Source organism: Grampus griseus, assembly GCF_964374135.1.
Source record: "Grampus griseus genome assembly, chromosome: 16".
NCBI lineage: Eukaryota > Metazoa > Chordata > Mammalia > Artiodactyla > Delphinidae > Grampus > Grampus griseus.
Genome location: NC_139010.1, coordinates 13,334,345 through 13,405,442, shown reverse-complemented (window position 1 = coordinate 13,405,442; position 71,098 = coordinate 13,334,345). Strand labels below are relative to the sequence as shown.

The 71,098-nt window shown below is 44.4% G+C and overlaps 3 protein-coding genes and 1 pseudogene across 8 annotated transcripts; 3 read left to right on the top strand and 1 right to left on the bottom strand.

Moving 5' to 3' along the window:
* Positions 1–17,944: 17,944 nt before the first annotated feature.
* Positions 17,945–18,500, top strand: LOC309834706 (myelin protein zero-like protein 2; annotated as a pseudogene). The gene has a single exon. The product of its transcript is annotated as a myelin protein zero-like protein 2 (transcript).
* Positions 18,501–28,751: 10,251 nt separating this feature from the next.
* Positions 28,752–29,794, top strand: LOC309834513 (phosphatidylethanolamine-binding protein 1-like). The gene has a single exon (XM_082673421.1). It carries the CDS (start codon positions 28,851–28,853, stop codon positions 29,412–29,414), a length of 564 nt encoding a protein of 187 aa, XP_082529547.1. The 5' UTR covers positions 28,752–28,850; the 3' UTR covers positions 29,415–29,794.
* Positions 29,795–36,325: 6,531 nt separating this feature from the next.
* Positions 36,326–57,398, top strand: HNRNPF (heterogeneous nuclear ribonucleoprotein F). Of its 5 annotated transcripts, none has more exons than XM_082673193.1 (4): positions 36,350–36,400; positions 36,727–36,793; positions 51,412–51,471; positions 55,475–57,398. In XM_082673193.1, exon 4 carries the CDS (start codon positions 55,526–55,528, stop codon positions 56,777–56,779), a length of 1,254 nt encoding a protein of 417 aa, XP_082529319.1. In that variant the 5' UTR covers positions 36,350–36,400; positions 36,727–36,793; positions 51,412–51,471; positions 55,475–55,525; the 3' UTR covers positions 56,780–57,398. The 5 variants fall into 5 exon arrangements, with proteins under 5 accessions (XP_082529318.1, XP_082529319.1, XP_082529317.1 ...); XM_082673191.1 differs by lacking the exons at positions 36,350–36,400; positions 36,727–36,793 and adding exons at positions 48,431–48,529; positions 49,350–49,487; XM_082673189.1 differs by lacking the exons at positions 36,350–36,400; positions 36,727–36,793 and adding exons at positions 48,438–48,529; positions 49,344–49,487.
* Positions 57,399–64,343: 6,945 nt separating this feature from the next.
* On the bottom strand, positions 64,344–69,285 carry FXYD4 (FXYD domain containing ion transport regulator 4; the record flags this gene model as incomplete). The annotated part of the gene is made up of 7 exons (XM_082673731.1): positions 64,344–64,450; positions 67,211–67,248; positions 67,507–67,543; positions 67,649–67,723; positions 68,423–68,446; positions 68,561–68,593; positions 69,246–69,285. 7 exons carry the CDS (start codon positions 69,283–69,285, stop codon positions 64,344–64,346), a joined length of 354 nt encoding a protein of 117 aa, XP_082529857.1.
* Between the last annotated feature and the right edge of the window lie 1,813 nt (positions 69,286–71,098).

The following is a 71,098-nucleotide window of genomic DNA, read 5'->3' as shown; positions in this document are numbered from 1 at the left end:
TAAATGCTGACAATAACCTCACAGCTGGGCCAGTTTCTCCTGACCCAGTTCTGACTTTTTATGTCCATGTACAGGTTTTGGGTGCTTAACATATATAGTATAGAAATCGACCTAAGCTATGACACTTTTGTGTCAAAGGTGGAGGTTCCTCTGCTTTGGAAAATATTAAAGGCTCTGAGAAACTAGGTTTCAGTGATCTGACTGAAAGCACAAAGTTCTCATGTTATACAAGGAAGGAGCTGAAATGTAACAGAGCTGAAATGTAATCTTCCCTGGCGGTCCAGTGGTTAAGACTCCATGCTTCTACTACAGGGGGCACAGGTTCGAACCCTGGTCGGGGAACTAAGATCCCACATGCTACATGGTGTGGCCAAAAAAAAAAAAAAAAATAGAAAGAAAGAAAAAGAAAACAAATATCAAGATGGAAAATAAAATCCAACCAATAATTACAATACCAAAAAAAATTTTTTTAAAAGAAATGTAACAGAAGCCCCATAGGAAGTTCAACATCCTTGGCCGCACCCCTCCTGCTTCAGAGATGTCTCCTATTCTGCTTCACATCTGGTCTGCTCTTTCAGTTTATATGAAGAACCATCTATTTAAAGGCTGTACGAATTTTATTCCCCCAGGTAATGGTATTTTACTTCAAGTTGGGTACCTCAACACTCCTATACAACCATCCTAAATTTACTTTCCCTCAAATTTACTTTTCCTCCTAAGTCTGGCACTCTCCTTGTGAGGAAGAAGAGTGAGCACTGAGCTTTGGAGAATCCAAGACCCTGTGTTACTTCATCAGATGGCTATACTGAGTACTCCTGAATTCCATAGTATTCATAACCTGCTTGTTTTTTGTTTTGTTTTGTTTTTAGCCGCACCTCGAAGCTTGTGGGATCTGAATTCCCCAATCAGGGATCGAACCCATGACCCTGGCAATGGAAGCGCAGAGTCCTAACCATTGGACCACCATGGAATTCCATATAACCTGTTTGTTTTATCTCAAAAACAATAAGTCAACCTCTTCGAACTGAAGGTTGTTTGGTTTTGGTTTTGTTTCAGACAGGGTACCCTCACAGAAATCCCGAGAAGGGTTTCAAATGTTTAAGGAGAGATCCTATTGACCCAAATATATATTAACCTGAAAGCCTTCCATTTTAAGTCTACTTTCATCCATTCTTTTATTCAACACTTACTAAGGGCTGAGTATGGGCCAGGCACAATTCTAGGTACAAAAGAGAACAAAAGAAAGTTTGCTGCCCTCATGGAGTTTATATCCTAATGGCAATAAATACTAAACATAATGAGTAAATTATATAGTACTTAAAGGAATTAATGTCTACAGAATAAAGAAAAATAAGAAGGGATAGAAAAGATGGGAGTATAGGGATGGAAACTACCAGTTCAGAGAGTGTTCAGAATGGGCTTCCCTGGAAAGATGACATTTGAGAAAAGACTTAAAGGAAGGAAGAGAAGCACACCCCACAAATGTGCATATATGGGTGAGACATGAGTGGAATGAGGTGAGTTAGGGGTAGAACAGGAAATGAGATCAGATAGGGAAATGGGGAGGTGGGGGAAGGTGTGAATCTACAGTAGCCTATTATTCAAAATAGGCTTTGGTTCAAAAATGAGAGACTTTTGGGAATTCCCTGGCGGTCCAGTGGTTAGGACTCCACACGCTCACTGCCAAGGGCCCGGGTTCAATCCCTGGTCAGGGAACTAAGATCCTGCAAGCAGCGCAGCACAGCCAAAAAAAAAAAGAGAGAGAGATAAAGAGAGACTTTTAGTCTCTTTTAATTCCTGAGTAGGGATTTATTCTTCTGCATATTTCCAATAAAAGTGTACTGTTTACTGTCTATTAAAACTTAGAACAGGGACATCCCTGGTGGTCCAGTGGCTAAGACTCCACACTCCCAATGCAGGGGGCCCAGGTTCCATCCCTGGTCAGGGAACTAGATCCCGCATGCTGCAACTAAGAGTTTGCGTGCTGCAACTAAGACCTGGCACAGCCAAATAAATAAATAAATATTTAAAAAAAACAACAACTTGGAATACATTTTCGTCGACCTTATTGATGTATAATTTAAATTGTACAATTCGATGAACTTTGATAAATGATTACACCTGTGACCTCACCACTACACTCAAGTTCCAGAACATTTCCATCATCCCTAAGAGTTCTCCAATAACCCTTTGCAATCCGTGCTTCCCTCCACTGCCAGCCCCAAGCAACTACAAGCCTGCTTTTTATCACCATAGATTTGGTTTGCATTTTCTAGGATTTTTATAGAAACGGTATCATAGAGTATATATTCTTTTGTCTGGCTTCTTTCACTCAGCATGATGCTTTTCAAATTCATCCATACTAATGTATATATAAGTATTTCATTCCTTTTTATTGCTGTGCATTCCATTGTATAAATATACCATATTTACTTTATCCTTTTTTTTTTTTTTTTTGGCCGCACTGCATGGCTTGTGGGATCTTAGTTCCCCAACCAGGGATCGAACTCTGGTCCACAGCAGTGAAATCCCATGTCTTAACCACTGGACCACCAGGTAAATCCCTATCCCCTCACTTAGTGAAGGAAATTTAGGTTTTGTCCCCTCAAAACTGTAATATAATGGACCTAGAGATTGTCATACTGCGTGAAATAAGTCAGACAGAGAAAGACAAATATCATATGATATCGCTTATATGTGGAATCTAAAAAAAGGCTACAGGGCTTCCCTAGTGGCGCAGTGGTTGAGAGTCCGCCTGCCGATGCAGAGGACACGGGTTCGTGCCCTGGTCCAGGAAGATCCCACATGCCGTGGAGCGGCTGGGCCTGTGAGCCATGGCCGCTGAGCCTGCGCGTCTGGAGCCAGTGCTCCGCAACGGGAGAGGCCACAGCAGTGAGAGGCCCGTGTACCACAAAAAAATAAATAAATAAAATAAAATAAGGCTACAAATGAACTTATTTACAAAACAGAAGTAGAGTCACAGATGTAGAAAACAAACTTATGGTTACCGGGGGGAAGGGATAAATTGGGGGATAAGGATTGACATATACACACTACTATATATAAAACAGATAACTAATAAGGACTCACCATATAGCACAGGGATCTCTACTCAGTACTCTGTAATGGCCTATATAGGAAAAGAATCTAAAAAAAGAATGGATATATGTACATGTATAATTGATTCACTTTGCTGTACACCTGAAACTAACAACATTGTAAATCAACTATACTCCAATAAAATTTTTTTAAAACTGTAATATATTAATGCTGCTTTTATTAGTTATGTTTTAATAGGTATTATAATGATCCCACAATCCAGAACCGTTAAGTACTTAAAGCCTGTGGACACAGGAAATCTTAAAAGTTCAATCCAAATTTATATACATATTTTTGCTCCAGAGAATTATGAGACGGTCATAAAAGACACTAAAGCATGAAAATATTAGTAGGATAAAATTCTATGGAGGGAGTGGAATGGAAAAGAATGATGGGAAATTTCCCAGTGGTAAGAAGTTTATTACATGTTGCACCATGGTAATTACAACCTATTATTTAAAGAAGTAATGTGACTTTTATCTTTTGAAGTCAATATTTACAATATGCCAGAAATTTAATACTTTACAACTCTTTAAACTTATAAAATTTTAGGTATCAATTTTAAAATGTGAATGTGAAAATTAAAAAATAGTAGGAAAAAATTTGAGTACCCCTTCTCTCGGTCCTGTTCCTAAAGGTTGCTCTTTCATTGATCTGGGGTGGGCAGGAACATCATGGTTTTTAAAGTTCCCCAGGTGATTCTAAAGTGCACCCAAAGTTGATAACAGCTAGTATGAAAATAGTATTCTCTCTCGGTACACAAGGAGTAGAAAAAATGAGAGCTACACAGTTTACTGTTTGAGAGTATTAGTCATCTGGCAAATAACTATTTTCAAGGTTTATAAAAATATCAAATCAACAGTCCTTATGGAACTTAAGCACAAAAATGTTAACTGATAACCATGGCTGGTACCTATGGTGCCTTCCAAGGATGAAATGCTATTATTTGCAAGGCACTGAGCCACTGTTCTAAGTAAATGGTAGTATTATCTCCACTGTAGATAGTTCCCGGCCTGAAACATTAACCCACAGGTGTGGTGACAAAGAAAACCCCCAGAGGGCAGTAATTATTCATTAATGGCAACTGCCCCTGGGCTCATCTACTGGCCTTTTTTCACAGCAGTATTTCTTTTGTCTTACTGTCCAAAATCTCATATCTGCAATTTAATTTTATTTTCTACTTCTCTATTTCTCCTCTGTTCTCCTTTTGTGCCTTAGCTATTATTTTTCTCACTCTTGTTTCTTGTTATGATTTACAGTATAGTCATAAAAGATGGGACTAAGATTTGGGCTTAAAGCCAAATTCCACAATTAATTAGCCATGTGACCTAGTAAAATAATGTAAAATGGGGGTCGCTGTTGCCCTGTGTAGTGGACTGAATTGTACTCTTCTGAAGGAAGAGTTCACATCCTAATCCCTGGGGCCCATGAATATTACCTTACATGGCAAGAGACTTGATTAAGTTAAGGATCTGGAGAGGAGAACCTTATCCTGAATTATCTGAGTAGACCATAAATGCAATCACATGTTTGCCGGTGAGAGAAAGGTAGAGGGAGTTTTGAAACATACACATAAGTAAAGTTGATAAGAAGACAGAGCAGAGAGAGATACTGCTACTGCATGCCAAAAAATGCTGACAGCCACCGGAAGCTGGAAGAAGCAAGGAACAGATTCTCCCCTAAAGATTTCAGAGGGATTGCAGCCCCACCAAACCCTTGATTTCAGACTTCTAGCCCCCAGTGCTATTAGAGAATAAATTTCTATCGTTTTCAATTGTCAAGTGTGGTAATTTGTTACATCAGCCACAAGAAACTGATATACTCTGGTTACCTCCCAAGGAAAAGCAGCTAAGGAATGTATAAGTGCTTCATAAACCTAAGTGCTTTACACATACAAGCTCTCCTTGCTGGTCGCTTTCTACAAGGACCTCCAAGACCATGCAAATAGTCATCAACGTGGATCAGTCTTCACAGCACAGATGTAAGAGGAGCTCCTGGGGCTTTCCTGGGCCATTGTATACTCTTCCCTTAATCCTTCTCTTGCCACAAAGCTTAGTATTTCTTTTGGTGGTGGTGTGGGTATTGCTAATGGTAGCAACTCCCAAAGAAAATGAGTTAGAACTACTTTAGCCATGTCTCTTAAATCTTGCCAGCAATTACTCTTCTCTTTATTCCAAGATCTTTTCTTAGTCCAGGTGTAAGAAGATTGGGTAGGGGATCCCAGGAGAAAAAGAACTAGGCATGGCTTTCTTGTCATAAGAGAAGCCATTTTTGGCCTAAGCCATTTTGGAATCTAAGCCTGGCCACAATGCTTGCCCTTGAACAGGTCTCAGTAATAATGATTTAAGGGAACAAAAGAACAACCTGTTATCAGGCAAGAGAGATAACAATAGCAAAGATAGTAAATCAGTTGCAAAGACTCCCAGTTCTGTTTCAATGACAAAGATTAGCTTGAGGCACTTTCTTGAACTGCTTTGCTGAATTTAAACCCCGCTTGAGAGCTCAACCACCAGATCAACTGGAACATGAGGGATGATGATGTTGACCTTTTCTGACCTTCACAACTTCAATTAACTAAAGTTTGGACTTTCTCACCCTGTGCCCCAATTCTATGCCGAATTCACCTGTTCAAGCCCCTTCAAGGATATGCATGTACCCTTAGCTTAAAACTTTCCCAGTTTTGCTGTTTAGGGGGACAGTGCTTTGGGAAAGATCCCCGGTGTTCTCCTCACTTGCTGCAAGTAATAAATCCTTCCTTCTCCCGATCTTTGGCTTGGTTGTGTCTTTTGGCTCAACACCCACCAAGAGGAGAACCCAGTTTTCAGGTAACACAGGATTTAGAGTAGGCTTTCTCAACAGCAGCAAAATTGACACTTGGGACCAGATAATTTTTTTGTTTGGGGGACTATCCTGCACAATGTATGTTTAGCAGCAACCTTGTGCTCTATCCACTGAATACCAATAGTACTGCCCGTAGTCATGACAATCAAAGTGTCTACAAAAGCCAAATGTTCTAAGGGGGAAATTGCCAGCCTTCCCTCTCAACTATACCAGATCAACAACCACTTTTTCAGATAGGACTAGCTAAAGATCTATCTGGTATGGCTCTACTCCTGGTAGATAACCCCAATCTCCATTCATATATTAAGATCTGTCCTAGGGACTTCCTTGGCTGTCCAGTAGAAGACTTCGGCTTCCAACATAGGGAGTGCAGGTTCAATCCCTGGTCAGGGAGCTAGTAACCCACATGCCTTGGAGCCAAAAAAAACAGAACAAAAAACAGAAGCAATATTGTAACAAATTCAATAAAGACTTTAAAAATGGTCCACACCAAAAAAAAAAAAAAAATCCGTCCTAAAACGAGAGAATATATCTCCTAGGAGCCTGCTGATTCTTCATTAAATTGGTCTTTCTGATAGTCTCATTGGTATTTCTCAAATTACAATCAATATTTCATTTGCAGCAGAATGATTTGAGCTTCTTGTTGACCTACTGAGACACCCAGGAATTTGCATTTTACGTGTTTTGCAGATGATTCTTATTTTAATTTGCTGAAGACAGGTTCTGGGGGAATTCCCTGGCGGTCCAGTGGTTAGGCCTCCTTGCTTCCACTGCAGGGGGCATGGATTCAATCCCCGATTGGGAAACTAAGATCCCACAAGCCATGTGGTGCAGCTTGAGGGGGCAGGGGATGAACTTCAGACTCCAGGTGGATGATGTTCTTTACTCTAATCTCTTGGTTCTGGAATCTGATCCTGGTTTTGTAACTGAGCAGGACTCTGTGGGCTCCCAGGCACAAAAGTCTTTCTGTGTCCCCCATTTCTTATTTGTAGGAAATAGGCTTCATTCAGCCTCCATGACCTTCCCTGAGTTCCAAAGGGCAGGTTCAAACAACTGCTAATCAGGGAAGGGAGGGGATTCAGACAAGAGGAGGAGCAGTCAAGAAACAATAGTGCAGCCTTGGGGCAGGGTCCTGGTTCCCCATCAAGGGATACACGTAACAATATCTTTGAGCTGTTTTGCAGATACCAAAACCCCCACCAGGTGGAAGAAGTTAATGGTATGCTGCCCACAAGCACGTAGACCCCAGACGGGTTGGAACCAGAAGTTTGATGATGCTGACTCCCAATTACCTCACCACCAACCAATGAGAAGAACGTCCACAAGCTGATCACGCCCTCCTCTGTGAACCATTACTATAAAACTCCTCACTACCACCTCTGGGTTGGACACACAGTTTTGAGAGCATTAGCCTGCTGTGGCCCCCTTTGCCTGGCAAAGCAATAAAGCTATTCTTTTGTACTTTGCCCAAAACTCTGTCTCCAAGATTCAGTTCGGTACCATCGCACAAACACTGAATTTCAGCTATGCTACCTCACCACCAACCAATCAAAAAAGTCACACACCCTGCAGCCCTCACCCAAATTTTGCCTATAAAAACTTCTCCCCTAAAACCATAGGGAAGTTCAGGGCTTTTGAGCATTAGCCACCCATTCTCCTTGCTTGGTCCTGCAATAAACCTTTCCCTGCTCCAAACGCCAACATTTTGATTTGTTTGGCCTCACTGTGCATCAGGCACACGAACTCTGTTCGGTAACAAAACGATGGCCTAAAACTTTCCACACTTAAAAAAACCTATAAACCTACAGTTCCAAGAAGCTCAATGAACCCTAACCTAAAGAAACACAAAAGAAAGACACCAAATAACATCAGAATCAAATTGCTCAAAACAAGAGATTTTAAAAAAATCTTAGCCAGAAAAACAGACATGTTAAATAAAGAACATATATAAGGATGACATCAAATTTCTCACTGGAAACAATACAACAGAGAAGACTGTGGAATGACATCTTTAAAGTCCTGAAAGAAAAAACTGTCAGACTCTAATTTCAGAGAGAGCAAAAATACCTTTCAAAACCGAAGGCAAACCTTCCAGTTCAGGACAAGATAAAGAAGGTGTGCTTCATATTCCTCCCATTAAATACAGCTAAACATCCTGAATATTATATAAATAAACATAACAAGGTGGAGAGAAAACAGCAGACCAAGAAGGGATCTTGGGGCCCAAGAAATGACATGACATTGGGCTCCTGGGTTTTCTTTTTGCCTCATGTATTCTACACTGGGTGTTTGAGAAGGCAGCAGTATGAAAACATCAATGGGTGCTAAGAGAAGCCTGCTCTTCTGAGCCAAAGGATGAGGAAAGGGGCAGCCTTGTAAGACAAAACTTTTAGACAATAACTACCCTACTCCAGCCAAGCTCCACAGAAAAAAAGTGTGATGCCACCCTCACCCATGTCAGCCAAGGCCCAACAGGAAGCCTAGACTTCCCCTCACCAGACTGCAACACACACATCTCACCCTCCCAGCCAAGCTGCTGTCATTGAAGGTCCAGTAGAGAACCTGACAGCCGCCCCAGTTCCCTAGAATGAGGCACCTCTCCCATTGCCCATCCCCAGACAGTCAACAGAAGCCGAATGGAGAACCTGAACTTCCACCCTACCTGGCAGTAATGAGGTAGCATCTCCCTTTCCTTTGCCAGTGTGGTGTCAGAGAAAACCTGCTAAAAAGAGCAGATTTGGGTAAGAGCCAGAGTCTCATGAAAATGCTGAAAGTGTCCAGTATCAAAAAAAATCATCAGGGACTTCCCTGGTGGTGCAGTGGATAAGACTCTACACTCCCACTGCAGGGGGCCTGGGTTTGATCCCTGATCAGGGAACTAGACACCACAAGCCACGTGGCGTGGCAAAAACAAACAAACAAAAAAAAAAAAACAAAGGAAACCAGAAGACATGAACACTAATATTTGGAATATCTGACAAGGAGTTTAAAGCAGCCATCACAAAAATGCTTCAATGAGCAATTATGAACATGTTTGAAACAAGTGAAAAGGTACAACTCATCAAAGAAACAGAAGATTTAAAGACCCAAGTAAAAATTCTAGAACTGAAAAATGTAATTACCAAAATTAAAAACTCACTAGATGGGCTCAAAAGCAGAATGGAGCCAACAGAGGGGGGAATGTCAGAGAACTTGAATAAAGAACAATAGAAATTATCCAATCTGAATGAGAGAGAAAATAGAGCATCAAAAGTGAACAACGCCTCCAGAACCTGTGGGACTATAACAAAAGAGCTAACGTTCACATCATGGGATCCCAGGAGGGAAAAAAAAGAGTGTGGTCCTGGAAAGTATCCGAACAAATAATGACCGAAAATACTCCAATTTTGGCAAAACAACCTCAAAGGGTAATATGGGAAAACTATAAAGAACTCTACTCACATAAATTTGGCAACTTAGATGAAATGTACCAACTCCTCAAAAAGCTACTACCACAGCTCCCCCAATATGAAATAGATAATTTGAACAGCCCTATAACTATAAAATAATTGAATTTGCAGACTTCCCTGGTGGCGCAGTGGTTAAGAATCTGCCTGCCAATGCAGGGGACATGGGTTCAAGCCCTGGTCCGGGAAGATCCCACATGCCACGGAGCAACTAAGCCTGTGCGCCACAACCACTGAAGCCTGTGTGCCACAACTACTGAAGCCTACGCGCCTAGAGCCCGTGCTCCGCAACAAAATAAGCCACCACAATGAGAAGCCCACCCACCACAACGAAGAGTAGCCCCTGCTTGCTGCAACCAGAGAAAGCCCGCATGCAGCAACAAAGACCCAGCACAGCCAAAAACAAATAAATAAATTCATTTAAAAATGAGCTGTAAACATATAATAGTGACTGTACTTAGATTTTTTAAATAAATAAATAATAAATTTAAAATTGAATTTAAAAACTCTCCCCAAAATCTCTAGACCAGATGGTTTTGCTGAAAAGTTATGCCAAATATTTAGAGAAGAATTAAAACCAACTTTAAACAATATCTTTCAGAAAGTGGAAGAGGAGGAAACACTGCCCCAACTCATTTAATGAGGTCAGGTACACCCTTATACCAAACCCAAAAACATAAAAAAAGAACAGTAGAGCAATATCCCTCATGCAATGACATGACATTGCATTACATGTATAGAACCCAATACTAAGTCTGGCACATGTGCCCCAGAAGATATGTGCTGACTCAAAGCATCACTGTTTATAATACCAAAAACTGGAAACAACCTACATATAAGTCACTTAACAGAATACTGGAGAAATAAGTTGTTGACCACTTACTAAATGGAATACTATAAAACAGCAAAAATTGGGACTTCCCTGGTGGCGCAGTGTTTAAGCATCCACCTGCCAATGCAGGGGACATGGGTTCGAGCTTTACGCTTGGTCTTGGAATACTCCTGTGAAGACAACAGACAAGGTTAAGACAAGGTCTTAAGTAAAGACAAGGTTAACACAAGGTCTTAACTAAAGAAAGGCACAGAAGAAAACATAAAGTATGAAAACAACATATACAGAATCCAAAGACATGCAAAACTATTCAATACATTTTTCTGTGGGATACAATTTTAATCAAATTATAAAGAAAAGCAAGTAATTGACAAACATAAAATCCAAGACAATGATGAGGGGAGCTGTGATGATCGGGATCACACAAAGGGTCATAAGAAAAAAGGTGGAGTTCTATTTCTTTCTTTGTTTTTTACATCCAGGAGTCTTTTATTGGTTCACTTATATGCCAGGTACCAACATTAACAACAACAACAAAAAAAAAACCCACAAAAGGTCAAGGTTTCCACATAAAAGAGCCTATTATCTCTTAGCTTGTGTCTTCCCATAAAGTTTCCCTCCCAACTCTATAGATCCACAGTCACAGATGAATGCAGCTTTACTGGTAACAGATCTTAGGAAAAAGGAACACTTTCAATCAAGAGTCAAGAAAGCCGTTGATAAATCCCTCCCAAATACAGAAATACCAGTCAGCAATCGCTGTACCAACTGCCCAAGCTTCACATACAGCCTCCCTTTAAGCCTAAGATTATGCCATGTTACAGGGGAGGAGGAAACAAGTTCTAAGAGAATTACACCTTGTTTGAAACTAGCCCACATGCTATATAGCAGACTACAAGCACTGTGAGGACAGCTTCATTCCTACTATTCCTCCCTTTATGACCACTAAGAGCAGTGTTCAGATCTAATGGGAAAGGGGACCGGGTAGAGTACTACATCTTAAGATTAGTGGTGGATACACAGATCCCGGATTGAGTTGTATTCTTTACACCTTCGAGATATGTTTTACAATATATCTCGTATATGTCATATTTTTAAAGTGGGAAAACATAACTACAATCAAATCTTTATAATAAAGAAAAATGTGAGAGCGTGAGACAAAGCCCTGGACCCACTCCCACAACCTGCTGAATTCAGGCTCATTCCAAAATGAGATGTCAAAAAGGAACCAGTGCAAAATGTAGTCAAGGGTATGACTAGAAAAAGAGAAGAGCAAATGGCTGACTACACACATGCTGCAGCAAAGTGTGACCAGGAGGCAAAGGAAATCAATCAGGAAATATTTCAGATTGAAGTATTCAAATTTAGTGAAGCTGATGAAGGAAAAATACAGAGAAGAGATGCAGATACAAAAGGAAGAAATAAAACTTCTGGAGAAGAAAAATTCAAAGGTTTGAAAACATTTCCTCAGAGTACAGGAAATGGGTAGGAGAAAATTTTCTGAGTAATAAAGCCTTTTGCAAGTTTGTGAGTCTTTAACTATGTGAATGTACTGCCTTAAGAAATAAAACAAACTAAAGTAAAAAGAGCTTTCTTCCAACCACGTTTACACCCTTAAAGGTGTCCCTACATGTTGGCGCAGACCTCTCATACCCCCGGGTCCTAGGATGCGGACCCGTCCAGGACTCCCAGACATCCCTGCCCTAAAAAAGGGATTTTCCCCAAACTCGTCCCCTTCTGTCCCGCCCCCGTCCCACCCTTCACTTAGGGTTCTGAGTCTCCATGCTCCCGCTCTTCTCCACATCCGGCACCTCGGTCGTCCCTATCCCTCTGCGAAACTAGAGGAGGGTGAAACGCGGCGAATTCTGCAGTCGCAGTTGAGGCTGGTTTAACATCACCATGGAAACCCCTGGGCGAGGCTTCCGAGGGGCGTGGTCAGGAGCTCGGCTGGCCGGAGTCTACAACTCCCGCACGTCGTGCGCATGCATCGCCTCCGAAAGCCCTTCGGCTCTCGGCGTGTTCTGCCCCCTGTCGGTCCTGTGCCCAAGCATCAGGGAACTACAGCCCCAGGAACCCGCGCCCCCGCCCCGCTTCCGGGTTCTCGCCAAACCCCACCTTCTTCTCCAGGAAGACGCGGCGCAATCCTACTTCCGAAAGCGAGCCGGAAGGACGCAAAGACCGCGCCGGGGCGGGGTCTCCGAGGAGGGCGTCCGGGGTCGGGGCCACGAGGGCGCCATTGTGACGCGTCCGGAGCGGAGCCGGGGATTGGTCGGCCAGGCGCAGGGCGGGGCCGGGGCTTGCCGAGCCGGGCGTTGCTGGGACGGGAGGCGAAGGATCTACGTGATCCCTCCTCGGGGGTAGGGAAGGGCTTGTGAGGCACGCCTGAGCTTCTAAAGTTGCTGACTGGGAGAGTCCCCCAAACAGTGAGCCCAGACGACGCCTGGATTGAAGACCAGCGTGGTAGAAGGAAATGAGACTCATTTCCTGTTGAGAAGGAGGGAGGGAACCGGGAACAGCGGAGACCGTTAATGGCGGCTCTAGAGGCAGAACTTGAGGAGCGGCCGCAGGCTGTGCTGTCAGGTCTTGGGTCGCTGCTCCGCAGGGTCACGGGACCTCGCCTGGCTCCCTCGGCTTGTTCCTTCAGACCAGTGGTCCCCAACCTTTTTGGCACCAGGGACTGTTTAAGACAATTTTGGGGGGGTGGAGTTTCAGGCGGTAATGCGAGTGGTGGGGGGGATGGTTCTGGCAGTAATTCCAGCGATGGTTCAGGCGGTAATGTGAGCGATGGGGAGCAGCAGATGAAGTTTCGTTGCCTGCCGCTCACCTCCTGCTGTGTGGCCGGGTTCCTAACAGGATAGGGACTGGTAGCGGCCCCAGGGGGTTGGTGATCCTTGCTTCAGGTCCGCAGGGCTTTCGGTTCAGGCCTGGTCCTCAGAGACAAAGTGCTGGGGCAGAGGATGCCACCACTAAGACCTTCACTTCTGGAAGAAACACGTACGCCAGTTCAGTGTCATTTGAGTTCCTGCTACATCCAAACCAGCCGTGTTTCTGCTCTGAAAAAGACAGATCGAACTTTCCAGCCCTTGGCGACGAGTTATTTGTTAAGCACATGTACAGTGTCGAATTAGCAGTGTCAGTTTCCAACAGTTGTCATATCCTGTAGTAAAAACTGCTAAGCAATCTCCTTTTGCTTTCCATCTTAATTATGATCAGGTTCAGCTCTAAGAAGTAAAGGAGCCCCCAGAGCCACCGTTGGTAGCTGGCCTGAATGCCCTGATACACATAAGCGACGTCATGGAATTTTGATGTCAGATGAGGTCTCTGACGAGATGGAAGATGAAGAAAATAAGACTAATCGTGCCTAAACAGATGGACACTGCAACCACAAAAAGATGACCAAACATCCCTTCCCTAGCTAACATGAATGACTATTGCTTCAGTGATGATCCATTTTTCTTGCTTTCCAGATAAAAACTATTAAGCGAATCACTGAATTGCCCCGCTTTCTGACAGCACCAGAGCAGACCCCTGTTTCCTTGGGCCTGCCCCCAAATCACCTAACACAAGCCCAAGCACTATATAATAAGCCCTCTTTAACACCCATTTCCTGAGATGCATGGTTGCGCATAGTGTCAGGTCTCCCTCACTATAGCAGTTAACCCTTCATTGTTTGACCATAACTATGTTTCGGTAGTCTTTGGTGGGCATCACCAGTATGAATAAATTTATATTTATGAATTATACATAACCATACAAAACTTTAGAGCCTATACTCGAACGAGAAATCAAAACAAACATTAATGTGAATGATAAAATGGGGCAAGATCTTGGTATATGAAAGGCTTGTATGCTAAATGCCATGTGGGATTGTGGTTTGGATTCTAGAACGGTAGAAGGACATAAACGGTAAAATCAGACTAAAGTCTATAGGTTAATTAAGAGTATTATACCAATGTGAATTTCTTAGTCTTGACAAATGTGACATGGTTATATAGACATTAAATACAGGGAAAAAAAAGTAAAGGGTATACAGGAGCTCCCTGTACTATCTTTGCAACTTATCTGTAGACTTAAAATTATTCCAAAATAAAAATTTTATTTAAAAAAAGCTTATGCCCAGGGACTTCCCTGGTGGTCCAGTGGTTAAGAATCCACCTTCCAATACAGGGGACACAGGTTTGATCCCTGGTCGGGGAACTAAGATCTCACAAGCTGTGAGGCAGCTAAGCCTGTGCATTCTGGAGCCTTCACGCCACAATGAAGAGCCCATGTGCCGCAACTAAGACCTGATATAGCCAAATAAATAAATTTTTTAAAAAACATTAAAAAAAAAAAGCTTATGCCCAATTTACCCTTTAGGGAGAAGGATTATTTTTGCTTTGAACTGGGGTGATGGTTATTGTATCTAGAGTGACCCCAGTATGAGCAACAGAAATGAGAAGACGTGTAGTCAAGAGCAACAGCTCTAGTCACAACAGCTCTTCTGCCTCAATTCCAGCTTCTGGATCTTCCCTACCTGACATTTCAGGGTTCCTTCCTGGGGCCCCGCCATAGCCCCCCCTCCCCTCCCCTCCATCCCTCTGGGATTGTAGCCACAGTCACTGAAAGTGACCACACCTGGTCTAGGTCCTGCCCCACTATTTTGTCATCACATAGACAAAAGTAAGATTCCTGACTGCTTTCAGAGTGGAAGTAAGCTGTAAGTGGGTAAGAATCACAAAGATACAGGAGGAGAAGTTGTGTCAAGGAAGCACTGTCAAGTCGAAGAAGAAGAAATGAAAATGCCTCTTTCGACTCTGCAAACACATGGACACATCTCCTGAGCTTTCTGTGGTGTGGTGTTGTCACACAGCCCCCAGCCATGACGCAGGCACAGGAGTTAATTGATACTGTAATGGAAGGCATCAGGCTATGATACACCAACAAAACAGAGAATATAGGATACTCAAGCCTGGACCCCAGATAGTCACTGAGGGACTAAGTATAATAGCCCAGCTTTTCACAGTAACAGTGGATAGAAATTTTCATTCAGGTAATCCTCCTGTAGTAAAAGAAAGATACATATAGATGTCAAGGGCAGAAGAGAGGTTGAAAAAGGCTTGCTTGAGGACTTCCCTGGTGGCGCAGTGGTTAAGAATCCGCCTACCAATGCAGGGGACACGGGTTCGAACCCTGGTGCGGGCGGAGCAACTAAGACTGTGGGACATGACTACTGAGCCTGAGCTCTAGAGCCTGCAAGCCACAACTACTGAGCCCGTGTGCCACAACTACTGAAGCCCATGTGCTACAAGAAGAGAAGCCACTGCAATGAGAAGCCCCTGCAGCGCAACGAAGAGTAGCCCCCACTCGCCGCAACTAAGGAAAGCCCGCGCGCAGCAACGAAAACCCAGCGCAGCCAAAAGTAAATAAATAAATTTATTTTAAAAAAAAAGAAAAAAAGGGCTTGCTTGACTTAAAACAATTTGGACTGCAGAAGGAGCTTGTCTTCCAGAATCTGATGCCTTTCATTATGTGGTACGAGTGGTAGTAGCTACCTCTATAGCAGTGCTGTCCAATAGAAATATAATGTGAGCTGCAAATGTAATTTAAATTTTTTCTAGTAGCCACATTTACAAAAGTAAAAGCACAGGTAATATTAATTTTAATAGTTTTATTTGGATCAACATATCCAAAATATCTCGTATGTAGTCAATATATAACATTATCAATGAGACATTTTATGTTCTTTTTTTATTCTTTGAAGCCTGGTGTGTGTCTTCCACCTACAGCACATCTCCATATATTTTTTTAAGTCAGGAATTTTAATTTTTATTAGGAATACTTAATGTATATTTAGATTTCATAAAATTTAGAGTTGAAAAAGCAGATTCCTATATCCATGTTTTTCCAAACATACTTAAAAGTTTTTCCATAACTGAATTATGAGTTTTAAATTCACATTAAGGCAGGGATGTGGAGAAATTGGAACTCTGTGTGTTGCTGATAGGAATGTAAAATGTTGCAGCTGCTGTGGAAAAAATTTAAAAAGAATTACCATATGATCCAGCAGTTCTGTTTTCTGGATATGTAACTGAAAGAATTGAAGGCACAGTCTCAAGAGATAGTTGTACACCAATGTTCATAGCAGCATTATTTACAATAGTCAAAAGTTGGAAGCAACCCAAGTGTCCATTGCCAGATGAATGAATAAACAAAATGTGGTATATACAGACAAGGGAATATTACTCAGCCTTTTTACAAAGGGAGGAAATTCTGGAACATGAATTTGAGGACCTTATGCTACGTGAAATAAGCCAGTCACAAAAAGACAAGTATTGTGTGATTCCACTTACATGAAGTATCAAAAGTAGTCAGATTCATAGAGCCAGAAATTAGAATGGTGATGCTGCCAGACACTGGGGGGAGGCAGGAAATGGGAAGTTGTTAATAAGCAGAGAGTTTCAGGTTTTCAAGATAAAAATGAACTATGGAGATTGGTTGCACAATACCAAATGTACTTAACACTACTGAACTTAGAAATGTTTAAGATGGTAAATGTTATGTTGTGTACTTGACAAAGTAAAAAGTCAGGTCCTCAGTCATACTAGCCACATTTCCAGTGTTCAACAAGCCTATGTGGCTAAATGGCCCCGTTGTCACACAGTGTAGCTTTAGATGAAGGGAAAAGAGAACCAGAAATCCTACTATCTTCAGCTACCACTCTGAAAGGGTTGCCCTGGGGCTGTGTCCCTGCTCTAAGCCACTGCCTTTCTTCACTCCACCTGGAGGGGTTAGAACCTGTTATTTAAGTCTTAGGTGTGGTACTCATACTAATCACTTCAGAAAAAAAGCTTCTGTTTCCTTGAGGCAGTTTCACTTGTATACAGAGGAAGTGTAGCCTTCTGAGGTGCTAGCCATCCACTGTAACTGTGGGTGTAGTATTTCTCAGAAGGAAGGCACCAGAGACTCCCTTAACTCCATTTGTCACCCCTGTGAACTTTTATCCCACAGTGGATTATTTCACACTGAATTTACTGTGATCCAACGTCTGAAATTTAAAAGCAGCTTTTATAAAGTCTCACTTATGAAGAGCACAGACATTCAAAATCTTAGGGTGAAGGAGTGACAGGAAGCATTATCAAGGTTTGCTTCTGACTTTCCCTCTAGGGCCTAAGTGTACTGTGGTTTTCAGTACAATTTAGGGTTGCTCACAGGTGCTTGATAATATATTTTAGACAAGGATTGACTGGAGCTGTATTGTTTTTGTAGTAATCTTTGTATTTGATTACCACGTGATTTAATCAAATTTTCTATTCTCAGAGTCTTTAGTTACATGTGACTCCTGAGAATCTTTATTCGTTTTTTTTTCCTTGGCTGCGCCACACAGCTTGTGGGATCTTAGTTCCCAGGGATCAGGGATCGAACCCAGGCCCTAGGCAGTGAAAGAATGGAGTCCTAACCACTGGACTGCCAGGGAACTCCCGAGAATTTTTATTCTTAAGAATAAAAATCCCTGGGCTTCCCTGGTGGCGCAGTGGTTGAGAGTCCGCCTGCCGATGCAGGGGACACGGGTTCGTGCCCCGGTCCGCGAAGATCCCACATGCTGCGGAGCGGCTGGGCCCGTGAGCCATGGCCGCTGAGCCTGCGCGTCCGGAGCCTGTGCTCCGCAACGGGAGAGGCCACAACAGTGAGAGGCCCGCGTACCAAACAAACAAACAAAAAAAGAGAATAAAATTCCCTGAGCTTTATGGTACACTCTCTAAACGCAAGAACAGGACAATTTAATTCTCTTTATCTTCTGTGCACTTTCTCCAGCTTTGCCCCTATGGCTGATGCACTAACAGTGACCTGGAGGTGGGGGTGTCTGAGCACTTTGTTTTCGACTACGATGTGGATCCCTTCAAACCCATGAGTGGGCGTTTCAAGGACCGGGTGGTCTGGGATGGGAACCCCGAGCCGGTATGATGTCTCCATCATCCTCTGTAAGCTGCAGTTTGATGACAGTGGGACATAAACCTGCAAGGTGAAGAACCCACGTGATGTTGATGTGCTGATAGGGGAGATCTGGCTCAGCATCGTGCACACTGTACGTGTCTCTGAGATCCACTTCCTTGCTCTGGCCATCGGCTCAGCTTGTGCACAGATGGTCAGAATAGTAATTGTGGTGGTCCTCTTCCAGGATTTCTGGAAAAAGTGATGGGCTGAAAGAGCTCATAAAGTGGTGGAGATAAAATAAAAAGAAAAAGAAAAGCTCAATCAAGAAAAATATTCTCCGTTTGGAAGACACAGACCAACATTCTTAGACGGAAGCTGAAGCGTTCCAAGAACCAGAACCCTAAAATAAGATGAAGTTAATGGAAGCTTTTCTTTGGCTTTTCCAGTTGTAACCTGTCTTCCAACCAGCTCTGCAGTATAAAAACACCTAGACAAGCAATGTTCTTCTGGTGCCAGCATAGGGCCGTCCTTGAGCAGATATCACCAGACTCGCACACAGCCCTGTTACTAAGATTTTATTTAATTTCCAAGTTCAAATATTTTTCAAATGCTCATTAGCTTTTGTATGCTAAGAAGCTACATTTTTGCCCTTAAACACTCCTTGTGGATTATGACTTGTATACACATATATTGGCATCAAATGGGATAAAAGCCAACTTGCCTTTCATAATCCTTAGAGCAGCATTCTTGCTGCTAAAGTTAACATGTTTACTCTTTCCTTCTCACACTCTCAATTAAAAGGTGAGCTAATTCTCCCCACACCAAAAAAAAAAGTGTATTGGGAAATTAAAACAATACAAAAAATGATATTTATTTTGTGTTCTATAGCTTATTAGAAAACTTAAGCATTAACGTGGGTTTTTTTTTAACATCTTTATTGTAGCTTTACAATGTTGTGTTAGTTTCTGCTGTATAACAAAGTGAATCAGCTATATGTATACATATACCCCCATATCCCATCCCTCTTACGTCTCCCTCCCACCCTCCCTATCCCACCCCTCTAGATGGTCACAAAGCACCGAGCTGATCTCCCTGTGCTATGCAGCTGCTTCCCACTAGCTATCTACTTTACATTTGGTAGTTGTATATATGTCCATGCCTCTCTCACTTCATCCCAGCTTACCCTTCCCCCTCCCCATGTCCTCAAGTCCATTCTCTATGTCTGCGTTAAAGTGGGGTTTTTTTAACTTTTTTTTTTTTTTTTTTTTTTTTGGGCACTCCGTGTGGCCTGCAGGATCTTAATTCCACGACCAGGAATCAAACCGTGCCCCCTGCAGTGGAAGCTCGGAGTCCTAACCACTGGACCGCCAAGGAATTCCCTAAAGTGTTTTATTTGTAAAAACTTTCCAAGAGTAGTCTGAAGAATGCTTGCTTCTTCTTTTCATTGTATAATTTACAAATAATAGAACGAGCATTTTTTCAATGCCTTGGTGAACTGTCATACGCCTTTATAAATTTGGATCAGCTTGCAACATTGTATCCTTTCCACTTTTTAAAATATTTATTTATTTATTTATTATTTATTTTTGACTGTGTTGGGTCTTTCCTCATTTCTGTTGATCAGTTCCCCTTCAACAGGTTCCTCTGGCTGCAGATCTAGTCTCCTGAACAGCGGCAGTGTCAACATTCCCCCATTTAGCTAGTTCTTCTGTAACTCCATTTATACTCAATTCCAGTTTCACTCCCAGCATTATCACTTTTCATTTATTTGCTGCATTTTCATCTTTGTTGGTCAGTTCTCTCTCTTTTTTTAAAATTATACTATTCTCTTTATTTTTCTGTAGTTTTGAAATTTTCCATAATAAAACAAGTTTTTTTAAAATGAGTTTTGTTTTGATATTATTGTATTATAAAACATCAAAAAATATCCTTTTTTTAAATCAATTTATTTTATTTATTTAATTTTGGCTGTGTTGGGTCTTTGTTGCTGCACACAGGCTTTCTCTAGTTGCAGTGAGCAGGGGCTACTCTTCGTTGCGGTGCGCGGGCTTCTCATTGTGGTAGCTTCTCTTGTTGCAGAGCACAGGCTCTAGGCGCACAGGCTTCAGTAGTTGTGGCACGTGGGCTCAGTAGTTGTGGCTTACGGGCTGTAGAGCGCAGAGCTCAGTAGTTGTGGCACACGGACTTAGTTGCTCCGTGGCATGTGGGATCTTCCCGGACCAGGGCTCGAACCCATGTCCCTTACACTGGCAGGCAGATTCTTAACCACTGCACCACCAGGGAAGTCCTTTTCCTTTTTTAAAAATATTTATTTTGGTTACGCTGGGTCTTAGTTGCAGCAGGCAGCCTCCTTAGTTGCGGCATATGGGCTCCTTAGAATTGTGGCATGCAAGCTCTTAGTTACAGCATGCATGTGAGATCTAGTTCCCTGACCGGGGATCGAACCTGGATCCCCTGCATTGGGAGTGCAGAGTCTTAACCACTGCACACCAGGGAAGTTCCCCCCCAAAAAATCTCCTTTTTCTTAATGAAGACTTCCAGGCAGAAGAATATAATCTTCTGATAGACCATTAACTGGTACATTAAGTTAAATCTTACACAGTAACTTAGAAACTGATAAAAATAATTTTTAAAATATTGTGTAAATTACTGAATATTTCTATATCAATAAAAGACCACTAAAAATTGGGATTTTAAGCCAAAAGCAAATCAAAGGACCATGGATTGTCAGTGAAATTTGTTGTAGCCAATATGCTTGTTCCCTAACTTTATGTACAGGCATACCTCATTTTACTGCACTTCACTTTATTGTGCTTAGTAGATATAGAGGTTTTTTTTTTACAACTTGAAGGTTTATGGAAACTCTGCATTGACCAAGTCTATTGGCACCATTTTTCTGACAGCATGTGCTCATTTTGTGTCTCTATGTCACATTTGGTAATTCTCACAATATTTCAAACCTTCCACCAGCAAAAAGATTATGACTCGCTGAAGGCTCAGACGACGGTTAACATTCTTTTACAATAAAGTGTTTTTTAATTAAGGTATGTACATTGTTTTTTAGACATAATGCCATTGTACACCGAACATACTACAGTATAGTGTAAACATAACTTTTTTTTTTTTTGCGGTACACGGGCCTCTCACTGCTGTGGCCTCTCCCTTTGCAGAGCACGGGCTCCGGACGTGCAGGCTCAGTGGCCATGGCTCACGGGCCCAGCCACTCCACAGCATGTGGGATCTTCCCGGACCGGGGCACGAACCCGTGTCCCCCGAATCGGCAGGCAGACTATCAACCACTGTGCCACCAGGGAAGCCCTAAACATAACTTTTATATGCACTGGGAAATCAAAATTTATGTAACTTGTTTTATTGCAATATTCGTATTCTTACGGTGGTCTAGAACCAAACCCAAAATATATCTAAGGTATGCCTATGGGGTTTCTACTTCTCCAGAAGAATTTATCCATGCACAGTAGGTGATGTTTGCAATCACACAAATGCTGGGTAATTAAGATTTAAGCAATTATCCAAAACTACTCTGGCCTATGAGTCAAGTAATTGTTGTTGGGCTGCTATTGCCTTATTGGTAGAATCAGCAAGTTTTCCCAATTCCAGAGAGACTTCTTTTTTTCTTTCTTCCTTTTTTTTTTTTTTTTTTTGGCTACGCTGTGCAGCATGTGGGGTCTTAGTTCCCTTAACCACTGAACTGCCAGGGAAGTTCCTCCAGAGAGATTTCTATTCATTTGTTCACTGGCATGAATAAGTGCCCTTCCAATGAAAGCAAATCTAGAGTCATGTATACCTCCTGGGAATTCCCATTTAAGGTGGCAATGAAGGCTTAATGGAGAAGATGAATGACAGGACCAATGGGAGACTTCAGATTTATTATGAATGTCCAAGGGGACAGTTAAAAATACTAGTAACTAGCATTGGCCTCCAATCTGCCAACTGTCTAAACATTCATAAGCCCATCAGGAGGCCCGTTTGTTACAAAGATAGGATCAGGTGGTGCATGTAAGACTACTGCTAGGGTTTGATTATTAATAGTGCCATTAATTGGGATTATTCTATTAGCCCTTTCAGTGGGTCAGTGGTGTTTGGTGAACAGTTAGGGAGAAACCATCATGTTCTGTGGACTTTGTTCTCAAAGGCCATACAGAAGGGAGTTGTTTTGCCATGGCAAGCAGACCTAACCTAGTGTTGAGAACTGTACAGGTGGAATAGGTATGGTTAGCTGCATTGAGAGCTATGACACGGAAGAGGTCAAAGCAAAGTACAGGAATCTGGTTGTAGAAGTTCTGACTTGATGAAAAATATCCAAAGGGGTGTGGCTATAGTTAGCTGTCACAGTGGAGATGAAGACTAAAGGGTCATGGCTGTCATGGACAGATTGGGTTTTCTGATGACAGATCCAACATTCAGAAGGGTCCAAATTCCTTTGGACAATAACTCTTTGAGGGCAGCATTTTTTTTTTTTTTGGGCCATGCTGTGCAGCATTCAGGATCTTAGTTCCCCGACCAGGAATCGAACCCGAGCCCCCTGCATTGGAAGCGCAGAGCTTTAACCACTGAACCACCAGGGGAGTCCCAAAAGGCAGCTTTTTTTTTTGCGGAAATATTAACAAGGTGATTTCCTTTAGCTTCTAAAGAGTCAAGTGTAGCATGCCTCAGAACCTTAATAATAGACAAAGCAGCAGGTAATAATATGGTTTCTAATAATTCCTGAACATAAAGGCTGTTTTTAATTTGATCTCTGCTGAAAGTAAGGAAGCCATGCTGTTTCTATAACGTTGCCAAATTGTGAGCCACGCCAAAGGCATAGCTACTGTCAGTGTACATGTTGGCAGTTTTGCCCTTGACTAAGATACAGGCCCATGTGAGTGCACATAGTTTGGCTTATTGGGCCAAAGTAGTCAAAGGCAAAGGTGCCACTTCAGTTACTTAAAAAAGAGTTGACATTGCATATCCAGCACGATAGTTACCATGTTCATCTTTTAAATAAGAACCATCAGTAAACCATGAGAGGTCAACATTATCTAAGGGCATTTCCTATAAGCAGTCACGGGGTGGGAGTAGGGTGTGTGTGTGTCATCTGTAAAAGAGGGGAGAAGAGTAGCAGGGTTAAAGTTATTAAAGTAGGAAAAGTGATTTAAGGGGCAGTTAACAGGAGAATTTCATAGGAGGTGAGATGGCTTACTGGAAAATGTTGATTATGATGAGGGTTAAGAGATTCAACAGCATGTAGCACAAAGATAGTTAAAGAGGATCCCATGACTATTTCTTCAGTCTTTACAAAGAGAGCAGTAGCAGGTACAGCTCTGAGGTGGGGGTTAGGAGGTATCCCCAGGTTCCAGGTTCTAGTTGTTGGCTGTAATACCCTATGCATCAGTGGTGATCCCATACTTTTGGGTGAGTACCCCAAGGGTATTCCCTTCTTTTTTCATACACAAAAAGGAAGAGAAGAAGTTGATAATTGGGGTGTCCAAGGACAGGGGAAGGTATTAAATTTTCCTTTAAGATTTGGAAAGTCCTGTCACCTGAATCTTCCCAGGTGATAAGAGTCAGGTTTAGTAGTTTTTAACAAGGGATATAAAGGTTGGGCTGTAAGGGAAATTTGGGGGAATCCAGCTGAGAAAATAGCCTGCCAATCCAAGAAAGCATTGCAGTTTGCATTTGATTTGGGGCTTTGGGAAGTTCAAGATTCCATGAAGTCTGTCTGGATCTAGATGCAGTCCTTGTTCTGAGAATAGATGTCCTAAATATCAAACTTGAATTTGAACAAATTGTAATTTTTTCCTTAGAGACTTTATGCCCCTTTTTGGCTAGAAGTTTCAGCAAACGGGTGTTTTCTTCTTGTGAGGAGGCTTAAGATGGGGAGCAGAGAACTAAGTCATCCACACATCCTATTAAAGTGGAGCCTCCAGAGAACTTGATATCATCTAGATCAGCCTTTTGTTTGTTTGTTTTTTTGTTTGGCTGTGTTGGGTCTTCATTCCTGTGTGTGGGTTTTCTCTAGTTGCGATGAGCGGGGGCTACTCTTCGTTGCGGTAGGCAGGCTTCTCCTTGCAGTGGCTTCTCTTGCTGTGGAACATGGGCTCTAGGTGTGGGGGCTTCAGCATTTGTGGCTCGCGGGCTCTAGAGCGCAGGCTCAGTAGTTGTGGTGCATGGGCTTAGTTGCTCCGCAGCATGCGGGATCTTCCCGGACCAGGGCTCGAACCCGTGTCCCCTGCATTGGCAGGCGGATTCTTAACCACTGTGCCACCAGGGAAGTCCCAGATCAGCCTTTAAATTTTGTGAGGGGACTTCCCTGGTGGTCCAGTGGTTAGGACTCTGTGCTTCCACTGCAGGGGGCACGGGTTCCAACCCTGGTGGGGGAGCTAAGATCCCGCAAGCTGCCTGGTGTGGCAAAAAATAAATAAATAAATGAAGTTTGTGAGAAATAAGAAGGGCTTTCAGTGAAACCCTGGGGCATTCCTGTAAAGGTATATTGCTGGCCTTCCCAAGTAAAGACAGAAAGATACTATATTGACTTATCTACTGGGATACTTTAAAAAAGCACTACAGAAATTAAATCACACCAAAAATTTTGCTCTCAGTAGGGATGGAGGCTAGTGAAGCGTAGGGATTGGGGCAACAGGGTGTTGAGGGATGACAACACTGTTTATGGCTCGCAGGTCCTAGACAAGCCTCCGTCCACAACTATTTGGTTTCTTCACAGGTAAAATGCGAGTGTTGCACTGACTGGTGCAGGGGGTAATGAGGCCCTGGGCCTTATGTTATTGGTTTAATGCCTTGAAGGGCCTCTTTATTTTGGGGTATTGATTAATCCTGTGGAGAAGTTTTGAGGGACCTATTTGGATCTTAATAGGAGGTGCATGTGGGTATTGCAAATATCAGTTGAGGATTTTGCCCATAAGGCAAGTGGTAGCTGACCGAATAGGGACCAATTATTAGTGTTCTTGGAATTAGCTCCAGGTCAGAGATGGAGAAAAGAAAAAGCAGCTGAAGGGCCATTTGATTCACCTAATTGGCTATTTTGGTTGCTGCTCTCAAATTCTAGAATTGTTTCTCCCTTTTGGGAGAAAGAAATTCCAGCATGTTATTTTTCTAAGATATCTTGGGTCAATAAGTAAATAGAGGTGGAGGAACAAAGGCAAAAACAGTGAGTACCTCTTAGAGGGCCTAAGCAAAAGGGGATAGTTTTAGAGATAAAAACCTATTGAGGTTTATTAGAGACCCCCACTATTTGAAGCATTTTAGTACTCTGAGGCAGGGGCTTTTTAATGGTAGTGGGGCTGAGCACCAAGAGTGTAGCTCTGGTGCAAAAAGGACAGAAAGAAATTTGCCCCCAATCTATAGAGTAGTTTCTTCAAGTCAATTAAGAGAAAGAAGTGGGGAAATCCCCTGTATTTCCTCAGCGTCCTTGGGGTTGAGGACATTGGTAAGGCTGGTTAGAGGACTGAAGGCGCTTGGAGTACTGAAACTTGTAGCAGTAATTTTTCCGGTGTCCTAGCTTTTAGAAATTATCATGGACACCAGAAGGATTTTGTTTTTGTTTAGAGACCTCCAATTCTGGAATTGAAGATTAAGGATTTTAGTAGTCTTCCTTTAAGTTGAATCATCTAGGGTTTGGGTGAGTTGGGTTTCTAAACTAACTAAATCGATAGTGGACATAATTTCCCATTATATCCTGGTCCTTTTAACTAGAAGAGAAAGATCTCAGTTCAGCCTGTTAATCAACATAGATTTAAAGGCAACTCAAGTAGATTCAGCACCCAAAGGAAGACCAGAATTTTCTTTAAAGACGATTTGGAGCTGGCTGTATAATAATCATGCATGAGCTCATTGGGCTTGTGGATACAAGCTTGAATCTTATTCTGATCAACTGGTTTTGGGAAAGTCCTAAGAATTGCCAAATGGTGTCACTCGGTGATTCCATGAGCCTGATAATAAGGCGACAGGGGTTTCTTTGTCCCCAGGTTGTAATTCTAAAGATTTCTCAGGATCATCTCAATTGGCAGTTTTCATTCAGTGTGGGCCTGGCCTTTACTGACAAGGATATGAATTAGTTGATATAACTCAGAGAAGCCCAGTTGATACGTTTGAATGACTATATTAAATTCCTCAGCAAATCTCTGGGGATCCTCAGTTACTTCGGGAAAATCTTTGACTATGGCTCATAGTTCAGCTTTACTACAGTGAACATAAGAAATTAGAGACTTAGCATTTTTTTAATTAAAGCATTTTTTAAATTCATTTTTATTGGAGTATTGTTGCTTTACAATGTTGTGTTAGTCAAGGCTTAGCATTTCGATCCTCAGAGGGTCTGATTTAAGAGGTGCAGATTTTAATAGGTTCAGGAGAGGAGGAGACATGGAAAGGTTCAGAGAAAAAGGAAAGTTCAGTAAGGGGATTAGAATAAGGAAGTGGAGTGTATAGAGGAGTTGGGGACAGTACAGAAGGGAAAGAGGAAGCTGGCTCCAGAGACAAAGAGGATGGGGGAAGGGGGAAAAGAGGCCTCAGAGGATTTTTATGGTCCTCTTTCAATTGTTTTTTCACCTTGGTTAATTTAGAAATGGTATTTTGTAAAGTGGCAATTTTAGAACCTTGGATACATTTGAAGCCTCCAGGTACCAATGAAAATATGCATGCCATTCAATCGGTTTAATTTTAGAGCCACAGTCTTCTAATTTCATTCTGAGAAAAACAAGTTTGGGGAGGTCAGAAGTTTCTCTTAATGGCCATTGGAGTGCTAAATTATCTGTGGTTAAGTTGATCCATTTAGTTAAGAATGTGCATGAGGAGGGACCATAGTTTTATTTTTTAATTAAATTATTTTATTTATTTATTTTTGGCTGTGTTGGGTCTTGGTTGCTGCATGGGGGCTTTCCTCTAGTTGTAGAGAGTGGAGGTTACTCTTCGTTGTGGTGCGCGGTCTTCTCATTGCGATGCCTTCTCGCGGAGTACAGGCTCTAGGTGTGCGGGCTTCAGTAGTTGTGGCTCGTGGGCTCGGTGGTTGTGGCTCATGGGCTCTAGAGTGCAGGCTCAGCTGTTGTGGCGCACAGGCTTAGTAGCTCGGCGGCATGTGGGATCTTCCCGGACCAGGGCTCAAACCCGTGTCCCCTGCATTGGCAGACGGATTCTTAACCACTGCACCACCAGGGAAGTCCCCCTGGTTTCTTTTGTGTGTGTGTGGTACGCGGGCTTCTCACTGCTGTGGCCTCTCCCGTTGCGGAACACAGGCTCCGGACGCGCAGGCTCAGCGGCCATGGCTCATGCGCCTAGCCGCTCCGCGGCATGTGGGATCTTCCCGGACCGGGGCACGAACTCGTGTCCCCTGCATCGGCAGGCGGACTCTCAACCACTGCACCACCAGGGAAGCCCACCCCTGGTTTCTTTATAGCGCCCGATGTGGCCTGCCTCTTGGGATACCCTGACAAGAGCAAGAGTTTAGGTAGTTTTAATGATTCCTGATATGAGGCTGTTTGTGATGCAGGAAAAGTTTTGGTTTCTCTTTCACTATACAGAAGAGGAATAAGTCCTATCCTTTCCTTCTCTCTCTCTCTCTCTCTTTTTTTCCTCTGTCTCTCTCATTACCACCCACACATCAAACCACTTTAGTCAACTGACTGTAAACTTACAAACCCCAATCCCCCTTTTTCATCTGCTGTAGGTCAGAAACTTTCAAAGTCAACATTATTGAGCACTCCTATTATGAGGATAAAGATCTCAATTTGTTCCATTTTCCACGATAAAACTTGGGGTTTATCTTTTCATAAATAAAGTGGTCAAAATGAAAATGTTAAGACACATTGCTGCTTAAGAAATCCCAAGTGATAGAAAAGCAAACTTCCGACAAAAACATAGGTAATGAAAATCGTTAGCATTTAGTGAGCTCTCAGAAGGAGGATTGCAACCCACATGGCCTGGGCCCACACTTCTGTCCTTTCCTAACATCTTTCCCACATGGAGTGAGGCTCAAGAATCACTGGCCAATGGACTTCCCTGGTGGCGCAGTGGTTAAGAATCCACCTGTCAATGCAGGGGACACAGGTTTGAGCCCTGGTCTGGGAAGATCCTGCATGCCGCGGAGCAACTAAGCCCGTGCGCCACAACAGCTGAGCCTGTGCTCTAGAGCCCACGAGCCACAACTACTGAGCCCAGGTGCCACAACTACTGAAGCCCGCGCACACCTAGAGCCCATGCTCCGCAATAAAGAGAAGCCACTGCAATGAGAGTTCTGCGTACTGCCACAAAGAGTAGCCCCCACTAGCCGCAACTAGAGAAAGCCCACACGCAGCAACGAAGACCCAACGCAAGATCAGCTCGGTGCTTTGTGACCACCTAGAGGGGTGGGATGGGGGGTGAGACGCAAGAGGGAGGAGATATGGAGATATATGTATACGTATAGCTGATTCACTTTGTTATACAGTGGAAACTAGCACACCATTGTAAAGCAATTATACTCCAATAAAGATGTTTAAAAAAAAAGATAATCTGAAATATCAAGACTAAAAAAGAAAAAGTTTGTACCAGCATTCACTTGTACTAAATACCATTGTGCTTAATATTGAATAAATATTTTCTGTTATGAATTTTAAAAATAAGACCCAGAGTTGCCTCTGTAAAGCTTGCAGACAGCTGGGAGTCTGGGCTGCTACCCTGCGTGAGTCCTCCTGCAGCTTTCCCTGCTGTCCGATCCTCTCGGCTTCGCAATGCCGGTGGACCTCAGCAAGTGGTCCGGGCCTTTGAGCCTGCAGGAAGTGGACGAGAGGCCGCAGCACCCGCGGCAGGTCAAATACGGCGGGGCGGAGGTTGACGAGCTGGGCAAAGTGCTGACACCCACCCAGGTTAAGAACTGGTCCACCAGCATTGCATGGGATGGCCTTGATCCAGGTAAACTGTATACCTTGGTCTTGACAGACCCGGATGCTCCCAGCAGGAAGGACCCCAAATACAGGGAATGGCATCATTTCCTGGTGGTCAACATGAAGGGCAACGACATCAGCAGTGGCACGGTCCTCTCCGATTATGTGGGCTCTGGGCCTCCCAAGGGCACAGGCCTTCACCACTACACCTGGCTGGTTTACGAGCAGGACAGGCCACTGAAGTGTGATGAGCCCATTCTCAGCAACAGATCTGGAGACCACCGTGGCAAATTCAAGGTGGCAAATTTCCACAAAAAGTACGAGCTCGGGGCTCCGGTGGCTGGCACGTGTTACCAGGCCGAATGGGATGACTATGTGCCCAAACTGTACGAGCAGCTTTCTGGGAAGTAGAGGAAAGCCAGGAGATGGACACAGTCCCAGAGTTCCCAAGCAGTGTTTCAGTTTAGTGATGCATGCAGATTTCTCCTCTTCCCCCTGCCTGACCCCTGAGCGGTCAGATTTAGGTTTAGGGTGACTTTTCCTTCTGCCTGTCCTCTGTAATTCTAGGGGGTTTACGTTTTGATCAAATTTGAACTCTGTTTTGGTGGGGGATATTTTGGTACTAGGATGGGGTCATCAAAATGTTAATATAAGAATAACAACCCAGACGTTAAAGAAGAAAAAAATTCTGGTAAAAAGACCAGGTCTGCAGTATTAGAGCAGGGCATCAAAGAATCTTTAAGGGAGGTAGAAAAAAAGAAAGGGTTGATTGCCTCTGCCTTTGTGAGCCCGAGCCCAGGATTGTCTGTGACGGCATCTTCTGGCATGTGTTTTCACAGCCCTGTCTCTCACGAAGACAACAAGGGGCCGGCACGTCCACTAGCCCACCATGTGATACATCTCAGGCTGGTTAGTGGGTGTCAGTGTCTTGCTCTGGCTCCTTTAAAGAGCAATACTGAAAAAAGCAATAGGGAGAGAGTTGCTGTTAAAGCTTGGCCATCTAGATGAGCTGCAGGGCTGAGTGAGAGGTCATCAGAAATCTGGAAGTCTGTGCCTGTTAAATTGATCACTCTTCAGTGTAAGAAAAGCCGGTCTGGAGTTGCTGAATGTTGTGTTAATTCTGCTATTTGCTTGTAGTTGAATAAAAACATTGCATAGTTAAAAAAAAAAAAAAAAGACCCAATGCAGCCAAAAATAAATAAATAAATTTATTAAAAAAAAAAAAAAGAATCACTTGCCATCCCTGGCCTCCTTGCCCATTGGCCCTTGGGGAGCACAAACTCTGCTGTGAAGAACCAGAGGCAGGAGGGACTGCTCCCCAGAAGGTGCTAGTATTCAGGGGCACTGGAGGACAGATGCGTGGAATTTAGTGACAGACTCCCTCCCACCTACACAGCCATGATGGTTTTGAACTAGAAGGCACAGTGGGAAGGAGCTGTTTTAACCATATTACCTCGGATGAGGCATGGCTCCGTCAGATGCAGATCAAGAGAAAAAAACGGAAAGAGTTTTACAGTGTTTTGTACTCACAGCTCTCAGGGGAGGACACAGTATGCCACCCATGACCGCTCAAGGGAAGTACCAGGTCAGTCTCACAGCAGAGCAAGGGGGAACTATGGGCAAGCATCTTTACTGTGGTTTTGCTGGAAGGAAAGAGAGCAAACAGATGTAGGACTGGCTAATTTGAATAATTTCAGAAGGTTCTGGGGCACAGGGGCTGTCCCTGGTTGTCTGATATTTAGTCCTGGGGCAATTAGGGTGAGCATACGATGGCCCCAGAATGTGAGAGCCCAATAAGGGTGGTGTTCGGTGGTATGGACTTAATGGGCTGTTCAAGAAGAGGAACTGACAAGCTTCTAGCTAGGGCCTCAAAACTGGATCAAGATAGCACACACCTACCCATACAAACTATACTACAGGAAGCAATAGTCTTTAAAAAAATATGTAAATGGACTACACATTTTGTTACTTTTCTGCTCTCAAGACTTCATTACTCCACACTGTATGTACATATTATCTTCAAAATTTTTCTCAAATTTTGAAATATTTCATCATTCAAAAATTGTATTATAGGACTTCCCTGGTGGCGCAGTGGTCAAGAATCTGCCTGCCAATGCAGGAGACACCACTTCGATCCCTGGTCTGGGAAGATCCCACATGTCGCAGAGCAACTAAGCTCGCGTGTCACAACTACTGAGCCTGCATGCTGCAACTACTGAAGTCCACATGCCTAGAGCCAACAAGAGAAGCCACCACAATGAGAAGCCCACGCACCGCAACGAAGAGTAGCCCCTGCTCGCTGCAACTAGAGAAAGCCTGCGTGCAGCAAGACCCAACACAGCCAAAAATTTTAAAAAAAATTGTATTATACTAATTGCTTTTTTTTTGGCTGCACCACGGGGCATGTGGGATCTTAGTTTCCCCCACCAGGGATTGAACTTGTGCCCCCCTGCAATGGAAGTGCAGAGTCTTAACCACTGGACCACCAGGGAATTCAAATCACTGCTTTTTAAAGAGCTGAAGAGTTGAAAAGCACCTCAGACACTGGTTTATCTGTAATTTTTGGTCCAAAAACAATGAAAGGAAGTAGTCAATATATCAAATGGCATTATCTCTTAGATTTTTACAATATCTGTAATTTTCTGTATGTTTTAAATATTCCATAATTTCTATAAAATGGAGGTTAATGAGAAAGAGAAAAGCTGCAAGCTGACCTGCACCCAGCACATCTTTTTTTTTCTAGTTTTATTGAGATATAATTAACACATAATAGCACATCTTGATGCAAATGAAGTTTTCTGCCTTCCCTGAGGCCCCCGCAGAAGTGAAGGAGCCTAACTGTACATATTTCTGGTGGGGAAAGCCCATTATCAAGCTAAAGGGGGACAACTCAGCATGGTGACAGAGCTAGACATAGCTTAAGTCAGGCCTTGTTGCTGGCCAGGCCTGCTGTGGAAATGGTCAAAGTAAGGGCAGCCACACAACACTGCCCGGTACCACCCAGTCCCCCTGCAGTCTTTGGTGAGGCAAAGAAACCAATTCAAGCAAGTAACCATCAAACTCATTAGGTGCCATAACCCCTCTTTTACTGTTTAACACGAAGTGCTGTTTGAAAGAACTGAAAAGTATTTTAAAAGAACTGCAAATAACCCAGGGGTCCAGACTTCTGTGGTGGTGACTTTTTTTTTTTTTAACATCTTTATTGGAGTATAATTGCTTTACAATGTTGTGTTAGTTTCTGCTGTATAACAAAGTGAATCAGCTATATGCATACCTATATCCCCATATCCCCTCCCTCTTGCATCTCCCTCCCACCCTCCCTATCCCACCCCTGTAGGTGGTCACAAAGCACCGAGCTGATCTCCCTGTGCTATACAGCTACTTCCAACTACCTATCTACTTTACATTTGGTAGTGTATATATGTCTCTCTCACTTCATCCCAGCTTACCCTTCCCCGTCTCCATGTCCTCAAGTCCATTCTCTACATCTGTGTCTTTATTACTGTCCTGCCCCTAGGTTCATCAGAACAATTTTTTTTTTTTAGATTCCATATATATGTGTTAGCATACAGTATTTGTTTTTCTCTTTCTGACTTACTTCACTCTGTATGACAGACTCTAGGTCCATCCACCTCACCACAAATAACTCAATCTCATTTCTTTTTATGGCTGAGTAATATTCCATGGTATATATGTGCCACATCTTCTTTGTCCATTCCTCTGTTGATAGTCACTTAGATTGCTTGCATGTCCTGGCTATTGCGACTTATTTCTTTTTCTTTTCTTTTTTTTTTTTAACATCTTTATTGGAGTATAATTGCTTTACAATGGTGTGTTAGTTTCTGCTTTATAACAAAGTGAATCAGTTATACATATACATATGTTCCCATATCTCTTCCCTCTTGCATCTCCCTCCCTCCCACCCTCCCTATCCCACCCCTCTAGGTGGTCACAAAGCACCGAGCTGATCTCCCTGTGCTATGCGGCTGCTTCCCACTAGCTATCTATTTTACTTTTGTTAGTGTATATATGTCCATGCCACTCTCTCACTTTGTCACAGCTTACCCTTCCCCGTCCCCATATCCTCAAGTCCATTCTCTAGTAGGTCTGTGTCTTTATTCCCATCTTGCCCCTAGGTTCTTCATGACCTTTTTTTTTTCTTAGATTCCATATATATGTGTTAGCATATGGTATTTTTCTCTTTCTGACTTACTTCACTCTGTATGACAGACTCTAGGTCCATCCACCTCACTACAAATAACTCAATCTCGTTTCTTTTTATGGCTAATATTCCACTGTCTATATGTGCCACATCTTCTTTATCAATTCATCTGTTGATGGACACTTAGGTTGCTTCCATGTCCTGGCTATTGTGACTTATTTCTTGAATAAGCATTCGTGCTGCTTCAAAGGTACATTTTTCTATATTGGTCAAGAAAATTGATCACACAAGGCTGTGACCGCTGAGCCTGCTGGCATCTCACCTAGGTTATCTTATCCTTCATCCTTGGCTACTACAGCACCAAAGGAGAATCATTACATTTGGACTGGACCTATACTGTGGCTGGGCAGTTCAATTGTTTTCTCACTTCATTCTTTCCTTCTTTCAGATGGGAAAGGGAGGCAGAGAAGGGGCTTGGGAGCCAGCCTGAGAGACCTATCTCTCACTGCACTTGAGAGTGCAGCATTTTAACGAGTGCAAGACCCTGGAAATAGAGTGCCTTAGCCCAATGGTCAGACCTGCTATCCACAAGCTGAGTGACCTTAGGAAAGTTACCTTAACAACTCTATACCTCTGTATCCTTCTACTAAGTGTTGATGATAATAGTAACATCTACTGGTGGGTTGCTATGATGCTTAAATGAGATTAAGTACTCCTAATAGTGCAAAGCACAGTGAAGGTGCAATACATATTCACTATTGTTACTGCCACTGCTGTTTGACAGATAACGGGATTTTGAGTAAGAGCCTCCTCTGAGCCTTGGTGATCCTGCCTATCCAGGCGCACTCCTGGGAAAGAAGGGGAGGGGGGTATCAAAGCTTAAAGGGCAAATTGTTCTTTCAAGGGATATCAGTTGTAAAATTCTAGACAATACAAACCTCTGTACCATTTGTTGTGGATGAGTGGTTTCCAGAGATGAGCTTATTTTTTAAAACTTAAAAAAATACTTATTAAAAGGTATTAAATCTGTGATAATAATCTGTATATTAACAACAGGAAATAAGCAGGCAGGTCAATCTGTAAGAGGATACATCTTGGGGTGATTTTCATTTGTGCTGAATTCAATTGTTTTTACTTCACTTTATTTTTAAAATATTTATTTATTTATTTGGCTGCGTCAGGTCTTAGTTGAGGCACGCGGGATCTTCGTTCCTGCATACGGGATTTTTTTTTTTTTTTTTTTTTTTTTTTTGTGGTACGTGGGCCTCCCACTGTTGTGGCCTCTCCCGTTGCGGAGCACAGGCTCCGGATGCACAGGCTCAGCGGCCATGGCTCACAGGCCCAGCTGCTACGCAGCATGTGGGATCTTCCCGGACCGGGGCACCAACCCGTGTCCCCTGCATCGGCAGGCGGACTCTCAACCACTGCGCCACCAGGGAAGCCCCCTTAGGGATTTTTTGTTGTTGTTGTTGCAGCATGTGGGATCTAGTTCCCTGACCAGGAATTGAACCCGGGCCTCCTGCATTGGGAGGGCAGAGTCTTAGTCATTGGACCACCAGGGAAGTCCCTCAACTGTTTTTAAACCAGACAGTAGAGGTGCACCTCGGTGCAGGTACTTGTAAGAATCGAACAAATGTGTCTTTTTCGATTTCAGAGCTTAGGTGAGACACTTTTGCGGACACAGAGGTGAAAAGAAAAGGTGGAGGCCTCTAAAGCCCCGCGGCTGAGGAGGTAGTCCAAGGGGACCGGGTGCGCGCAAGCATCCTCCAATTGGTGAGGTGAGATGGCTATCTGTGGAAAACGTCTGGGATCTGTGACACCAGTCTGAGCTATCCCAACCCTTACTGTGGACGAGGGCCAACATGTGACTGTGCTGGTGCTCACCTGCAAAAGATACTGTAGTGGACTCCCTAGGAGCAGGGGAAGGCTCATCATCAGGCCAAAGCCCTATTCTTTCATTAAAGAAGGCCTCAAAGAGGCCTGCATCATTTATGCATCATTTATGAATGCTGGAGAACTGTCAGACTTGCTGAGGGGATCAAAAAGCCCCCATGCCACAACAGTGAGCAGCCCGCGTACCGAGAAAAAAAAAAAAGCCCCCATGGCTCAGAGGCCCTCTTAGTGGATTGCATGAACATGTCTTCTTGGACCTGGTTTCAGTCCCTAAATTCTGAAGTCTTTTTTTTGGGGGGGGGGGGTATAATTTGAATATTTGCCTCAGATTAGCTACTTGCATTTTCTCTCCAGAAACAGACTTTTCTACAGCCTGAGTTGTGATGGAGTCATTGGGTTTCTTATGAATACCTATTTGATTTTTGTAGGACCTGTTCTCTGAAATTATGCCTCATCAGTTTTCTAGTACATTTTCACCTCCTCCTTTTACTCTTCCCATTTTTTTTTCCTGGAATCAGCTTCTTTTGACAAACTGCTCCTTCCTTTACTATGGTCGCCCATTCATAATCTGGCCCTATTCCAAGCATCCCCTTAATTTAACTGGTGATTTTAAAAATAATCTTCTGCTTCACCAGTAATGAGTGCATTTATATCTTCCTCTTTATGGAGACTACAAAAATAAAATGGTAAGAATTATTAATCCCAGAACACATTAAAGAATCTGTTCCACTGCCTCAGGCAGGGTAGCCATTTCAGCTACCATCCAGCCAGTCGGCTCAGGGGCTCTCACTGAACACTGTGCATTGTCTCGGCGTCTTGAGGGTCACCTTCAGAAACCTTGGGGCTTCTCAGCCCAAGTGATAGTCACGTAAGCAACCTCAGTCAACCTGCTAATCCCTCCCTAAACCCTGCCCTCGGAGCCGCCTTTATCGGTGTCCGATGTTCTCGGTTCCCTCTTTCTTCACTCTCGTCCGGAAATGACTCTCATTTTCTTCTGTCACCCTGGTCTTCAATCCGGGCGTCCTTTGGGCTCACTGTTTGGGGGACTCTCCCAGTCAGTATCCTTACAGGTTCAACCGTGCCCCACAATTCCTCCCCTCCCCCGACCAGCACTCGCCCACGTCCCACCCCTCCCCTTCCCGCAGCGCTTCCGGTCCTCAGGCCCTGGCCCCGCCCTACTCCTGGCCGGCCAATCCCTGGCTCCGCTCTGGGAGCGTCACAATGCGCCCTCTCGGCCCCGCCCACGGACGACCGCCTCAGAGCCCCCGCCCCGCCGTGGTCTTTGCGTCTTTCCGGCTCCGTCTTGGAAGTGGGACTACGCCGCGTCTTTCTGAAGAAAAAGGTAGGGTTCTGCAGGGAAACCGGCCCGCGGTTACGCTGGCAGCCGGGAGCGGGCCGAGGGCGCGGGTTCCTGGGGCTGCTATTCCCGGGTGCTTGGGCGCAGGGCCGAGGGAGGGCAGGGCACTCCGAGAGCCGAAGGTCTTCCGGAAGCGCCGCGTGCGCACGACGGACGGGAGTTGTGGCCTCGGGCCCGCCGCGCGCCTGACCCAGCCTCTCCGGGGGGCCCTCTCCCGGGGCGCGCTGCCAGGGGTTTCCATAGTGATGGTAAACAAGCTTCAACTGCCTCAGCTACAACTGCCAAGTCCCCCGCGTTCCACCCTCCTATAGGTGCTCAGAGGGACGACGAGGTGCCGGATGTGAAGAAAAGCGGGGGCGTGGAGACTTGGAGCCCGAGGTGAGGGGTGGGACGGGCGGCGTGTCCGAGGCCCGCATACCGGGGAGCGGCCGGGGAATGGGACCCCTACCATGGAGGACCGAGGGCTTGACATTTGGTTGTCAGGGGAGGCGGGATCGGAGGTGAAGGCCCGCACACCCGGGACCGATTAGGAACTGGGCCTACTGGGGGTTGTGGACTGCGGGGCTGAGATTTGGGGTCGGAGGAGGTGGGATCTGAGGTCAGGGGCCATACACCCGGGGACCGACTGAGTACTGAACGCGGGGACCCGGCCCACTGAGGGTGGGGACCGCGGGGCTAAGCTTTGGGCTTAGGGGAGGTGGGTCTGAGGTCAAGGGCCTTACGTTCGGGGACTGGACCGCGGGGTTGAGATTTGGGGTCGGGGAGGCAGAGTCCGAAGCGACGAAGGGAAGAATAGCCTCGTGCGGACTCCTGAGGGAGCAGAGCCGAGCGCCCTTGCCAGGAGTAGGGTGAGAAAACCAGGCGACCGTGCGAGGGGGTTCATTTTAAAATGAAAGCGGTACTTGCACGTGGCTGAACGCGTCCGCGACTTGCACAAGACTGGTTGGGTACCTGACTCCTCCCCCCTCCCACGTTCCCGCTCGCCGAGCCTCCACTTCGGAGCTTTGCGGCCTTTTCTTTCTCTCCGTGCGGCGTATGTGCCCTGAGCCCTTGTCTGCATTTGTCTCCTGCTCTCAGAGGTATCGTGTCTGTATTTTGGCTGAAACTCTTTGGTTCTCGTTGTCTTTGTCTGATGACCACACTTCTGCTAAGCGAACTTAATTCGGCCGTTTCTTTTTCCTTGTCCTGTGCTTCTTTTATCTTTGAATGTACTTTTGCTGATTCTTGACTGCGCCCAAGAAACTTCTGGACGCTGCCGGCGCTCGCGCCGCGCCTCCGCCGCCCTGTCCCCGCGTGGCTCACGGAAGGCGGTGCCGGGCGGCCTAGGGGAGGCTGCGCGAGTCTCGGGGACCCGACCGGCCCTGGGCCCCGGTCTTTTACGGAATCGCTTGGGGTTGCAGCCCCTCTCCGTTAATTTGTACCTTAAAGGGTCTCTCGGAGGACCCCCACAGGTTCCCGCCAGACAACCCCAGGCGAGCCCCCCCCCCGACCCCTTCCCCAGCCACAGGCGAGCCCCGCGCGTTCCGCGGGACGCCCTTCCGGCAGTTTTTTTCCCCGAGGCCTTGACGAGCCAGCATGCTTCACAAGTGTTCTCGAGGTTCCGGGGGGCCCACGAGCGGCCGCTTCCCGGAACCGCCTGAGTCGGGCGGCGGTGGAGGTGGGGGAGGGGCCCCGGGCGGCAGACGTTAGGGGCGGTCCTCGGCTGGTCTGACCCTCGTGGAACCCGGAGAGTGGAAGGCTGCAAATAATTTTTTAGTGAAGGACATCATCGAAACTATCGATCTTAATATAATTCTCACTCTTACTTTTAGTCACGTTTTTAAAAGTTAACTATTTGTTTCTGAATTTCTAGTAAGAATGAAAATACCTCGAGTTCTCCGGTTAGACAAAAGTGTCAGGGTCTATCAGTGAAAAGTAATGTTTTCAGTGCTAATTTTTAGACAAGATTTCATCATTTTCAAGTGAGTAAATTTCTGCTTTTTTTTTTTTTAAATTTCTGCTCTTAATGAATATTGAGAGAGACTGCTTTATAACTGGTGTTAAGCAGGTCCAGCCTTTCCCTTGGGGATCTCATCTTCCTATATGCATTTCTGTAAATTAATTAGGTTTATGATTTCCATATTATGGTCTCCTTTTTATTTTTAGTTTTGTCTTTTAGTAACATTCTTTTTTGTAGTATTTGCTTTTTGTTTTTAACTGGCAGGTGGCTGGTTTTCACTTGAGTATTGCTACAAGGCTCCTTTAAACATAAAATAACTCGAATAAAAATGTGAATTGATTTAAGGGAAAGGATTGATTAGGAGGAGAGTTAGTTCTTGAATATGGCCCAAACTGAGGGAGAGTGGAGGCACGTGGTGCGTGCCCTTGGAGTAGGTGCTTGAAGGGGGTACAGAAGTGGGAGGGGGCCTCCTTCCACAGAGGTGACTTTCCCACCAACCTGCCCTCTCCAGTCTGAGCTCTGGCTCTCAGGCTCTTTGTAGAAACACATTAATTGACCCGTACTGGATCCACACACAGAGCTAGGTGCTTGACCACATTTTCTAATCACGTGCTCGAGACCAGTGTACAAGGAGGTATTACTGTATTCCCATCATGCAGATGTGTCCTAGGAACACAGTTGGGACTGGAACTCAGATCTATCTGACAGGGACAGTCCTCTCTGCCAGGGCCGCTGCCCCTAATTAGTTGCCCTGAGCAAAGATTCTTGTGGAAGACAAAAGACTGGGCAAAGGGAGAACCAGGTTCATCTAAGACCAGCCTGGCTTATTTTAACTATTTGTTTGTATTTCTAAGGACTTTTAAAATATAATCACAATACCATTATCACAACTAAAGAAATAATAATTCCTTGATATCATCAAATACCCAGTGTTCAAATGTACCCGATTGTGTAATAAATATTTTTATATAGCTGGTTGGTTTGATTTGGGATCCGAACAAGGTCATTATATGTTTAGTAGATATATATCTCTTAAGTTATGTTTTAAGACAGAGCAGCACTGTCCAACAAATATAATGCAAGCCACATAATTTTACATTTTCTGATAAAAAGAAACATAGTTCACTTTAGTAATTTAGTTTAACATGTTATATATCTAAAATAGACCCAAAATAATCACTTCATCATGTAATAAATTTTTGTAATTAATTTATTATTTTTTAAAATTTTTGGCTACGTTGGGTCTTCGTTGTGTGCAGGCTTTCTCTAGTTGCGGTGAGTGGGGGCTACTCTTCGTTGTGGTGCCCAGGCTTCTCATCCTGGTGGCTTCTCTTGTTGAGGAGCGCGGCTCAGTAGTTGGGCGCACAGGCTTAGTTGCTCTGTGGCATGTGTGGGATCTTCCCGGACCAGGGCTCGAACCCGTGTCCCCTGCATTGGCAGGCAGATTCTTAACCACTGTGCCCGCCACCAGGGCAGTCCCCCAATAAATTTTTTTTTCCCCAGTAAATTTTTATATTACATTTTTCATGCTTTTTTTTTTGAACTAAGCTTTCAAAATCCAGTGTATGCTTATTTTATAGCACATCTCAATTTGTACCAGCCACATGTCAAGTATGACAAGAGGGTACCTTATTAGACAGTGACGATCTAAAGGTTCTCTATTCTTAAAAGTTTTTTCTTTGAACAATCAGGTTGTGTGTCACGTAGGTTTCCTTCCCCACACTCTGGGTTTTTCTGACTGCATTCCCATGGTGGTGTTTGAATCTCTGTCCTCTGCATTTCCTGTAAAATCGTAGTTATCCTCTACAGGCTATCCTGATTCTGTTGAGATTTTATTTTGAAATACTGCATGGGAGGTGCTGTGTACTCCTGCCAGAGGCACGTATTGGTTGGTGTTCCTTCTTTGTGATGTTAGCAGCTGTTGATGTTCGTTCTCTGAATGCATTATTTTGTTGATTGTTTCCAGATCAGTGATATTTTAATTCAATATTCCTTCTCAGTTATTAGCAGGTGTACTTCTGTAGAGAGGAAATTTTCTTTGTTAATCATTTGATTACTCTAAGATGTACCTTATAAAAGGCAGGTTAAGTTTTTGATTCCTTTTTTATATTTAGTATCCATATCCAGCATAATGAATTGAATCCTTAGACACTAATTTTTCTGGTATCATTATGAAGTCATGGATTTTAACATATAGGATGTGCTTTAATCCACTGTAGCTTTTATTCTCTTTTATTCTCTTTTATTCTCTTTGATGCTCCAATTATTCAATTTTTGGCCAATGGGAGCCTTTCAGATTGGTTCCTTTCTTGACACAATTTCAGTGGTCTTTGGCTTCCTTGGTTTAAGGCGTAATACTTCATTAGGTGGATCCGTCAAAGTTTATTCAACTGGATCTCTACTGATGGGCAATTGGGTTGTGCTGCAATGGATAGCCTCTGCAGGCGTCTTTTCACTTTCTTGGTCATAGGGGTTGAACCATTTAATATTTCCACAAACAGTATCTGAGAGTGTCTGCTGATCTACAGCCTCTCCAAGCAGGTTTGTTGTCAAACTTTTGTATTTTTGCCAGTGTGATAGGTATTTTAAATGTTGTTTCATTTAAAATTCTAATTTATCTTACATGGTGATGTTGAGCATCTTTTCGTGTTTAAAGGCATTTCTTTTTCTGTCAAGTGTCCATACCTCTAGCCCATTTTCTTTTTTGGATTGTTGGACTTTTTGTTTCTCTCTTTAGAAGCTCTCTCTGTACCTTAAGGGTATTAACACTTTTGGGAAATAAATTGCAAATGTCTTTCCCATTTTATCATTGGTATTTTGCTTAGCTTATGGTATTTTTAGCCATGCATAAGAAGTTTAGGTTGTTTTGTTTACGTGTGTGTATTTGTGTATTTTTCTATATTATGGGGTTTGAGTCATGGTCAGGAAAGTTTTCCCTGCTGCCAGTGTAAAGACAATTCATCCACGTCTATTTTTCTTCTGTTATTTAGGGTATTTCTTAGAAACATGAAAAATTCTTAGTTAACCCATATTTTACCTTCATCAATATGTTAATGTGACAGTATCAGTGATTGACTTTGAAATGATGAATTAAAGTTGCATTCCTGGAATAAATCCAACTTGGTCATGTTGTATTAAATAGCTTTGTGTATTGCTGGATTTGGTTGGCTAATGTTTATTTAGGAATTTTTAATGTGAGTTCATGAATGAAATTAGCCTGTGAAACTTGATAAACTAATTCTAAAACTCTTGGAAAATCAATTCCTAGTTTATTGTAGATCAAAATGTTAAAAAAAACATCGATGGAAACAACAGAGCTTCAAGTTAAAAAAAAAATATCCACATGGCCTTGGGCTAGGAAAAAGGTCTCTTAAACAGGACACAAAAAGCGATAATCATTTAAGGGGAAAAAATGACAAGAATGAAGAAAATTCTAAACTATTATGTTTCCCTTACAGTATGCCTTTTACAAAAATCCTCATATAGTATAAATATTTTACAAATTCCTACCACACTCTCTCCTTTTAAGTTTATCTACATGCAAAGATGGTCCATCATTGACATCTCCATTCTTCATCTTCCCCTAATTGAGGTCTCTTCTGCTTTACATGAATATTTGGTTAGAATAGTGCTGTCCACAATAAGCCTAGAAGACCGGCCACAGCCCGCAATTTAAAATTATAATTACTTTGCTTTGAGGAAATCAGCTTCATAGTACTGGTTTTAAATCTTTTTTAAGTTTGTTTGTTTTCCATTTTAACCATCTACTTTTATAGATTCTTTTTCAGAAGTTTAAAATTTTGTACATATGTACATGTACATACCTGTTTAGTTTGGGTTTCTATAGTATTTTGTAAGAATTAAAATAAACATTTGATCACCCAGTTTAAAAAAAAATAGTGCTGTCCAATAGAATTATGATGTCCAATAGAATTATGTCCAATAGAATTATGATTTAAATTTTTAAATAATTGATGTAATTCACATACCATACAGTTCACCTTTTTAAAGGGTACAGTTCAGAGGTGCTTTTTTTTTTTTGTAAAAAAGTTGTAAAAACCATCCCCACTATCTAATTTCAGTATATTTTCTTTAATTAATTAAATTGAAGTATAGTTGATTTACAATATATATTAGTTTCAGGTGTACAGCACAGTGACTCGGTTATACGTATGTGTATTCTTTCTCAGATTCTTTTCCCTTAGAGGATATTACAAAATATTGAGTATAGTTCCCTGTGCTATACAGTAGGTCCCTGTTGGTTATTTTATATATAGGAGTGTGTATGTTAATTCCAACTTGCTAATTTACACCCCCCCCTTTGGTAACCATAAGTTTGTTTTCTATGTCTGTGAGTCTCTTTCTGCTTTGTAAATAAGTTATTTGTTTTCATTTTGTTTTTAGATTCCACATATAAGGGATATCATATTTGTCTTTCTTGTCTGGCTTACTTCACTTAGTGAGATAATCTCTAGGTCTATCCATGTGGCTGCAGATGGCCCCAGTACCTTTTCTTACGTTGAAACACCCTTAAGCATTCTTAAGCATTCCTAGGATAAATCCCACTTGTTCACGGTGTATAATCCTTTTTACAGGTTGCTGGATTCAGTTTGTTAGTATTTTGTTGGGATTTTGTGTCTGTACTCATAAGGGGTTATCTTGCAATGTCTGTCTGGTTTTGATATCTACAAGTGTATTAGTTTGCTGGGGATACCATAACAAAGTCCTACAGACTTGGTTACTTAAACCATTTATTGTCTCATAGTTCTGGAGGCCAGAAGTCCTACATCAAGGTGTCAGCAGGTTTGGTTCCCTCTAAGAAGCTTGAGGAAGAGGATATATCGTTCCATACCTCTCTCTCTGGTTTATAGATAGCTGTCTTCCCTCTGCTTATCTGTGTCCAAATTTCCCCTTCTTCATGTTGGAATACAGCCCATCTTAATTACGTCATTTTTAACTTAATTACCTCTGTAAAGACTATATCCAAACCTGGTCACGTTCTGAGGTACTGGGGGTTAGGACTTTAACATGTGAATTTTGGGGACATAATGGTCAGCCCATAACAGGGGGTAATTAATACTGGCCTTGTATATAGAATGCGTTGGAAAATATTTTAATAAAGTATATTTTAATATATATTTTGATTGGTTCAACACATCCAAAGTATCACTTCAATATGTAATCAATATTTTGAAGTTGAGGTTTTAGGTTCTTGTTCGCAATTCATTTTAATTTTTTAAATTGAAATTAAATTTAATTATTATTATTAATATTTTTTTGGCTGCTCCAAGAGGCTTGTGGGATGTTAGTTCCCCCACCAGGGATCGAACCCATGCCCTTGGCAGTGAGAGCGCAGAGCCCTAACCACTGGACTGCCAGGGAATCCCCTGCAATTCACTTTATATGTACTAAATTTTATCACTTAGGGCACATCTCAGTTTGTACTTGGCACATTTTAAGTGCTCAGTAGCAGTGTGTGGCTATTGGTACCACATTTTTATCCTTTGTACCTAACTTGTTCTTTTTCCAAAGCAGTTTTTCTCTGTACTTTAAATTTTTTTTTACCATCATATGCCTGGGTTGTGTGTTTTTAAAGTATCTGTTGGGAACTACACCACTGAGTTTATCTTAAGCCAGGAAAGTTTCCTTCCATTCTTTATCTGTTCTCGCCTCCATTTTGTCTTTTTCTCCTTCTGGAATTCCTATCATTCACATGTTGTTTCTCCTGTCTCATGTTATCTCTTACTCCTCTGAATTTCATCTTTTTCCCCTCATTGTTTCTGGGTTTTTTTCTTTGTTTTGAGCTATTTCTTCCACTTGGTTTTCCAAGCCATTACCCTTTCTTTCAATACATTCTACCTTTTCTTTCAATTCATTACTAACTTTATAAATTCAAAACTCAATTTTTAGCACTGGAAAGTTTTTTATTCTGTAATCAAGTATCTGAGAGTGCTTGTTATTTTTTCCGTTAAAATATTTACAGTTTTGTACAGTACTTCTTGTTCCCAGAAAACTGTCTGCTGTTCTAAGCCGTTGTCCGATTTGTGGTATTCTGGTGCTGGAACCCCTCTCAAGTACATTGTCATGTTCCTTACCTCCTCTTGGCTCTGTTCTCTACCCGCCCCGCTCCCCCCCCCCCCACCTCCCCGGGGCAGTGTGCTACCGTCCCCTGAGCAGCAAACATGGAGCACAAGGAGCTACAGCTGCCTCCACTCCTATGGCAGCTGCAGGGGACCTGACAAGATGTCAGCTCTCCAGTAAGACCCAGGAGGAAGCTCTAGGCCTCCTGAAGGGGCTGTGGGCATTCATTAACACAGATGACAAAATATTTCCCTCAGTTGGGGAGAACAGATTTTTATCTTTAACACTGGAGGGTTCGTTTTCTTTCTTTCTTCTTAAAAATTAATTATTTTATTCATTTATTTTGGCTGCACCGGGCCTTAGTTGCAGCACGCAGGATTTTTAGTTGCGGCATGCAGACTTAGTTGCGGCATGCATGTGGGATCTAGTTCTCCGACCAGGGATCGAACCCCGGCCCCCTGCACTTGGATGTGCAGAGTCCTACCCACTGAACCACCAGGGAAATCCCTGGAACCTCCAACCTGCTTTTTATGAACACCCCACCTGATACTTTTTTTTCTGTTGTAACTTTAGATCTTGATTCTTGAGTCACTAATGCAATCAATAATAGAGCAATGATTTCTTGTTCTATGGCGGCTAATAATTTGTCCCTTGTGTTAATTTCAGTACAAGCATTATAGACATAATTTACCTAACATAACACTATTTTTGCTTTTTAGTTAACACACGTTTTGAGAAATGAACACTGAGGAAAATAGTGTAATATTACCCCAGACTTAGCTACAGTAAGCTAAAGAGCCTAATAGCTAAAAGATAATGGAAAACAGCTTTCCTGTTGCTTACAAATTATATTTTCTTTGATGGATAAAAATGTAGTAATAGCAACGAACATTTAAAATGTCATTTACTTTAATCACCCCACCTATAGCTTCTCTTTTTTTTTAATTGAAGTTGATTTACAATGTTGTGTTAGTTTCTGGTGTACAGCAAAGTGATTCATTTATGCATATATATATATTTTTTTTCATATTCCTTTCCATTTATGGTTTATTACAGGATATTGAATATAGTTCCCTGTGCTATACAGTAGGACCTTGTTTGTTTATTTTATATATAGTACTTTGTATCTTAAAGCTTCTCTTTTCTTTAATAGCCTTTAGGTAGTTTTATGTGTTGAACTTGGTATGTTGTACAAATTAGATCAGAGTTCTCACACTTGAGAGGCATGAGCTGCTTGAAAATTTAGGTACAGTTGTGTGTGTGTGTGTGGGTATACTTTTAAAAAAAGTTGATCCAGACCTACATCATATTCTCAGGTGGAGTCCCTGACAGCAAAAAAATGTTTAAGAACCACTGAATTGGGACTTTATAAAATTGCCGGGTTGGAAGAGTCTTGAGGTTTCTAATGTAGTTTCCAATAGAACAGGAAAACATCCATAACAAGTAGGAATCTGGGCTCTGCTCATATACTGTCCCATGACTGGGAATTGCTTCTTCCCCAGACCCCATGTGTGCTCCTCAAGTGGAAAAAAGACAGTAGCAGAAACGATATCTAAAATTCTCTTTTTTGAATTTAGTAAGAACTGAATATAAAGATTAAAAGGATTCACCACAAAATAAAAATATTTTTACAAAGCAGCCAACACCAAAACATATCCTGACAAGCGGCTGCATTTTAAAAACGTAAATAATTTGAACAAGTATCTGGGGGAAATAAGTAGGTAATATACAAAGGAAAAATAGAATAATATGGTCTTCTAATTTCTACTTTTTAAACGTTAGCTTTTTACCAGGGGGAGAAAGTTTAACATTTCCACCCCTGTTCATGCTTCTGATCTGTTTAAATGTCACTTCCTCAGAACCCCAATGTGAGTTAATCCCTGTTTTCTTAATTTGAGTTTTCAGAATTTGTCATACATTTGTTTGTTTCTTTATTGATTTCTTAGTCCACTGTTCTGTGGACTTAGCACAGTACCTGCATCTTGTAAGTGCACAATATTTCTGGGTTAATGAATGACTTGAAATTGGGTAAATTTTATCTACGGCACATCACTCAAATCCTTTCACATGCTTCAGTTTCCACCACAATGTTTTTGTTGCAGGGTACGTACCATCAGTTCTTCCTAAACTTGTCTCACTTCTTCCCATCCCGTCTCCATGCATCTGTTCCCATCATTCATTTTCCAGAGAGCAGCTAGACTGTTGAAAAACAAAACTCTATACTACATTCCATTTTGAAATAGTTAAGTATCTTCCCTTAGAGTAAATAAAGTCCAAAATACCGAATCAGGCCTTCAGGGCTTTGGAGGATCTTACTCTGCTTCCCCCTTTCGTGGATCTCCCCGCTGGCTGCAGGTGTTTTGAGGTGCTTTCTGTCTCAGCATTACACTTTCCCCTGTGTCTTCTGTACATGTTGTTCCTTCACCCGGCAGGAACCCTATCATGACTGATCAATTATTAACACTCGACTAGCCAGTTAGCCAGTGTCACCAACCAGTTAAGCCAAGGAAGAACATGTAACGCTACTTAACAAATACATGCAAATAAAATAAGTGAGAAAATGGATGCCAGCCGTTTAAATTACCAAGAATGTATTTTGAAGAGGATTTTAAGAAGTGAAATAAGTGCTCGTGAAGCAGTCAAGATACTCATTTCCATAGAGATACTCTTTCCAAAAACAAGCCAATTTTGTGGCTTAATTTTTCTTCAGAATATTGTTTTATTTCTTTTGAATGTATGAGTTTTTAGTGTCTTTCTCACTTTCTGTGGGATGGCTGGATTTTGAATTAGATAATTTTGAAGCAGATCCCAGCCATCACACCATTTCACCTACAAACAAGTATTTAAAATATCTCTAAAAATTAATTCCTTTATTTTTAAACATAACTGCAATTCTGTCATATCTGACATAAGTAAAATCAGTGTTCAGGTATCTCCTAAATTGTCTCATAAATGTTGACCAACCGGTTTGAATCAGGATCCAAATATGTCCCATGCATTGTGAATCCTTGATAATTCTGTTAAATTTCTTTTATTCAGTAAGTGCTCCCTTGGAGATATTTTGTTGAATGGCTGGCTATTGTCCTTGTTGAGTACCCACAGTCTGGCTTTGTAGGCTGCATTATCATATTCTCACCTAGAAACCATTCCTTTTCCCTGTAAATTCTGTAGTTTGTTCGTTGTTTCTAGTAAATAGATTAAGACTTTTTCCTGTTAGATAATTTTATTACTAAAAGTATTAAACATACACAAAAGTAGAGACAAAAGTATGAAACTCCATGTACCCATCCCCCAGCTTCAATAATTACTAAATCATGGCCCATGTTGTTTCATCCATACTCCGACTCGCTGCAGATTATTTAGAAACAGACTCTAGGCATCAGATGTATATCTAATGACTTTTTAAAAAAATCACAGCAGCATAGCTACAACTAAAATTTTATCATTTCTTAATGTAAAGTCAGTCACTGTTAAGATTACTGCAATTGCCTTATAATTGTTTTCCAGTTCATTTGAATTGAGTCAAAAGTTAATAAAATGTAACTGCTTGTTAGGTTATGAAGTTTAAAATTGCGTGTTTTAAAATTAATCTTTTTAAAATTGTGCAAAAATATTTACATGACTAGGCTCAAATCTACAAAACATGGTACTGTATACACAAAGACGTTCTACCTTTTGTTCATTAGTTTCCATTCTGAATCCTTTCCTGCCTTTAGAGATGATTTTTTTTAAAAATTTAAATTTAAATTGTATGGTTTCTCCTTCCACATGCTTGGTGCCGGTCACCCCTCCCCTCCGCCCGTACTCTGGACTTTTCTCCACCCTGGCACCTCTCCTGAGAGCTCACTCAGAACGGTCTTCCTCGTTGCTTTCCTTCTCTCCTCCTCCCACTTCCTGCCTTGGCCGACCGCGCGGGCCGCACCTGCAGGACGCGTTTCCATTGGTGACATCTTGGCGGGCCCGTCGGTGGCACTTCCTCCTTTACACCCCGTGACCCACGTCCGGCTCGCCGCCCTCCCAGTCACGCGGCCTCTGCCTCCGGGACGCAGCCCCGCGCGCCGGCCTTCCGGACTCCAGGCCCCGGACTCGTCGTGGTGAGCCGCCGCGAGCGGACGACCCCCACCCACACTCCCCCCAACCCCCCGCGGGTCTCGGGAACTCTTCCCCACCTCTTTCCGCACAGCCGCCCCCTCTACCCCCGGAACTCTTCCCCCTTGCTGCCCCGGGAGTTCCCCTCCCCCCCCAACCCCACGGCTTCAGGAAGTCCCCCCGACCCGACCCGGGAGCTCCGCCCCCAGCCCGTGGAGGCGTCCGCCGACCTCGGGTCCCGCGAACTCTTCCTCGCCGCCCCTAGGAGCCCCTCTGACTCGGGAGCTCCGCCTTCCCTCCCCCCCCCCCCGCGGTTCCAGGAAGCCCGGCCGGAGAACTCTTCCCCACCTCGCCGCCAACACTTCCCGCCTCCCTCTCCGGTCTGAAACCTCTTCCTGCTCCAGTGAGTCCCCCTGCCCCGGGAGCTCCCCTCCACCTCCGGGCTCGGGGAGCCTTAGCCTCGTGACCTCCTTCCCCTCCCCCCAACTCGCGCAGCCCGGGAAGCCTCTCTCCCCTCCCCCCACCCGTAGCTCGCCCCGCCCCGGAAGCTCCTGCTGACCCCGCCCAGGCCCGGGGATGGGGCGTCCTGTTGTCGCGCGTTCCTGTAGGGCTTGGCCGACCCGAGACTGTCGGACCGCCCGGTGAAGGCCGAGCGAACCCCTTCACCTTGTCCCGGTGCCTCCGCCAGAGCCTGGTGTCCGGGACCCATACCGCGCTTCCCGCCGAAATCGCTCAGACGCGCCCCTGCCGGCCCGCGGTTTTGAGAGCGCACTTTCAAGCCTCGTTTGAAGCGTTTCTCCACAGCCAGTTGAGTTTCAGTTTCAGGTTAATAACAAAAGGAGATGCACCTGGTCTTTCCCCGGAATCCTCTGCGTTTTTAAGCGTCGGGTGGAATTGGGGGTCTTTTGGCTGTGAACCGCGCTTGCTTCATGAAGATAGAAATCGGTCCTGCTCCTTTCAGCGGTAAGTCTTAGGGCCAAAGAGTCAACCGCGTAATCCTGAGGCCGGGTCTCACGCGGACTGTGGTTTAAGAGGTAGAACTTTCTGAGTGATTAAGATAGCCAGAACAGTCTGAGTGCTGCCAGCTGTAGGTTAAAATTCATTTACAAATGAGGACGAAATGCTCTTCAGGCCTCACTGGGACACAAATAAAGGGAGTGAAGCTGGGAACCCGCCGAGTTCCCCTCTCTGAAGAGAGACGGTGCGGGTGCAGTTTAAAGCGCCGTGTGATCCCTAGAGAAACCTAATCAGCCGTGCGTTCAGGCGCACCCTGTTTATCTTGATTGGTTCACCTGGATCCGAACTAAATCCTGCCTAACCTGTATATTAGAGTGAGGAAGAGCATGTTCTGGAGACCGTCCCAGGAGTCCTGAGAGCCTGTTAGAAATGCTTAGTCTCGACCCCGGCCCAGATCTATTGTTTTAGGATCTGAATTTTGACAAGATCCTCGGGTGGTCCGTGTGCGCACTTACGTCATAGTCCAGTTGCGGGTGTGTGCGGGTGTGTGGCGCGCGCGTAAGATCCTTGGTTGTCCCCCCCGTTCGGTACGTTGAGTTCAGTCGGTCTCCAGTTGCAACACCCGAGAGCAGTATTTTGTTAGCCGCCGCCGCCGCCAGCAGCGATTGCAGGGTGCTGCCGGGGAGGAGGGTGGGCGACCAGTGTTCCCCCGCAGCGCTTCAACTGTGTGTGCGACGCGGTTCAGTCTCGTGAGAATCGGCTTCCTTGCTTCTGGCCGCCCCCGAGTGTGCGTGCCCGAGGAGGCGCCTCAGCCGTTGGTGTGCGGACCACACTGGAATGAGCCAGGAGCAGGGATAAACCTAGGCAGAAGGGGTTCGGCCCGTTAGGATGACTGGCTTCTACACTTTAGATTTCACTCTTTTCTGGGAACAGAGGAGAGGGACGGTTGGTGAAGCCTCTTGAAAACCCTCTTCTAGAGAATTTGAAACTGTTACTTCTTAAATTGTAATACTTTACATTTATATAGGTCTTTCCCCAAAAATAGTATCTCGTGTAATAATTACAGGACGTTAATAAGGCAAGGCAGATATTACCTCTAAGACAGCAGGCTCAGAAATTAACTTGATTTTCTCAGTTCTACGTTTCTAAAACTAAGAATGTGCTTTAATTCTCAAACTAATTCGCTGGACATAAGTATTTTGGGGACAGCTTTGTCCTATGGCTGTGGTTGATGGTACTGATGTTTTTCCTGTTGAAAAGCATATTTCAACATTTCCTCCCTTCACTCTTCCTCAGTTAAAAGATTAATGTTAGATCAAATACATTAGGTCTCAAGAAGTGAAGCTATCACATAAAACTGGGAAAGAAAGTCTGAAGTATCTCCAGCCAGTCCTCCAGGGATGCTTGTAAATTGTAAATACTGTTGGAACAGTCTCTAGCAAACCACCTTTCTCTGGAGCCCATCCCTGTGAAAATCGGGCCACGCCTCTGGCCTCCCGTGCGAGTCGGCGCCGCAGCTCCTCGCCCCCCGCCCGGCCCGCGGCTTCCCGGAACCGCGCTGACATTGCCCCTGCTCCATCCCGATAGTGCCTCCCGCCCTCGATATTTAAACTGCCTTAGCGCGCTCAGGTATTCGCGTATAGAATTCGCGTTTTGAGTACATCTCTCAGGGCAAGTGGGAGGGTTCCAGGCTGGTACTCTCGGCGTTACCCTAGGAAAGAGGTAAAGCGTTTCAAAGCTGTGGGGGCTGGCGGGCGTGCACTTTCTTGAAGGCAGCCCCGCGGTTTTGTAAACGGCCTCCCACAGCCCGGGCTTTGGCTTTTCCGGAGGAAGGGAGCCCGGAGCCCAGCCCAGCCGGGGAACCGCTGGCTCTGCTCACTCTGGGAGTGTTGGGGCACTGCGGCAAGACGGCCTTATCGCTCTTTTTTAGGACAGTTCGTTACCTGCCTGGAGTGTCTTCGACTGTGGGCATCCCCCGCTGTTCTTTAAGGTGAGCTATTTTAAGAAAAGTAATTTCTCAGTTTATAATTGATTTACTTTATTGACACAGAACACTTTCTTGAGTGTGAAGTAAATTTTTTTTTCACTAGCTGTAAATCTAATGTTAAGCAGAACTCCAGCTTTCTTAACTTTCTCAAGTGTTAGTTAATGTTCTAAGTACTGTAAGTCTGCAAAGAATCCAAATGTAGAGGATTCTGAGGGCAAAGATGAGGATATTGCATTACGTACATTAGAAGTATAGATAAGTGTTTTGGAAGAGTGCTCTCCTCACATTGCCTTCAGAGAAGTCACTTTATTTTTGAAACATTATTTTCTGAAACAAAAAATATTTATAATTGTTTTATATTGGGCGTTTTAAGTAGTCCTTACATGAAATGTCTGTGTTCTTTTATGTTTCCTGCTTGTCTTTTTTCCCCCTGCTTGTCTTTTTTAACCTAACCAGGCTGCCATATTCTAGAGTGGTGTTCACCCCACCTGGCCATCAGTTAATCTCTTGCTAATCTTGGGCCTGCTGTGCTGGGGGTGGGACCACAGTGACCTACGGAACAGATCAGTCTGTCCTTGCTAGGCTCTCTTGCATTTTTGAAGGGTTTTAAACAAATCATGAATTTGTTTCCCTAGAATGTTGTGGGATCATAGAACTGTAAGACTTAATTTGTGGAAGGGGAAGATTTTATGGGAAAGGTGGTATATTTGAGCTGAGACCTTAAGGATTAGTGGGATTTAGCTAGACAGAAGGTTGGGGGGGAGTATATTTGGAGAGATAATTACCACGTGTCACACCCAAGGCAGCAGAGAGCCTGGCACACTGCAGGCACAGAAATATAGGAATAAGAGGATGTATATTTTTTTAATGCAAGTGATGTGAGCGTGTGTTGCAGGTCAGAGCTGCAAGGCCTGAGCACCCCCTTAGCCCCGTGGTTTGTGTTCCAGGCAGTGGGAAGCCACTGAGATCTTAGAACAGGAGAGTGACATAAAGTCACTTTGAAAGAGCTACAGATTAGGTTGCAGTAAGGGTTGGAAAAGTTTTAAGGATCAGATGTGAATGTGTCCTGGAAAGGGCTATTGGTGCTGGGATTAGAAAGAAAGGAAGTAGAAAGGGATATGAGGGAAGTGCACAAAGATGATGATGATTTGATAGTTCAAATCATAATGCCAAGCAGTGTGCTAGGGACTGAGAAGAGTTGTGAGAAACATTTATTGCTTGTTGGAGTCAAGGGTTACTGAATAGAATTTAGGTATGGGTTAGGAATAGGATTAGGGTGGAGAATGGGATGACCCCCAAAGAAATGATGAGCTCATTGGATTTAAGGGCTTGGGAGTTGTTCAAGGATTACTTTAGTTTCATTCTAGAGCTTCTGGATGACAGGTAAGGCTGACCAGGGTGCTGCTATAGAAGAGTTACAGAAAAAAGGCTGTGTTCATTTGTGGTACATAGGTGGTGCTATGGAGTAGAGTTTGTGTATACCAATCTTGGCCTCAGGGAGCCTGAAGCTGGGAACTTGGGTTCTGGAGCCCAGAATTGGCCCTGGACATATATAAAGATCAGGTGAGGCTGCCTACAAAGCGGGGGTGGGGGGGCATAAAAGAAAGAAGGGCCAGTGATTGCATACGGTTGAGCCTTGAGGAAGGGCTCAGAGAGGCAGAGTGCCTAAGGAATTAACAGGAAAACCAAGAGCCATGGGGAGAAAGGATTTCCAGAGAGAATGGTTAAATCCTGCTGTGGGAACTGAAAAGATGGAGGTAAAAAAATGTTCCTTTCTTGCCGAGGAGGTCCTTGGCAGAGTGAGATCATGCCCTTCTTTTTATGGTGGGGGTGGGTAGAGGCCTTTTGAGGATGAGATTTTACTGAAAGGGAAAGCAAATCAGCAAGTAGCTGGAGACAGACTTGGTATCAGGGAAGGGGTATATTACAGGGTTGGTTAGAAATGAGATAATCTCCTTAATTGACAAGGAAAATAGTGTTCTGTGAAGCATTTGTGAAGATGGGGATTTCTTGGGGCAGGTGGAGTTGACAGAGCAGAGCCACAGATAACAAGCTTAGCTATGAGAAGAAGCAACTCCTTGTTTATAAATTTCTAAATCTTTTTCTAATTTGCTTCACTGTGTCTCTATTAGCAGTTTGCTTTTCTTTTTCTTAACCATTCATGCTTTCTAATTTGTTTAAATTGTGGGGTTTTTAGAAATCTGTTGGCTCTAATAGTGTAAATACCCCATTCCATCTGGGATAGTTTTGGGATTCATCTGAGGTAGGATTCTGCTTTATATTTTTCTACATAATGACCAACGTGCCCAGATTTTTTCAAAAGGTGGCTTTTACCTTTAACAGCTACATCTGTTACACTTGATGTGAAATGACAATTTCATGAAACAATTTCCTTGTAGTAGTGCCCGTTTTGAGCATTGATCACTAAGAATGTAGTTTGGGTCCTATCTGTATTTTTATTGTCTCTCTGTTATATGTATATTGCTATCTGATGACTCAATTCCTACTCTTCACAATACAGCCCTTTACATGGATTTGACCTTTACTCTTTTTCAGTTTGGACTCTTGGGTGTCAGATGGCACTTGCACTTCCCTGTCAGGAAGGGCACCTGTGACGCCTCTTGTACACTGAGGAGTTCATTCCCTTTGTAGTCCCTCAGTGAAACACAGCAAAGTATGTGTGTTACATTGATCAACGTGATGTGTTCTTTTTAAGATTTTTTCCTTTGTTTTTTGATGTGGACCATTTTTAAAGCCTTTATTGAATTTGTTACAATATTGCTTCTGTTTTATGTTTTTTGGGCCTCGAGGCATGTGGGATCTTTGTACCCTGACCAGGGATCGAACCCTCACCCCCTGCACTGGGAGGCGCAGTCTTAACCACTGGACAGCCAGGGAAGTCCCCATAATGTGTTTTATGATCTTCCCCCCTCCCCCGCTTTTCTTTTCTTTTTTGGCTGCACTGTGCTGCTTACGGGATCTTAGTTCCCCAACCAGGGATTGAACCCAGGCCATGGCAGTGAAAGTGCCGAGTCTTGAACACTGGACCACCAGAGAATTCCCAGTTGATCCTTTTTTAATATATGAAACTGAGAAGCATATAATTTGATTTTTACATTTGCATCACACTTAACTGATATTGCTGATGCACTAATCTGCTTGTTTGGATATGTCTTAATTTGACCTCACACTTAGGTTTGACAATAGGAATAATGATACTTCCTTAGGCTCTGGAAGCCATTGCTGTCTTGTATCCTTGCATCATTGTTGCTGATAAGAACACTGATTCTGGTTCACCCCAGTGTCACAGGAAATGTTATTCTGTATTGTGATTTAAAATAGCCTGTGTTTGTCACATCTTTTTGCTTCTGTAGTGTCTTGCCACAAACAAGCAAATTGGTTAAATGTAGGGCTTGTAGTTGAAGAATCACACAGGAGCTGTTTTAAATGAACCACCAAATTTCATCACAACAGATAACGTGGACTAAATAAAACAAGAAAATGCCCTGCCCAATATTTAGATTCTTCTGTATTCAAAGTACCAGGTCACACCTACCCTCCCTTGCCTTTTACTTTAGCGATGCAACAATACAGCTCATCTGTTTTCCTGTAGTTCTGACAAGTTCTTAGTATTTCTGAATGTTGCCTCAATTCATTCCCTTGTCTTTCCTTCTAGAACTCATAGTAATTGATAATAAGAATTTGTAGATTTTGTCTTGATTGAAGCTTCCAGATCACTATTTTGCTCTTCAAATTTTACTCTCTATTGTTTCACTTATTTCTTTTTTTTAAGACCCCCTAATTTGTTAATTTGTTATTTTCAATCTATCTGTGAGTAATGTAACTATTTTTGGAGAGATGTAGGATTGAATCTCTGCTCATATATCTTAACATTTTTAATTTCACTCATCCTTCCTCATCTGTAAAATAGAAACTATTTACTGTATATTCTTGTTATACATATTAAATGAAAATTTATGTAAAGTAGTTTTTGCTTTCTTTTCAGCCACAAAAAGCTGCATCCAAGTTTGTTTGACGTCTGCTCTGTCAAGTGTCCATGATGTTGGGCCCCGAGGGAGGTGAAGGCTTTGTAGTCAAGCTCCGTGGCCTGCCCTGGTCCTGCTCTGTTGAGGATGTGCAGAATTTCCTCTCCGACTGCACAATTCATGATGGGGTTGCAGGCGTTCACTTTATCTACACTAGAGAAGGCAGGCAGAGTGGTGAGGCTTTTGTTGAACTTGAATCAGAAGATGATGTAAAAATGGCCCTTAAAAAAGACAGGGAAAGCATGGGACATCGGTACATTGAGGTGTTCAAGTCCCACAGAACCGAGATGGATTGGGTGTTGAAGCACAGTGGTCCAAACAGTGCTGACACCGCCAATGATGGTTTCGTGCGACTTCGAGGACTCCCGTTTGGATGCACCAAGGAAGAAATCATTCAGTTCTTCTCAGGGTTGGAAATCGTGCCAAACGGGATCACATTGCCTGTGGACCCCGAGGGCAAGATTACAGGGGAAGCCTTTGTGCAGTTTGCCTCACAGGAGTTAGCTGAGAAGGCTCTAGGGAAGCACAAGGAGAGAATAGGGCACAGGTATATTGAGGTGTTCAAGAGCAGTCAGGAAGAAGTTAGGTCATACTCGGATCCCCCTCTGAAGTTCATGTCAGTGCAGCGGCCGGGGCCCTATGACCGGCCTGGCACAGCCAGGAGGTATATCGGCATTGTCAAGCAAGCAGGCCTGGAGAGGATGAGGTCTGGTGCCTACAGTGCTGCAGGCTATGGGGGCTATGAGGAGTACAGTGGCCTCAGCGATGGCTACGGCTTCACCACCGACCTGTTTGGAAGAGACCTCAGTTACTGTCTCTCTGGGATGTATGACCAAAGGTATGGAGATGGCGAGTTCACTGTCCAGAGCACCACTGGACACTGTGTCCACATGAGAGGGCTGCCCTACAAAGCCACGGAGAACGACATTTACAACTTCTTCTCTCCACTCAACCCAGTGAGAGTCCATATTGAGATTGGCCCTGATGGAAGAGTGACCGGTGAAGCTGATGTCGAATTTGCCACTCACGAAGAAGCTGTGGCGGCCATGTCCAAAGACAGGGCTAACATGCAGCACAGATACATAGAACTTTTCTTGAATTCCACGACAGGGTCCAGCAACGGGGCATATAGCAGCCAGATGATGCAAGGCATAGGGGTGTCAACCCCGTCCACTTACAGTGGCCTTGAGAGCCAATCCGTGAGTGGCTGTTATGGGGCGGCGGCTAGCTATGGTGGCCAGAACAGCATGAGTGGATATGACTAGTTTTGTAGTAGCTTTTGAGTTATTTCATCAGATTTTCACAGGCAGCCAACAAGCAGTGAAAAGCAGTTATTACTCTAGAGGAAGCTGTGGGACCCATTTTGCACCATGAGTTTGTAAAATCTGGATTAAAAAATTACCTCTTCAGTGTTTTCTCATGCAAACTTTCTTCTAGCATGTTATATTGAGTAAACTAAAACCATTTTCAGCTTTTCTCAACATTTTGGTAGTGTACTTTCTGGAGTGATGTTATCTGAGTTAAAGTAGTTTTAAGTACGTTAAATGTGGATCTTTTACACCACATCATCGTGAACACATTGGGGAGGTGTGCTTTTTTGGAAAACTCAAGGTGCTAGATCCCTAATTCAAAGACGAACATTTCTCATGTTTGTTCATTCTAGTTTATTTTCATTTAAAATCTTTTAGGTTAAGTTTAAGCTTTATAAAGTTAGTTTTGAAAATTGAGACACATTACTAATACTGTAGGAATTGGTGAGGCCTTGACTTAAAACTTTCTTTGTACTGTGATTTCCTTTTGGGTGTATTTTGCTAAGTGAAACTTGTTAAATTTTTTTTGTTGACTAAATTTTTTTCTTAAAATAAAAAGACTTTTTCACAATGACTGGCACAGACTATATACTCACCAAAAAATAGCAAAATGACTGGGTGGTTGAAAATTTCATTTTACTACTGTATTTCAGTGTGAATTTTAAAATTTAGCACTATGATTTCCCTTGTATTCTTAAAACGAGGCTAAATTAAACATTCAGATTTAAAAACATTAAATATATGAGTGGAAATGGTGACTACAAAGTATGAAAGTAGAAGCCTACAGTCCCATCTTCCTGTGACTTGTGTTCTGTTCATCAGCCATTTGTAATGTCCTGCTGTTCCCTTCCTTTATGCCGGGTGGCACCTGTTCATAGCTAGAGATTTTTAGTTTTGTGTGCTACATACACTGAGTCATTAGCCACAATTTTTATGTTTTTTTTTTTATATAAGATGTGCTGATTTAAACAGTCTTTGTTCCACACTTAGGATTATTTCTGTAGCACACGCTGCTGGGTTACAGTTACTGGTTATTGCAGGATACACATATTCTCAAGTTTGAAACCTACTTCCAAATTGTTATTAGAAAATTGTCTATCTGGCAGTTGGAAACAAGTTCCAAATTTCAGGTAGCTCTGCACACAGCGATCCATCATTTTAAACTTAACACATACACCAAAACCATCAAGACTTTAAAATGTGAATGAAGTTTATTAAAAAGAACTTTGCTTGATAGCTATTAACTTTCCCAGCTTTATTTTTCCACTTTAATAACTATACAATGTAGCCCAGTTACCCAAGTTTCACCAGCATTAATAGGATCTTTGTATGGTGTCTTCATTTTAAGACACTGGCCTCATTTACAGAGAAGCTGCTGTGTTAGCCAAGCCTCTGATGGTTTTATAGGTAGATTGGAGAGTCTTAGGCCTTTCCTGGCTTTTTTGGGCTTCACAACCCCACCCTGCCATTCTTCCCACTAGTGTTCTACAGACTCAGGTGGCTGGAGATGGGGCAGCAGCATAACCCAGTAATGCCAGAGGCAGAACTGGGAAGGTCAACTGAGAAGACTGGATAGCATAATTGGGGGGCAGGTGAGTTGTGCAGAGACCACGCGTCTGTTCTAGGCTGTGTTCACAGTCTGCTCATCTCATGAGTGACAGTCCACTGCAGGGAAGCAAAGGCCATCTGGGTTGTGAGAAAGACCCAGAGAAACCCAGGCAGAAAACCTGGGAGTTCATGAAACCTGTGATGGCAAGGTCTAGGATGTGATTAAAAGACCAAGGCTTGGGCTTCCCTGGTGTTGCAGTGGTTGGGAGTCCGCCTGCCGAAGCAGGGGATGCGGGTTCGTGCCCCGGTCCGGGAAGATCCCACGGGCCCGTGGGCCATGGCCGCTGGACCTGCGCGTCCGGAGCGTGTGCTCCGCAACGGGGGAGGCCACAGCAGTGAGAGGCCCGCGTACCGCAAAAAAAGACCAAGGCTTAATAGGGCAGTGAAGGTTCAAGGAGTACGTTTATTCCCCGTAAATCTTTGCTAATTTTGAGGTTCAGGTATGGAAGGAGTGGGCTCCAAGAACCTGGGGTGGGAAATTGGGAATGTGCTAGATGCCCTTAAATCCCACAGTGACTCAAATTTCTGGGCCAGCAGCAGTTGCTTTGGTGCCTCTTATTAGAGGAAAGACTTATCCAGAGGCATCACCTGAGGTATGTGGTTGATCAGATAATATCTGCTCTCCAAGTCTGCTGGAAGAATGAGCTGGCAAACTGCTGGTAAGCCAAATCCAGCCTGCCATATGGTTTAGTATATAGTATAACTCGTGAGCTAAGAATGGTTTCCAGTTGAGTCAATTTGGTGGCAGGAAACCCCGATTAATTAGAATCTCTCCCAAAAGAATACCATTCTTATTAGCAGACCTGTAGTACAAAATACTGCTCTTAGTGTTTTAGTTTTATCCAAAAAAAAATTTGTGAAAACTTCAAATTTCCCTTGGCCTGCAGAATTTTTACTATTTCTAGCCCCTTAAAGGAAATGACTGACTCCTGTTTCAGAAAACTAGTCTCAGGACTGAGTGTGGCACAGAAGGAAACTGCAGGGCCTGATTAGTATGTATGAACAGGAGCCGTAGCACACAAGGGGATCTTGAGGATGCTGGGCCAGAGGGTTGAGTATAAAACGATTGATGTGGGGCATCTCTTGTGACTCAGGATATAAATTCTAAGCATTCTTGGAGCCCATCCTAATCTAGAGTTGACCCTTGAAGCTTGGAGAAGATGGCCTATAGGAGGAAGAGATGCTGGGTGTTGAGAAAGGGAGTTGGGGGACTCAGGTGGGCATGCTAGAGAAGATTAGTATTTAAGGCCAGAAAAAACACCAGCTAAAAGATGTTCTCCTGGAAGGATCCAAGGACATTCCACTAAATTCGATAACGTGCTGGTGAGGTGCACCAGCATTTTGAGACATTAATGGAAGCTCTTGGCCAGGGTTGGCAGTAGGAGAAAATAGGGGTAAAAGGATTCCAGAAGAGCAGAGATCAGGTAGTGGCAATCATCAGATGGTGAGGTAAGCATAATTGTCATGACGGGCACCAAAACCCGAAAGGCAGGAGGAGCCTTTACCCAGCCAGATCTGTGGTGAAGGCTGTCAGACCTCTGTGTGTCCAGGGGTCATACAGGCACAGCTCTGAGGTCTGTTATATTTATTTCCAGAACAGAGCCAGGTCTCAGTCCCAGAGACCATCAACTGGAGTGGAGGAAGGGCCTGACAGCATTGCAACAACTATATAGTAAAGATTCTATACATCTTCCCCTCTGCGGCCAGGGGTAGGAAATGACCCGAGTCTCTTATATATGCTGTTGGATAGGGGGTCTGAGTTGATACTGATACTAGGGGATCCAAAGTGCGATCATAGTCCTTCTGTTAAGATTGGGAGCATGGGAAGTCCAGGTGACATGTTCATTTCATTGTGGGTTAAACAGGTTTGCAGACCCCTTAGGTTATCTCCCTGAGTGAGTGGGAAGGGGTACCCTAGGCAGTTGACAGATACCTCACACTGGGTCCCTGGCTTGTGAAGAGTCATCATGGTAGGAAAGGCCAAGAGGAACCTCTCAGAAGGCATTCCCCGTCCAAGACAGTGAACAAAGATTCTGTGATGTGTGTGCAACGTCTGGGTTTAGGGCCATGCTGAAACACGTAATAAAAAGGCAAGCCTAGCCCTTTTTATTTGCCTGCCTGTTCCCCAGAAAGAGCAGATGGATTCCAGCAGATAGCGAAAGACCAGGAACTTAACCATGTAGTTGCCCCAGTCACAGCTCAGTGCTTAATGTGGCGTGTTTGCCCGGATAGATCAACAAGCCTCTGGAGCTTGGGAAGCCCCTGACCTAGCGAATATGTTCTTTTCAAACAGAGTCAAGCAAAAGATTTTTTTTAAATGACCTTATAACATGGACATCAGAACACATTCCCTGTCTTTTTCCAAGTGTGTATAACTCCTGTTCTCTGTTACAATACAGTCTGGAGAGACATTGATCACCTTGCCATGATCCACTATATTGATGACATGCTCATTGGTCTTGGTGAGGAGGAAGCAGTGAGTACTTGGGATTCCTTAGGAAGACACCTACCTGTGTGCTAGGGGATGGAAGAATTCAGGGCTCTGCCATGTCAGGGACATTTTCAGGGTCTAATGGTCTTGGGCAGGGATTGGCTAACTAGGGTCCATGGGCCAAATCTGGCCTGCTGCCTGTTTTTATAAATAATGTTTTATTGGTACACAGCCATGTGCATTCATTTATTTTGTCTAGCCTGCTCTTGAGGTACACCGGCAGATAGATGAGTAGTTTCATCAGAAACCATGTGGCCCACAAAGCCTAGCAGACACTTACTCTCTGAGCCTTTATAGGAAATGTTTGCTGACCTCTGGACCTGGGCAGAACTGGAACATTTCCTCCAGTGGAAAGGTCAAGATACTGCATCACCAAGAAAGAGGCATAACTGTTGGTAGGACCTTTTGGATTTGGAGAAACCTTATTTTACACTTGAAAATAGTGCTCATACCCAATTACCAGGTGACTAGAAGGCTGCCTGGATTCTGCAAGCTGCTCTGCCATCTGCTACGAAGGACAGAGTAGGCTCCATCATCCAGGTATCTGTTCTAAATGGTTTTGTGTGGTGTCTCTGATGTCTCACTACACAGTGGCAGCTCAGCCCCTGAGTGGTAGGAATCAACACGACGTTCTCTGCAGCAGGGAGCCGTTTACTATTCAAAGCAGCTCCTGGAGGTACTGTGCTCACCCTGCACTGAGTGTTAGCAGTTGCATCAAGTCCTGAAGCTCTTCTACGGTATCTGAGTTTTGATTTTAGTTTTTGTGTAAAAATTCTTGGACATTTTGTTAGACTTGTTTCTAGGTATTTTATTATATTTTAAATGGTGTCTTTTAAATTTCTCTTGCTGAGAGTTTGTTCCTGGGACTAGAAATACAAGGATTAAAAAAAACAAAACAAAACTGGATTTTTATATTGACCTTTGTGGTCTTGCTAAAGTCTCTTACCTATGCTGATTTAAATGTAGATTCTTTGGATTTTCTACAAAGTCGTACCATTTGCAAATAATGACATTTTGATTAATTTCTTTCTAATCCTTATGTACTTTTTTCTTTGCCTTGTTGCAAAGAAAGGTAAGTTTATTTTTTATCATTAGGAAATGTGATGCTGAACATTTGGGGTCAGAGGGCATCTTATTGAAAGCTTTCAATAATATTCTTCCATTAAAATACTGGTTTTTGGTTGCATACCCTTTATTTAGGAGATTTCCATTTACTTAAGGTTTAGTATAAATTTATTTTTTAATCGCTAGTAAATGTTGGATTTTATTTAATACTTTTTCCTTCTTGTGTGTCTTTATTCCTTTTATCTATCTTCCAATCACCCATTCTCTTCAGCTAAGTCTAATTGGTTGTTAAACATCTGTTATGTTTAAGAACTGATGAACTTTTAGTTGTAAAATTTTCTTAATTTTTTTACATAATGTAGAAAAATTAATTTTTCACAATTCTGGTGGCAAGAAGCCAAAATTAAGGTGCAGGCAAGGCCATTCTCCCTCTGAAGTCCCTGAGGAAGAATCCTTGCCTCTTGGAGCCTCGGTGCCTGCCGGCAGTCTTGGTGTTCTTTAGCTTGCAGCTGCACTCTTCCCTCTCTGCCTGGGGTGGCACGTGGCCTTCTCCCTGTGTCCAAATTGTCCTCCTTTTAGGGGGACACCAGTCATTGGATTAGGGTCCATCCTAATCCAGTATGACCTCTTTTTAAAATGATTATATCTGCAAAGATTCTATTTCCAAATAAGGTCACAGTCTCAAGTACTGGGGATTAGGAATTGAACATACCTTTTTGGAGGACACAATTTAACCAAAAACACAGGTTTAATTTTCTTCTGAAAATCTCCATATAGCTCATTCCTTGAACACATTACTGACAGTTTTTAAAGTCTGATCGTTCCAACATCTGCATTTCTGTGTTTATGTTGTCTGTCTGGCTTAAGTTTGTCTTTTATGCATGGATATTTTTGGTAGGGTACCGGATATTGTGTACTTAAGTTGTAGGCATAGGATGACTATAAGACCTATGTGTTGTTATTATCTGTGAGGGGATTGGTGGAAGGAATTCAACCAGATTTCTTAAAATTACCCTGAGAACATGAGAAGCCTAAAATGACCAATATGCATTCGGTGGGAATCATAAAACAACAATCTGAAAACAAGTAAACCTGTGAGCCCAAACTCAGAAAATTCTTCAGGTGCCAATTTGAATTTACATTATTGTAGGGGTAGGAGACCATATCAAATAAATCAGTAAAATATAAGTAGTATGTGAATTAGGGCCGAGTACAAAGAAAAGAAGCAGTGAACAGTGATGAGAGGTCACATGTTGGTGGTACAGCTAGAGTGGCCCGGCAAAGGGCAGGGCCTAAAGGAGGAAGGGAATTGGTGATGCAGGGATGCTGGGGAATTGGGACAATGTCCAGCAGAGGGAGGGAAGCGCAGTGCCCTGAGGTAAGGCTGCAACCCAAGCTGTGTTCATTAATACAACACTGCCTGGGACTACTACTCAGCAAAACAAAGTAATGAACTATTGGTTCATGTAACAATCTGGAGCTCCAGAGAATTACAGAATACTCTGATTGTATAACAGACTTTTATCCTTGATTATTTCTGAGTGCTGGGTTAGAATTTGGTTTATCTTCTAAGTGAGCTATCTCTGTAATGTTCCAGTTTTCTGTAATAAGCATGAAAGATGCTTGCATTCGGAAAAAAATAAGATTGTTTAAATAAAAAGTGGGGAGGGATACATAGTCCCCAAGAAGGTACAGTCCTTGGGGTCTCTCTCAGATAGTGATAAATACCAGAAAAGGCAGTGTAGCCTAGTCGTTCAGAAATGGCTCAGGAGTAAGATGACCTGTGAGAACCTAGGTCTCTTATGCACAGTGGGCATAATATGAATCCACATCACATAGGCTGCTGGGAAAATCAACATGTGTGAAGTGTTTGTAACAGTGCCCATAAAGTACTAAGTGTTCAATTACCCTTTGCTTTCTCTGGTTCTTTCCTGGTCAGCCCCTCATCTAGGAGATGACAAGAGGTGGGAATTGAGACAAAGCCAGCCTCCCTACACTCCCAACCCCCTGTTCCCCAGGGAAAACAGGCCCAAGGAAGGGGTCTCTGAGGCACATCAAGTAATTCCACACGGTGAAGCCTGGGCAGAGGCTCCTCCCGTCCTATGACTGACTACCTTTCCCACTCCCTACTCCTGGGAGGGAAGAGAGGAGAGCTTATTTCCCTTGGGAATCAGCAGCCCAACTCCAGGGCCCATGTGCCAGACTCACAGGCTAACACTGACTCCATCCTGCATGGCTCTCTCCTGCCACCTTCCCATCACAGTCCGTGACTTTTCCCAACCATGATTAACCCAGGCTCCCAGATGCCCTCCATGAGCCCCTTGCCCCAGCCTTGGTTGGACAGGTAGAATCAGCCTAAACCAACAGGCAGGAGCCTGTACTGTAGAAAGCCAGGCTCACTGACTTGACAATGACGGAGCTGCACACGTTGGGGGTATGGGGGTCGTAGGGCCCTTCGGTTGCTTATGGGACGTGAGGAAACTGGCGTTTGTTCAGGCGAAATTGGACAGGCTGTTTGGCAGGCTGAAAGTAGATCATGACTGTGTGTAGCTGGTCTCCACCGCAAAGCGGAGCTGGGAAACCAAACCGTTAAGATGGATGTGGAATATTGCGCCAGAAACCCCTCTTCCGGGGCTGGGCGCCCGGGTAGGAACTGAAGCTGAATCTCGCGTCAAAGTGATTTAGGTTACCCTGGCAGCATGGGGTTTTCTTCTTACTGACTGGATTTCAAACAGCAGAGCATCTCACCGTTTGTGATGGTAGGAACCCGAGTTTCTAAAAGAAAGCAGTTGTCGGTCACTCAGAAGGGGGCGTTCTGCCAATATCGCTTCCGCGTCTGCCACTCTAGCCCCACGTAAGGCCACAGACTTTGCTTTCTTAGGCGGAGCTCATTTTTACATTCTCCAATGCAACCCATTCACACCAGCATCCTCCTGTGTCCAAGGAGGAGAGGGACATGCACCCCACTCCCCAGGACGAAAAGGCGGGGTCGGAGGCTGCCTTTGGGCGGATGACGCTACGGCGCGTCCGGGCTACGCCATTCCTTGGGATCTGCGCGCCTGCGCTCCTGTATTCTTCCTGCCGCCGCATGCGCAGATCCGGGTCCCCCGATTGATTCCCAGCTTAGGATGGGGCAAAATTCTCCCTGCAGTGGCCGCACCTGCTTCCTCGTTGATCTCATCACTTAAGTGCCAGTCACACCGACGTTCCTCTGGTCCTCAAAAGGCAAGAAACCATTGTTCCCTCTACCAGGAAAGAAGTTTGCGCAGCTGGCCCCTCCCACCATTCACCTTAGAGGATTCAGCTCAGATGTCACTTCTTGACCTGACCACATCACCCACTGCTGCCCATGCACCCAGCCGCTGCAGCACGCTTGTTTTACTTTCTTCATAGCATGTATCTGGTTCAGAATGCTGGGATCTTAAAGGCCTAAGAGGCCCCCCGTAGCTCCCTGCCACACTTCCCTCACCTACCTTGGACCGTGAGTGGATGCAATTTCAGCCAGGTATCCTGAGTCCCACTCAGGTTCTTGGAGTTCCTGCTGTAGCTCTGGGCCAGCCTTGGAACTGTCCCCTCATCCTGCTTATGTGACCTATTCAAGGGCCCTAAACAGGTCTGTGATCCTCATTTTTATTTATTTAGGCCACACTGGGTCTTAGTTGCAGCACACGAGATCTTGTGGCATGCGTGTGGGATATAGTTCCCCGACCAGGGATTGAACCCGGGCTCCCTGCATTGGGAGTGCGGAGTCTTACCCACTGGACCACCAGGGAAGTTCCTGTGACCCTCGTTTTTAGATCTCAGGGCCTGGGAGGGCTGCAGACCAGGAAGTGGGGTCCTCAGCATCTAGAATCCCTTGTGCCGGCCTCCTGACTACAGCCAACAAGTCTTGGATCCACTATACTTTCCAGAGGATCTAGTACCACGCTGGGAAATGGGTGGAAGGTTTGGAGCAGGGCACCATTAGAGAGCTGGCTTGAAGCAACACCAAGACAGGTGGCTGCCCCATCAGCCCAGACCCAGACTGTGAGCCACTGCCTGGCAGGGACAGGGCAGACGTCTGCTGCCCCAGCCTGTCTCCACCCCAGGGTCTCTGCCAGTATGCCTCAGCTCCTCCCACCTTAGGATATGGAGGTTGGCAAGCGGGGTGAGGCTGCAGGATGAACAGGCTGCCCAGGTGGGAGAGCCATTTCCCCAGCCTCACCCCGTGCATGCTGGGGCCTTTCAAGTGAGGTATTCCAGAAATGGACTTTGGACATACTGAGACCCAGATTGGCATGGATGGGTTTTGTTTCTAAAATGCACTATGCAGGGCTTGCTGGGATGTTGCTTATAGTGAGGGTCTCACGGGACATTACCTAGAGTGGGGGAAGGGTCCATGGGTTGGTCTGAGAATTTCATAGGGTTTTACTGGGGTGAGTTAGTGAAGAAATTGCTCCATTTCCTGGGCTGTGTGAGCACTCACTGAGTGAGGTGGGGTCTTAGCAGAGGGCAAACGACTGGGGATCATTCTAGGTTACAGGATGTCATGGGTATCTGGGTCATCGGGACTTACAAGGTCTCCAGGCAAGGTGTGGAAATTGTAAGGTTCTTTGATAGAACATTGAGATGTCTTGCATCATGCATGGGTGAGGCAGGAGATCAATTATCAGGAGGTCCTCAAAGTGGGGGGCATGCTGGGAATGGCTTCAGGACAGATAAGTGGCCACAGGATGCATCAGCAATCTATGGGACACCGCCCCCCCCCTCCCGCTGAGGGGCCTGGACTTTCCTGAGCAAGATTTCCTTGTCCCTTTCCAGCCCGCCTGTCCCTAACCAGACACACAGAAGGTCATAAGACCACAGGAGGGAGGAGAAAAGTTTAATTTAGAAATAAGCTCTGGACAGCCTCCTGAGCATAAGGGAGCCTAAGGGCCCACCCTCAGAGAGAAAGGCCATCATGAAGGGTAAAGTCCCCCAAGGGGGAGGGGACAGTATGGGAGCTGGTGCAGGAAGTGCCGTGAAGCCGGTCCTGTGCTCAGCAGGTACTGGCAGAGCCTGTGGAGAGAATGGAGGTCAGGTCTTCACAAACTGGGTCACTTCACGGACACCCCCCTCAGCCTCAGGTGACCCCAAGGCAGGCTGGCTCAGGACAGTCTGCCTTACAGCATAAAATTTATTAATTCTCAAATTATATGGCTATCCTGCCTGAGTGCCTGGAAGCCTCTCGAAGCCTGTCTCACCTGGAGTGATGAGTGGAACAGCTTTCTCGGGTAAGGAGCTGAGAAAGGAACACGTCAGATTAGCATCCTCAAGCCTCTGTCCTTTTCCCCCACCAAGATTCCTGGTGCCACTTTACACAATACGAAGGGTCAGAGCTTTCCCTGATTTGGGGCCCTTCAGGGATGATCTGTGAATGACAAATCCCACTGCAAGCCCAGGGACAGCCCGGGGGCTGTCCTCTTTCTCCAAATTGTAGGGCTTTACCGCCAAATAGCTCTGCTCTGCTCAAGGTGCACACAACAGGGCCCTGTCTCACCTGTGCTTATGATCTTGCTTGCATTTGCATTTGCCACCTGTGAAGGAAGAGACAGCCAGTTCAAAGAGCCTGGGGAGCCTGAGCCACCCCTTTCCCACCCGCTCCCCACCCCCACCCCGGCCCCACCAGTCCCACTGCTCACTCAGGGCGAACAAGATTCCAGCGATGCACAGGAGCGCCGCACAGATCACCCCGCCCAGCTGCAGGCCTTCCCAGTCTAGAGGAGCATAGAGAGTGAGCTGGCACCAGCCTGGCTCCAGCCCAGTCATTCAACAGATAGTTATGACCACCTGCTTGTACAGATGCACTTACATTCCAGGCAACAAGAAAGACAAGCCAGTAAGTACATCATCTAATATCTGGTGGGAACAAGTGATAGGAAGAAAAAACAAGCAGAAGAGCACAGAAAAAGAATGGGCTTTGAAGAATGATCCAGGAAGGCTTTTCTGAAAGGTGGCATTTGAGCTGAGACCTGGAGCACATGAGGACTGTGTTGGGGGACAGTGCCAGGCAGAGGGAGCGGAAACCTGCTTGGGGCATTGTCAGGCAGCAAGGAGCTGGTCCTGGGGAAGGCAAGAGAGAGTGAGTTGAAGAAAGGAGATTAGCCAGGTGCCTCTAGCCCCTTTCCCCGGAAGTTTTCCTAAACATCCTGTGGGCACCTTACCTCCTTGCTGGAATGAAGTTCTCCCAAAGACCATGTTATGAGTCGGCCTGTCACTCTTCTGGTCGACGACGACAATGACGACGACTCTGGTTCTTTAATCCCCAGTCTCAGCCCCATCCTGCCCCTCCTTCCCTGTTCCCTCAAGCCCCTTTCTGTCTACACTGGGCTCCACATCACCCCTCACCAACCCCTAGCAAAGAGGTCCAGGATAGGCAAGGGTAGGGGTGGGGGGCAAGGGATATCAGCTCTTACCATAGTAGAAGGGACTGCCTTTATCTGCAGGAAAGAAAACATAAAAAAAGTAAATAAGGACCAGAGCCAGGAGGCAGGATGTGGGGTCTTAGGGCCAGCTAAGGCAGGGCCAGCAGGGCAGTTTGGGGCCTTACTCACCAACCAGGTCATTGGCTTCCAGGACGGGCAGGCCTGGGTGAGAGAAGCAGAGGGACTGACTGTTAATTCATGGCACTGGTCTCAAAATGAATCAGCAGCCAGGACCCCAGCCTAGAGGCGCAAGGACAGCCAGCTTCGTTGGGACTCTGGGGAGGTGGGATGGAGGGGCCCTGAGGTCACCGGTTCCTTTCCTCACACCTTCCCCACCCCTAAACAGACCTGGGATTTTGTCTCCTACTTCCTGGTCTTTGTGCCCGCCCCCCACCTCCCCCACCCCCGCCCTCCGTCCCCACCCCCCAGCCCTTCCAGCAATTTCTCAGGCTTCCTGCTTTCTTTCTTACACTCAAAATGGGATGGTGTGTTGGTATCTTTTTACCCTCTCCTGAAAAGCTTTCTACACAGGTCCTGGCTAATGCTCTGCCTCCTAAAGAAGTAGGGAATGCTGTTCTCTTCACGCCAACAGATGGTTAGCTCCCAAAGTTCCATTAACCTGGGTAACTTTTGCAATAGCTACTTCCTACCTGTACCGTTACTTCCTTTATGTTTCTCTTTAAGTTGACAGTTGAAATGAAAACACATTCATTCAACATCAGGCCCCCTTTGTGAGATGCTGTCCTGGTTTTCACAGCCTTGGTGGGTGGGTGGGTGTGTGACAGCAGGGTCACCTCTGGGAGGACTGACTCACCTGCCAGCAGGAGGAGAAGGCCCCGGACCACTCCCTCCATGACACAGCGGCAGGACTAGGCTGCAGGGGAAGGGGGCAGGCTGGGGTCAGACAGCCCCGACCGGCCCCAGGCTCACGGCACTTGGTGGCACAAATCTCAAGGCTGCCCTTGCTTATGGGGTCGACTTGGAAAAGTTACTAATTTGTTTCCTTGTCTAGAGATGATAATAGTAATGCCTTGTGGAGTTAAGTGCTTAGAGCAGTGCCTGTGCATAGTAAGTGCCATATGAGGTTTTGTTAAAATCTGGTAATCAGATGCCTGACACACCATCAGGAGAGCAGGGCTGCTGTTCTAACTCAGGCTTTGGTGCCTGCCTTCCTGACCCCTGGCTTAAAGGGCTAAGGTTGTCAGGCCTCGGGCTATCCAAAGGTCTGGGCCTGGGGCACTACCAGGCTGAATTCCAAGATAGCCTCCACCTAGGGCATGCCCAGGACTCCTCTGAGTGAACAGCTGGGCAGGGGAAGCGGAGGCATTAGGGGCAGGTGCCAGGGACAGGTGCCAGGGACAGGCAAGAGCCTCCCACCTCAGCCCTGGCCAAGCCCTGCTCCAGGTAGCCCCAAATTCCACTCTCAGAGTACAGACTGCTGTTGGCAGGAAACTGCCTGTTGGGTGGGACATGGCTCCTTCTTTCTCCTTAGGATGGGAACTATCCATATCTTCATTTACTAGTCCCTAGGGTGGCTGTGTCCTTGAGATAAGACCGCTACCAGCTTTCTGCCTATTGTTAGCCTCAGGCAGGCATAGGATAGGGGTCATCAGTGTTCCAGACTGCAACCCCAGTTATTACGTGCCAGAGAATTTCTCTCTCAGCCACTTAACAGCTGTGTGACTCAGCTGGGTTACTTAACCTCTCTGTGCTTCAGTGCCCTGTAAAAATGAGGATAATTATAATAGCAACCTCATAAGGTTATAACTGAATTACATGAGTTACTATATGTTAAGCCTAAGAATAGCGCGTAGCACATAGTTAAGTACTGAAACGTGTTACAATAAGTAAATGTACAAGTACACGGGTCCTTTTGCCATAGGAAGGAGGAACTATTAACACGCTCCTTGGGAACATGGGGGTCTGTTGGCTCTGAGCAATTTCCAAACCTGGCCCTCCTTTGGCCAATCTGTCTCTCCCTGCCCCTTCCACCACCCTGGAATTCCTGGATCGTGAGGGTCACAACTCCACTTTACATATTCTTTGGCCAAAGACTGGCTCCTGTTTCCTCTAGCCTCCACCCCACCTTCCTTCCATATGACAGTGGGCACAGAGCAGGCAGCCTCCAGTCCTCCAATCCCCCAAACACACACACGTTACTGAGAATACTCAGGCAGCTACCACCCATTCCTCAGACTGATACCCCCTCTTGCCCCCACCCCTTTTCCTAGGATCCCTGAAGTCCTGGTGGAAACTTGCTCACCTGAGAGCTGAGTGCAGAGAGCTGGTCTGAGGAGGCTCCTGGAGCTGCGTCCAGCCCAGGTGGGTTCCAGCTTTTTAAGCCCAGCAGCCCCGCCCAGGGCAACAATACTCTTGGGCCGAAGGAACTGGTCAGATTCCTTAAGATTCCTGCGGCTCCCTCTCCCCAGTGCACTCTTAAAGGAGACGGCTCACCTGCCACACCCGCCGAGCAGAGGGAGGGCCTCAGGCCCTCTCAGAGGCTAAGCGGAGGAAGGGGAGGGATGGGCCTCAGACCCGTCTTATGAGAAGGGGGCTTTCAGTTTCTTTAGCTCACCTAGATCCTAAACGAGGGGCCCAGAAATGTGTGGAAGGGGACAAGATATTTCTGGGTACTTGGGCCAGAAGTGCGGGTTCCAGGACTTCTGG

Excerpts from the sequence above, each read along its gene's own strand:
- LOC309834513 (XM_082673421.1), top strand. The coding sequence starts at position 28,851 with ATGCCGGTGGACCTCAGCAAGTGGTCCGGGCCTTTGAGCCTGCAGGAA.
- HNRNPF (XM_082673192.1), top strand. The coding sequence starts at position 55,526 with ATGATGTTGGGCCCCGAGGGAGGTGAAGGCTTTGTAGTCAAGCTCCGT.